Below are 58,309 nucleotides of genomic sequence, written 5' to 3' on the forward strand. Positions count from 1 at the left end.
ATTTTGCAAAAGAACCCCTCGCCCCTGCAGGCAGTAATGTTAAGATAAGTGATTTGAGGACACGCTCCTATTAAACAAAACTTGAGAAAATTGTGAGTCCTATATTCTGACATGATGGGGTCTGGTCTTAAAAGTCGTAATTCGTATGTCATCGTTCAGGTTCATGTAATGAAATTTAAAATTCAACAATGAAATACACCTAGATATTGCCCGCAATCGTTCTAATATGAACTCGCCTTAATAGTTACTTTGAGCGTATACTTATGAACCAGTGACTTCACAATATGGACTGGCTATTGAAAAGAGAATATTGATTCGAATAACTAATAAAAAATAAAGAGATTCATGTCTTGCCATTTCCGTTGCTCACAGACATAACGTCAGATACCTCACGATGTTTCATTTCCATCTTGTAAATTTTGGTATATAATTTGTATATATACTGTGACGCAGTGGCCAAGACGTTGTGTGATCCTCAAGTGGAAAGGGTAAAAGTGTCACCACCAGTTCATACTGTCATCCGTGCGTTCCACTAAGCGTTCACAACGCCCAAAATACTCATTCAGGCGTTCCACATGGCGACCGCGATCGTTGTGGTCGCGGCGAAAACGTCATTAATGACGTCATTACTTATGCTCACGCCTAGCTCACGACGACCCATCTCAAGAGGTAGGTCGATGTGAGCGTTTTGAGAAACTGAGCGCAATTTTTAAAACTAAAAGCAGCAAATATGGCGACAACAATATCGTTCTATTGTGCCGAACGAGAATAGTCTATGCTATAAACGCACAATGCAATGGGTATTTTCCATTCCATGCTCTTACTTACCTTTTCTTATTCGTTTGCCGATTGTGATTGTATGGCTTTTTGGATGGAATTTCAGCGAAATATTTTGTAGAATAGCGTTTCGTTTTGTTATTCATGTAAAGTTGAAAATAAAGAAGAGTGGTTTCTATAAAAAATATATGCAGGCTAAAAGAACAATGCAGCTTCACTCAATTCTAGTTCTGAATTCTCAGAATATGGATTCGGAAGCTAGTTTACCTTATAAAAGTGAAATGAATAAACAAACGATTAAGGGAAAACAGTCTGACGGCGGTTCTATTAGTATTATTTGTATTAATGGCAAAGTACTGCTCTATTCGTAAGCCTCTTGTTCTAGATAGCTAACGTCAATAGCTTCCCAAGTGTCTTAGGGAGTATCAGGATGAGGCCTTTTCGCAGTCCGTTAGTTATGTAAAATCACAGAATTACTCCCACTTTAACTAGAAAAACTATTGGAAAAATATCTGGACAAGGATGGGTTGGGGACCATCGACGTTTGATTATGAGTTGGACGCAATATCGCTTGCGCCATTTCAATATTAGTGACTGTTCATTTCTTAAAATAAGTCAAGTTCTTTTATAGTAGTGCTATACAAAATTTTTAAAAGTAATATAAATGATGGTATAAGCGGGCTTTATTGACAACTTCATTTTAATTTAGGCGCAAACTGATCAAAAAAGATGTTATTACCTTGCTTTCTTATCTAAATATTTGATATACGCGTTCATAAAACTTTTAATAGTTCACTATGCCTTTGACACATTAAATCGTACAGTTTTTACATTCAAAATGATATGACAAACATTTTCATTGCGATTTATTCAATCGTGAATTTTGTTTTGAGGTTATTTTGATAAAAATGATTATTTAATTATCGCCTGTTTGAAATTCCATTTTTCCGTGTTAGTCTTTTCCCATTATCTGAAGATCAAGAACTTTTATTTTTTTTTTAGAATTTTTGTTCTGTACTGAAATCATTTTATACTAGATGTTGTCCGCTACTTCGTTGGCACAGATTTGAGTTTTTCAGTACTCACAGATTTTCTAGGGTATAACTATTTTGCAGGCCTGCAAATTGTTTTCAGTAGACATTGCTCTCGTAATTTTGTAGGAGGAAAGAAATTCTTGCGGGTTGGATCTACCAGACATGAAACAACCAGGTTAATCAATTTCGTCAGAAACAATTTCGAACCCCCACCGAGAAATTTCACAATTCTCAAAAAATTGGGAATACGTTTTGCAAGTCGGCGGAAGTTCCTGCAGATCGGGTTTCCCAGAGATGAATCTCGATCAGATTGATCATTTTCGACAAAAAAATTCCACATTGTTCATTAAATAGAAAATAAACCTTGCAGGTCGGCAGAAATTTTTGCAGGTCGGGTCTGCCAGACATGAATCTCGACCAGGTAATCATTTTCGACAGAAAAAATTTCGAACCCAACCCAAAAATTTCACAATTCTCAAAAAATTAGAAATACATTTTGCAAGTCGGCGGAAATTCCTGCAGATCGGGTCTCCCAGAGATGAACCCCCCTCTTTGAGTATGGAAAAATTCCACAATCTTCATTAAATAGAAAATTAACCTTGCAGGTCGGAAGAAATTCTTGCAGATCGGGTCTGTCAACCATGAATCTCGACCAGGTTAACCATTTTCGACACAAAAAATCCAATCCCCACCCTTTGGGTATGAAAAAATTCCATATTCCTCATTTAACTGAAAATAAATCTTGCAGGTTGGGTCTGCCAGGCATGAATCTCGACCAGGTTAATCATTTTCGACATAAAAAATTTCGAACCTCCACCCAAAAATTTCACAATTCTCAATAAATTGGAAATACATTTTGCAAGTCGGCGGAAATTCCTGCAGATCGGGTCTCCCAGAGATGAATCTCGATCAAACCCCCCTTTGAGTATAGAAAAATTCCACATTCTTCATCAAATAGAAAATAAACCTTGCAGGTTGGCAGAAATTCTTGCAGGTCGGGTCTGCCAGACATGAATCTCGACCAGGTTAATCATTTTCGACATGAAAAATTTCAAACCCCCACCCAAAAATTTCACAATTCTCAAAAAGTTGGGAATACATTTTGCAAGTCGGCGGAAATTCATGCAGGTCGTGTCTCCCAGAGATGAATCTCGATCAGATTGATCATTTTCGACAAAAAAATTCCACATTCTTCATTAAATAGAAAATAAACCTTGCAGGTCGGCAGAAATTTTTGCAGGTCGGGTCTGCCAGACATGAATCTCGACCAGGTAATCATTTTCGACAGAAAAAATTTCGAACCCAACCCAAAAATTTCACAATTCTCAAAAAATTAGAAATACATTTTGCAGGTCGGGTCTCCAAGACATGAATTACGACTAGGCTAATTATTTTCGACTGTCGAAAATATTCAACCTGGTCGAGTTCCATGTCTGGCAGACCTGACCTGCAAGAATTTCTGCCGACCTGCAAGTCTCATTTTCAAATTAATAGGAATGTGGAATTTTTTCATACTCATAGGGCGGGGGTTGAAATTTTTTTTGTCGAAAATGATTAAATTGGTCGAGATTCACGTGTGGAAGACCCGACCTGCAAAATATATTTCCAATTTTTTGAGAATTGTGAAACTTTTGGGCGAGGGAAAATTTTTCTGTCAAAATGATTAACCTGGTCGAGATTCATGTCTGGCAGACTCGACCTGCAAGAATTTCTGCCCTCCTACAAGATTACGAGAGCAATGTCTATTGAGAACAATTTGCTGACCTGCAAAATAGTTATACCCGATTTTCTAACAGCATATACTTTTTTTCATTTTCCCCCATTCTATCATTTTCTGAATTAATCTTGTCTTCACGTTATCCATCGCAAACCTTTTCAAATAAAAAATCCCATGCGAGAGTAGGCACCAGAATTCCAAGAATTGTATATCTATTTATGTATTCTGTGTCATATATCAATCAGATTACCTGTAACGTGCTAGTTGTGTGGGTTTTGGGTGGATTAGAAACAAAATAGAAGTGAGAAAAACTGAAATAATGACCAGTTTAGTGTTTCAAGACCATATTACTTCGTGATCTAAATCAGATTAGCCTCGTGTTTGCGAATTGTTGTAAATCATGCCCTAAAGAAAGTAACGCCGGCCGCCGCTGGTAGCCATAATTTGATTGTGATGTGACCAAGATCACGCCTAACACGACGTACGTTAGCGCCGCTCCAGACGTGGCGTTGCTTCGAGAATAATGATCCCGATGTTCGCGCCTCTTCGATAGAATTCCGAAGAATTTTCCAGCGCCTTCGATTGCCAATTATAAGCGCCATCCACTCGCCTATCGACACACTCAAGTGGAAGTTACGATGCGGTACGCGGAGCGATTCAATAAGGCGATAGTCATTCGAATAATAGTTGAAGTTTCACTTAAAGTGTTGTATTAAAAGTAAAATAAAATTAAGTTTGATAATTATACAGTGTAGTCAATTGATGGTTAACCCACAACCCACGGGTAAAAACGTAACAATATATTCAAAATATAGAACTATTATTAATTGGAAAAGGTGAGTTTGTTTCTATCATTTATTTTCATTTTCACAACTTTCTGGAGTTATGAATATGAAAGTTTGATTTAATAGGCACTCATTTTTCAACCGATCACTAGAATGGCAGGTTCTTACAAAATGACGTCCGTTTCTCCAGACATTTAGTTCCTCCAACAAAATAATTGCATATGGAAAATACATATGAAAAAAATTTAATTTAGTTTTTTTTTTTTAGTTTTCTTCCTCAGACAGTGAATATTAAGATAGAATTTGTGTAACAAGCAAGAGAATGAAATGGTGTGCTGGAAAACGGACCCATTTGAAGAAAAAGAAGATGCTGTTTCAAAAAAATAATGCACCGCGTCACAAATCAATTAAAACGATGGCAAAATGGGGAATGTTCCTCCTGACGAAAATCAAGTAGTTTTCATAAAAGAGCTCTAAAACAGTGCATTTCAAACTCATCATTTCAACCTTTTTCTTTAAAAAACTATTTAAATACTTAAAAAAAGAGGAATGAAATAATGCATTCAACATTTGAAGGGATTCGTTTCTATTTCACCATTTGGCAACATCGGTTATAGCTAATAAAGGACAATGAAAATCTGTTACCTGTATGAGACAAACAAAGATGACATATTTCAGAGGCGTGCTGTTCTGTTTACTTATGTTCTAAGACATTCTGTGGCATATGACATTTTGTGCACCTAACCTATCTTCCTCTATATAAATAAATAACAAAACAACTATTGTTCATGTGGCTTGTGGAGGTGGTATTGAACTATAATTTATATTTTGCCTTAATTGTTGATTCATAAAGATAATTTTCCTTTTTTAAAGTAGAATATCTAGGTACGTATAAATTATTTCAACTTGATTTATTATATACGAAGTAAAATATTTTTAGGAATGGCAGGTAAAGTTCTATGCGCTGTTGCCAATATGTGAATTAGAGACAAATCCCTTTAAAAATTAAAACCCAACATTTGAAACATCAATTTGAATACTTTTCGAAGTGAATTTGAAAAACTCATGAACTCAACTTCATTTTGTTCAAACTTGCATTTGCTGTAATAACCCAAATTGAGGAACATTCCCTATTGTGATGTGACCAAGATCACGCCTAATTCGACGTACCGTTCCAGACGTGGCGTTGCTTGGAGAATAATGATCCCGATGTTTCGCGGATATTCGCGCCGCTTCGAAGAATTTTCCACCGCCTTCGATTGCCAAATATAAGCGCTCTTCACTCGCCTATCGACACAGTCAAGTGGAAGTTACAGTGCGGTACGTGTGGCAATCTAATAAGGCGACAGTAATTCGAATAATAGTTGAAGTTTCAGTGTTTTGTTGTATTAAAAGTAATATAAAGTTAAGTTTGATAATTGTACAGTGCGGTCAATTAATGGTTAACCCACGGGGAAAAACGTTACAATATATTCAAAATTTAGAACTATTAATAATTGGAAAATGTGAGTTTGTTTTTATCGTTGATGTTCGTTTTCACAACTTTCTGGAGTAATAAATATGAAAGTTTGATTCAATAGGCACCCATTTTTCAACCGATCACTAGAATGACAGGTTCTTACAAAATGACGTGCGTTTCTCCAGACATTTAGTTCCTCCAACAAAATAATTGCATATGGAAAATACATATGAAAAAAATTTTATTTAGTTTTTCATTAGTTTTCTTCCTCAAACAGTGAATATTAAGATAGAATTTGTGTAATAAGAAAGACAATGAAATGGTGTGCAGAAAAACGGACCCATCTGAAGAAAAAGAAAATGATGTTTCATTAAAATAATGCACCGCGTCACAAATCAATGAAAACGATGGCAAAATTTCATCTACCATATTCATAGTATCATCCCCGAAGGCGAATGATGAAATGAAATTTCACCAAAAATGTTTTTCTTCTTTGTTAGCCTACGAATTTTTCAGCTCAACTGTTGTGTGGGAATGTTTGCGTGCATGTTCTGTCCCAATACAACTGCTCTTGTTTTTATCGATACAATTTTTTCCAATTGCAAAAATGCCTTCTCATCGTTAATAACAAATAACCAAACCATATTCTCTGCGACAGGCAATTTTTTTGACTTGGCCCCTCATACTTCAAACCAAAACATATTCATTAGGCAGTTTTATATTTCAGGTTCAATTCAAAATTCAACCCTTGGTCAAAAAATAAGTGCGAAGTTATGGAATATAGATGAAGCCTTGTAATGGTATTCTTCTTGAAATTAATAGAATCAGTTGATGTAGAGTAAAATATTATCCACTGTTAGAAGCTACTATTTCAGCAACAACATCCTTTTCTTTTTGGCATTTATTATTATAACAAATAAGATTTTCTGCACATACTGCTTTTGGTGGTTCAGGACTCAATATTTCTCCAACGAATCCACAAAATTTTCCTTCCTCTGAAACAAAACAAAAAATTAGAAATTAAAATTTATAATAATTGAAGAACATGTGAGCTGGTGAAAAAATAAGGTTGATGTTCAAATTTCGCGGGCTAGGTACATTCGAATGGCGATTTTATTTTTTTAGGATCGTACATTCGTCTCGAACATATGTTCACAGTTTCAGCTGTTTAGAATGTTTAGTTTGTTGGTGAGTTAGAAGTGTTTTACGTGTTCGGCCATGTTCTACTCTCAAAAAACTTACGTCAAATTGTGTGTAAAAAATAGAATTAAGTGCTCCAAAGCACTTGAAATGTTGACAGTGGCATACGGTGATTGTACTCTAAATCATAAAAATGTTTACTATGAATTGTTGTGCAGAACACAGATCTTTCAGGCATAACCAATTGCCTGCGATCTGTTACATAAGATTCCATCCACTTACTTTAGTATTTTATTTAGTTGTTCAGATTGATTTCACAGACAATAATAAATAATAGTCTTTCAAAAAAATCTTATTGAGTACTTGACACTGCCTGTTGGTAAAAAACAAGTAATAAAAGGTTTTGTAGAGAATCACTTCACAAACCAGTTTAATTTTTTTTTCAACTTGATTCTATGGTTGGACTATAAAGATGAGTCAAATAACAGTTGTCAGAATTAGGACATGCATAAATTGCTCTGTATCATACCACAAAATTGAAATATGGTTTCTGACAATTCTGCTAATTAGGATATCATTAGTATATAATCAAATGTTTATTTTCAGATCAAACTCACCCAATACTGTTGAGCAAACTTTACAACAGCCACAGGTTCCTAGCGTTTTAATTTGGCCTTCTCCACATATCTCTTCCTTGCACTGATATTGAGAGCAATAGTTTTCAGGGCATACAATACACAAACTATCGCTTACTAGACCAATTAATATTATTGTCCAAATAATATTTTGTTGCATATTTCCTTAAAAAGATATCAGATTACCGCTTTAATCCTTTAATTGAATGTTTATTCAATCACAGTAATTCAACTTGAAAATAATCTCTATTCAATTGAATTTTGTCGAAAATTTTTGAACTTTATTCAGATTCAGAATATTCAGATGGATAGATAGATTCGTTTTGGTTGACAATTCATTACAGTTCGATCATACACGTTTATTAAAATTTGTTTTTGACGAACCAATTCGGAACTATTCCAGAACGACAATTACCAACTTGAACATTATAGTAGATATTGGTTAGAACTTTATATGGTACATGCGTGTGTGAGTAAAAATGTGCATTCCTTTTTGTTTACATAACTTCGCTCTTTATCCTTATATCATAAACAATTTCAATATTTTAAATCGCAATAACATTCACGAAACAACTGAGAAACAATAATTGATAACGATCCAATAGAAAAAAACATGGATTTTTCTGTTTTAGTTTTTCGTTTGTGTGAACTGTTACAGAACTGATCTGAACCTGTAGATTCTGTATCGATTCAGAATGGTCCTCGGAATGTAGAACAACCTTATAGAACTTCTATACGGTGGTAGAACCAAAATAAATCTAATAGTTTTATTTTAGTTTTATATTGAGAACCGTTCTGACGCAATACGATATAATAGCGGAAAAGTTTTATAACAGTTCCCAAATATATAGGTACTATACTAATTTTATCCATAAAGGATAATTAGAGAAAAAAAAGTTCTATTTCTAATGGGGAGACAGCTGGTTAACGGAAAAACAGAAATAATATATAGTCTCAGTGGAAAACTTATACAGAAAAACCACCTCACTTTCATGAAAATTATTTTTATAACAAATAGATAATTTTATTTTTCAGAGAATATCATGTTTATATATTTTTCAAGAAAAATTTTGTTTTCGTGTTAATTTAATATTTTCAAACGAATAATATAAATTGAGAGAAAAACTAATAGAGTGTAGAAAAAGGAATATTTTTAGGAGGCATTAGTTTTGGAGAAAAAGCTTTTCGGTTTTCTTTGTACTTCTCAACCTCTATATCTATCTCACTCACCTAATGTAAATCAAAGATGGTCTAGCCGTAAAAATTAAAATCTTTTTTTTTGTTAGGTAGTGCAATAAACAGTATGACGGAAGGTTGAATATTGTAGATATATAAATATACTCTAAGCCTTCAAAGTGGAGGGATTGATACTACACGGAGAATACGGCTATCAACACCAAGGTAGATATGTTGGTAAACAATATACGTAAGAAGTATTTGCACGAGCTACTTAAACACAAATTGATTATCTGAAATCTTAAAATAGTCACAAGAAAAAATCTAATGAAAATAGTTACGTTATTTCAAAACGGAGGCGCGAAACACAGTGTTTACTTCTATACAGTGGCATTGTCTAAATCTATAGACAATGACGGTGGTATAACCTACATTCAATGTAGACATCTGTGTTTAGCACATTCTCCACTATGGCAGTGGCATCTAATTTTGAATTTCCCCACTATGCCACATTATTTATTCGCACATAAGTATTATAATTTACTTTTGTAACCCTGTTTGACTTTTTACTTAACATAATATTTCAAGAGTGAGCTCGATATACCAAAGACTATTTTTCTTATTATCAATAAACAAATAGTTTATTTGCTCATATTAGATAAAATTCTGATTGATATTGTTATTGGTAATTGATAAATTTTATTATCATTCAACTTGGTTTTCAAAGCCCACTGGAGAGAAATTCAAAATGCAGAACAGTGAGACATTTAACTTGACTGTAAGAAAGGCAGTAAGAGAGGATATGGCTCAAGTTTACAAACTCATTAAGGTAAGTGAAAATGATACAAAAGCTAAGGAGAAATTTTTGCGAACTCTAGTCCTCTCGAACAAGCAACTTCCTCTCGAATATGCATCATCAGTCACATATAAATGTATACAACCATGGCGATTTGATATTCTCAAATTCATCAATATAAATATTCAATTGAAGAGGAACGTTGAGCTTTATCAATTATTGCATTAGTGGTGCATGGATATAGATATTGCAGCATACAACCAATTGGTATATATGCTGTGATATGTTATTAGTAGTGTCTTCGGTATATTTGTGTCAAGAGTGTCTTCGGTATATTTGGCCCACTTGGAATTCCATTTTCCAATATTGCATACAGAAATGTATTATCAATTCTCCTCATTCTTGTCAGCCTCAAAAGAAGCTTTTCAAAGTTGAAACTCTTCAAAAACTATCTATGATCAACAATGTCGCAAAACAGATAGTGCAGTTTAGCTATTTAGTCAATTGAAAGTGGAACTAATATCAACATTGGACTATGAGGACCTTATCGTTTGCACAGCAAAAAGCTAGAGAAGTTGACTTCCATCTATATCATAAAAACCATTGCTTAGCGATACTTTTATAACAGTGTTCTAGGGTCCTTCTGTGAGAAGATATAATTGCCAACTTCAGTGGTCTCTGTAGAAAATATTATTTAGTTTATTGATTTTTCCATGCAAAATATTTTTGACTACCAAGTTGGAAGGCCACTAAATAATCTCAAGGATCTTTGGTTAACAGAAAGGCAAAGGCCATCTAAAATTGTTCAGCTATTTTAGATGACTTTTGCCTTTCTGTTACCTCAAGCTCCTTAAGAAGGAATCACATTTTTGTTGAAAAAAAGTCCTCTTTCTTCTATTTCTGTTTTCTAATAATTCAGGGTGATTATCGGTCCATGCCACTTTTATTTCATAACTATTTTCTTCATTTCCTTTTACTGTTTGTTCTTTTTTGTTTCCCATATAATAATTATAATGACAAATATGATCACCTGAAACCACTTGACCTAGACATCCTAAACCTAGTGTAGTTGCAAACTTTCTGTAGAGAGCTTCTACAGTCCCGGGTGATGTTCGAACAACCCTTGTGCGTTCCAAGAACTTTGCTGCTCCACGAGCAGGTGGGCCAAACACTTTTTGGTGGACAAAATTACTAAGTACCCCCAGCCAGAGTTTTAATTTAAACTATGGTTGGAGAGAGAGCAGCAATTTCCAGATTGGTTTGTCAAGGGACAGACCATTCTTATCCCTAAAACGAAGATTTGTCGATTTTTAAGAATTACAGACTGAAAAGTTGCTTGAGTTTGTATTATAAGTTGTTTACAAGCATGTTACACGGACATATGACAAATGTTTCCAAAGGACATATAAAGAAAACCTGTTAATCGAAAAATGCGTAATTTAGAACTCAATACAGTAAAACCTTTCTATATCCTTGATCGATTAATGCATGGCATGTGATATAACATTACGTTTCATCTTGCATTAGCTCAGATTACTTACAATATTCGACAAAATAGTAAGGTGTGAAAGCTATTTTTCGGGTTTTTGGTCGTAGTCTGCAGGTTTTTATGCCTAACGTTTCGCCTATTACTGCGGTAGACATCAAAGGCGATCGCAGTGCTCGAGTTGTCGTTTCCGTTCCAAACCCGGTAACTACGACGCTGGTATTTGACTCTGGTTTCTGTATTATTATTAGTAGGCGTAGCTTGGTTTCTCTTGATTGCATTTTCTGACCTAGTTCGTGTACCTGTAAGGACAGGTACCCAAATTGTATTGATGTTCATAGCTTTTTCTTTTCTATTTAAATTATCCCTGTGTTATAGTTTCTATTGCCTCTCTATATACTATTGGATAGTAATTTTGAGTTTTATCGAGTATTAATACAGGGTGTTCCTTAAACACATGCTAATATTTGAGGAGGTAATTCTTAGACCCATTTTAAGGAAAAAACGTCCTATGGACGTATGTCCTAAACGCCTTAACTTTTGAGATACAGGGTGGCAAAGTTTTCAAACATAATCAGTTTTTTAATAATAACTGAGATAATTTTGTATACAACTTTGGCATATTTGGTACATATGTTCTATGTCTCAAGGCGCATTTTCTAATGTACAATTTTCTTAATTTTCTCTGCCAGTGGCGTACGTACGAGTTTTGAAATGTATATTTTTGGCGAAAAAAATACTACGCCACTGCTTTATCTTGAATTAAAAATTATTTTTAAAATCTTCATACATTTTTGAGCACATTTGATTTGCTGGGTTTTTTTTGTCTGACGCATGGTTTTCGATCAAAAAATTAAAAATCGCTTTACTTAAGGATAAATTCCTTAAAAATCTGATGCGGTATCGTGCATCGACTGAAAGCAAACTAAGAGATCAGATTTGTTGCAAAATAATTGAGGATCTAAAAGGTATTTGTTTGTTGTCAGATGCACTGTTCTCAATTAAAATTACGTCATAACGCAGCACCGCCTAATAATTTTTGAAAACATAAATTTAGTTATCCTGGAATAAATGACGTGTAGCAGAATTTATTTACTGCACCTCTTGGAAATATGGAGTTTGTCGATATGTGATTTCTTTTAAAGATTAAAAGCAGAAAAAACAGCGTACCCACCATAGCAATAAAAAACGACTTCTCTGTATGTACAAACGTCAGTAGCTAATATTGATGTTGGTTTAAAGTAAGGTGTTGGTGTTAAAAACTGTCACAGCGCGTTTAGATTGATTTTGAAGTGTTATTGAAGTTATTTTGGTAGTCCGCTGTTTTTCTGAATATCAGTAAATATGGTAAATTATACGAATGCGGAAATGGCGCAAATGCATTACGTATATGGCCTTGCCGATGGTAATGCAACAGAAGCCAGGCGCATTTATCAGGAAAGATATCCTAATGGTGCCTTACCAGATAGCCGAACCTTTTCAAATATTCATCGTCGACTTGGGGAAACTGGTAGTTTCAAGAAAGGGACTCCGGAAGGTAGACCTCGTGTAGTAAGAACTCCTGAAATTGAGGAAGCGGTGCTGCAAGAAATTGAGGAACATCCTGAGACGAGTACGAGGAAGATCGCAGGAACTCTGGATATTTGTCATCAAATTGTTTGGCGTATTTTGGTTGATTTTTTGTTATACCCATACCATATTTCAAGAGTGCAGGCATTACTCCCCAGAGATTTTCCACAGCGTGTGAACTTCAGTCAGTGGTATCTACAAAGTATTGCACTAAATCCGCAGTTTGAGACACAAATTTTGTTCACAGACGAAGCAAATTTTTCTCGGAATGCCATTCAAAATTTCCATAACAATCATGTGTGGGCTGAAGAAAATCCCCATGCAATAACCGAAACCCATTTCCAACACCAATTTTCGGTTAATGTATGGGCAGGAATTATAGGTGATCATCTAATAGGCCCATTTTTTCTACCAGGACGCCTTGATGGTCGTTCTTATTTACACTTTCTCGAAGAAGACTTACCTGGGTTATTGGAGGATGTGCCACTTGCCTTAAGGAATCGAATATGGTACATGCACGATGGCGCCCCTGCTCATTTCAGTGTAATTGTCCGAAACCATTTAAATACAGTTTATCCTAATCGTTGGATAGGTCGTTTTTGTGAAAAATTAATTTTTTTGCAGATTATGTTTTCAATTATTAGGGAATTGGTAATGCGTTATGAAACAATTTTCAGATTCTCATTCATTTTAGAATTGATCTAATTTCTTAATTTGCTTTCTGTCGATTTTTATTTTTTTGAGTGAAAATCATGCGTCGGACAAAGAAATACCAGGAGATCAAATTTTCTCAAAAATAAATGAGGATTTTAAAAATGATTTTATTTTGAAAGGAAAGCATGGGCGTAGTACTTTTTCCCCAAAAATATTCAATGCGAAACCCGTAGGGATGCTACTGTTTGAAAAAATACAAATTTGTGTACATCAGAAAATGTCATACTGAGTGTTCATTTTTCAATGAAAGCATCTTTCTCATATTGAGTATTCATATTTCTCATTTCCTAGAAAAATATTTTGAAAAACTGAAAATTAAAAAAAATATATTCGACAATACAAATATTTATGAATATTTTATATATAGGAACTCGCGGATTATGAAAAATTGGGAGATCAGGTAGCTATTGATGAAAAAATACTACAGGATGATTTTGACAGCCAACCTCCTGCTTTTTCTTCCATGGTGGCAGAATTGCCAGATGGTCATATAATAGGATACGCTTTATATTATAATTCATACTCAACGTGGGTCGGAAGATCAATTTTTCTTGAAGATTTGTATGTTCAACCAGCATATAGGTAAGCAACTGTGACACATATTATTCACAAAAATATTAGGATATACATTTTCATTATTCAACGAAAGTCATTTTTTGTGAAAAAAAAAATCCGTTTTTTTATCAACCTTTTTTGGGTAATAGTTACCTTCCACAATCTGAGAAAATATAAAAATTATAACGGAGAACTTACTGCGTAAAAATCAAAGTATTTTTCACAAAGAAAAATCAATTTTTAACAATTTTGCCTATCAAAAAAATTATTAAGAAATAATACTTATCTTTTACGTTTCGGAGGCCAAAATCTGCCTCCGTATTCAGAAATGGATAAAAAATTCGAATATATTTGTCCAGTTATTCCTTTTTTGATAGCTTATTTCTTTACTTCTTCGACAGATGTCAAAGAAGTTTTGAAATATGAAATTATGTCAATGTTGTTGATTAACAACTGAAATATTCGATGTAATACAAGGTACTCTCCGATATCAGTTTGTTGCCATTTCGCCACTATCCAAAATTTTCTTCAAGATAGGTAGCCAAGTACGGTCTATTTTTAAGGAGCTATTCGAGATACAATTCTCTCCAGACAGAATATACGCTGATTCTTTTAGTTTACGTCTCTTAGAATGAGGCTCATTGGTAATCTTTCTTTCATTGATAACCATTCCACCCGATGTTCGTCTGATTTTAAAATGTGTTCTGATAATTTTGACCCTGTCAATTGTCTATTTTTTATATAATCTCGATGTTCATTCTCACGCACTTTCAATGGTCTTGAGGTTTCACCAATGTAACTTTTACCACAAGAACAAGGTATTTTATAAATACAATTTTTTTGTTTTTTCTTCAGTGTTTTTGGGTTTTTTATATTTTTTCAGATTGTGGAAGGTAACAATTACCCAAAAAAGTCGATAAAAAAACATTTTCATTGTTTATGAAATAAAATTCAATTATTCAATTAGTTGCATGGGGTTAACCAAGTTCAATTGGCAGTAGTGAAATCATGTTTTGATTAAAATTTTTTGAAAAATTTGATATTTCAACCAATTACTTTGTTCAAGGGGTAATGGTGTTGGAAAGCAACTTTTGAAGGCTGTTGCAAAAGTAGCACAAGAATCCCAAATTAGAAGGATAGACTTTCATGTTCTGTCTTGGAATCCTACCGTCGAATTTTACCAAAAACTGGGAGCTGTTAATTTGAGCCAAACTGAAAAATGGACCTTATTTAGAATGGATCAAGATTGCATAAATAAATTGTTGTCCTGAACTATTGATATTTTATTAAATGATTAATATTCCTGAGAGGTGCATTGTGACATGTGTCCCTTAACTCTCATGCAGACCTACGACTTTGTAGGTACGTGTGGCAGATACCCAACGGAAAAACAATAACTAACCCAGCTAATGCCGCGCAGAGAGTTGAAGTAAAACCACTGCTATCACGGAATCCGTCCAGAAAATGTATTGGGATTCGTATGTTCCAATATTTGTTTTCCATATCTGTATAAATAAAGAAAGAGACTATATTGAGGAAAATGTTATAAGAGAAACTGCTGAAATCAATGGGTATCTTTCAAATAAAGTAACCAGATGAAACATATCTCTTCAGTTAGAAAGATTTTGGTTTTCTACTTTTCCATATTTATAAAAAAAAATGTAACATCATGGCTTTGAAGTCGATACTTATTGAAGATTTTGATTCAAATATGCTACGTTGTGTGAACTTCAGTTAGAAATAACACAGTGAACTTCCACTGTAACAACACCCTTATATTTCAAACAGCAACTGACTAATACACTACTTTTAATGAACTGTACTTTTACAGGAAACAAACATTAATAAATGAATAATCATTCCTATTTTCCTATCATTACCATTAATACCTTACATTACATAAAAACTGAAACTATCAAAAGAAACAATGCGTCATTGAATTTCTATTCACAACCATCATTTGCCTCCATCGTTGCCGTCGACAATGACGCCAGTTCACGATTGCCTCTCAATTCATTTTTGATTTTGAATTTTCATTATCATCATGGCGATGTTGCCTTGAATGTCTCTCCAATGTATGAATCAGCCTAGTTTAGGCTTTGTAATTTATATGCTCAACAACATATTTTTTGTGAGTTTTGAATCATGAGGTAAGTGAATGATGATTGGATAGAGGTCAGTTATTTTGCATTGCCAAAAGAAAACTCATTATCCACGCTTTTAATGGTACTTGAAAAAAATATATATTGAAGTAGTCCCTTCTTCTCTTTGGTATGTTTATAGTGGGTTTAATTTTCCTTACTCCCAATTCAAAAGTTAGGACCTCCTTTTGTAAGATGTTTATATTCAAATTAGCGTTTGAAACATGCACTGCATTGAAACTTCCTGTGAAAAGAGCATAAATTTATATCACGCAAAGATGTACCATGTACCGCTTTGAAAATCCTGTTTTTATCATTGAGATAACTCTTATGCCTCTATAAAGTGAAAGTATTTTATTGTTTAATCAGTGCAAAACATAAATTACAAAATATATTAAAGAATACTGTGATATAAGATTGGCGGGAATATCCTCTGGTATTTCTCTGAGATTTCCTATCAAAGTTCTTTCTTGAAGATCCTAATACTGCCTTGTTCTGTTTTCTCGTTTTCTCTTTCATAACGGAGACTCAACTCTGACATATATTTATATCAAGAGAGAAGTGCTCTTTTGTTTTGTGCTCTTCCAATCTCTGTTTTTTCTCAAAACTGTCTCCACATATGTGACAACTGAAAATAAATATGAACAATTATTTTATTGTGGCTGATGCTTTGAATATGTATATCTGCAGAAGACCGTATTTTCGATCCTACTGGCGTCGAATCACCAGCGCTATTATCTTCAAAATCCATTTTACAAAAGACGCGGCAATTAAAAATTGGGCGGTATATTGAAGAACACACTGAAATAAAGTATAGTCTTCTAAATAAGGTCCTATATAGAAATACTGAGGGAGCAGATCTAGTTGGATGAAAAACATGCTCAATTGTAGTTTAGTAGAAATTGAAATCTCACTTAGCTGGACTCTAATGGAGAAAATATAACTTTCCTCCTGTTCTATTTCTAAATCTTCTACGATGATTCTTAATTTAATTATCTGGCTGACCTTTGGAAAACAGATGTCTCATGAATTTCTGACCCAGTTATAGAGACCGGCCGAATCAATCAGAAAAAAAAGTTAAACTTCTGGTGAATCAAAGGTTCTTGGAGGGTTTCTGAAGGCTACCACAGAACATGTCATTTAGTGGAGCTTACACACTTTTTATGATGTCTTTCAAGATTTGTATGCTGCTGCAAGTCTTCCTAGGACTGTCTTAAACAGAGGAGTACCTGTTCAACTCCTACAAGTCAAGAGTAGGATATCGTTTAGATCTTTTGTCAGTTACGACTGGAGTACAACTTCTGATTTTAGTAATAAACATTGAGACAAAATATATTTTAAAATTCAGTTGTACTGATTTTATTAAAGTACTTGTGTGTATGAAAAATAGCCGTATTCAGAAGCCATTCGTCTAGAGTGGTATAGAGGAAATGTCGAAAGGTATTCATCAGTCAAGTCGACCTACAATGTCGTGGTATATACTGATCGATAGAGAATTTTGTACACTACTAGCGGTCCGCCCCGGCTCCGCACGGGTGCAATTCGGATACTAAATATACATATAAACGCGTGCGATCGCTGCTAATAGGGAGAAGCGCGGCCTTCGATGCTCTATTTATAGGCACGTGCCACCGCCTCCCCGTCCGGTACCGCCGCAACCGCTATGTCCATGCATTTTAAATCTGTTATATCTTCGAAAATATTAATTTAAATTACATGCTGTAAAAAGCCATATTGATTTAAATTGATTGCACAATGTATTTATGGTACTTAATTGGATAAGGATTAATGCTGTATTGCTTGAAATCGCTTCGAAAGTAAGCCATTATTTCTCGAGGATAAAAATGGTTCTGGTGGGTTATCCCTAAGAGATAGACATATACCATCGTGGACTTTTTTGTAGACATTTTTAAGGTGTACAATGCTGTAGTTATCACGAAGGTTCAGCTAGCGTTTGCAATGTAAACGCAAAAAAATGTGTTTATTTATGACATCACGTTAGAAACCTCCTAAATTATCTGCATGTTATATACATATAAACCTTCCTCTTGAATCACTTCATCTATCAAAATACCCCGCATCAGAATCTGTTGCGTAGTTTTATAGATCTAAGCATATATAGGGACAGACAGAAGGAAGCGATTTTGTTGTTTAATATGTAGCGATACTGTTCATTAGATTAGATTAGATTTTTCATTAGTCAAGTTATTACACCTTAGTGCTAAGCCAAGTCAATAATGTATAAAATAAATGTAAATTACAATTGAAATTACCGAAAAGAAGCAGGTGGTACATAAAAAATATGATACAAGCACAAAATAAAGTAAATAAATGTAAAAATAAAGATACATTGACGATAGTTACTCTGTAAAGCTGAAGTCAGACGCATCATAGTAAGCATTCCCTGAGATATATTTTTTCAGTTTCCGTTTGAAATTAGCGAGGATTTCATTTTTCATTGATTGGGGCAGCGAGTTGTAAAATGATATGTATGAGTTACTTCTCCTTGTTATTATTAGTCTTTGGTTTGGTGCTCTAATATTATCCTTGTTCTTAGTATTACAAGAATGGTTTTCACCGTTTGTAGTAAATTTTTGTAAATTTTCTTGAATGTGTATCAAATTGCAGTATATTACACATGATGGCAGAGTTGATATATTGAACTTAATAAACCAATTCTTACAGATCTCCATTTGATCTATTCCAGCTAAAGCTCTGATTGCTCTTTTTTGCATTTCATATATTCTCAAGATATGAACAGATGTGCCCCAGTTTATCAATCCATAAATCAAGGAACTATGAAACATTGCATGATAAGAGGTATGGGCAGCTTCATTACTGACTTTATTTTTTATCTGCCTGATTGTAAGGACTTTGCGTGATAGATTTTTTGCTAGTTTGTCAATATGGGGTTTCCAAGTTAACTTTGAATCAATGGTTATACCAAGACATTAAACATTATTTGAGAGATTATGAGACAGCGAGAACATAACTGTTTGTGTCTTGCTTTTATTCACACATAGGCTATTCGCATTGAACCAGTCCGTAGCTTCTTGAATAACTCGCTTTTCTAATTCTGATGACTCTTCAATATTTTTTTCCGAATGGCGAAGGAATTGTCATCGGCGAATAGCTTTGTAAACATCGTCATTGAATTTAGCAGGTCATTAATATAAATCAAGAAAAGTAGTGGCCCAAGCACATTACCTTGTGGAACACCATTCAATATCGTTTGTAAGCTACTGAGTTCTTCATTTAGATATGCTGCTAGCAGATTGTGTGCTATGCCTATAAATCCATAGTATCTGAGTTTTTCTAATAACATGTCAGTAGAGACGCAGTCGAACGCTTTGCTCAGATCGAGGAATATGCAAAGTGTTGATTCTTTGTTTTCGAAACCTTCAGTTATGAAGTCAACCAATTCGAGCACTGCTTTGGACGTGCTTCTTCCTTTTCTGAATCCAAACTATCTATCTGTCAAGATATTTGTGTACTCTAAATAATTTATCATTCTTATTGCCACTATTTTTTTTTACAATTTTTGCAATTACTGGAAGTAGTGCAATGGGTCTGTAGTTTAAGGGAAGATTGATATCACTACTTTTAAAGATCGGAATTATCTTTGCAATTTTTAGTTTTGATGGAAATACACCAGATTTCAGAATCAAGTTGACAATACATGTAATTGGTCGTAGTAGCGCAGATAGATTTTCTTTGTACATAACCACTGAATGATTGTAAATATCAAGCGAGCCAGAGTTTTTTAGGGATTTGATTCACCTTTATTCACCTCTGCAGTATCAATTTGATAAAAATGCATCGAGTTATCAGCATTGCATGGAACTTGGTGTAGATAGTTTGTGAATGAATTATTGGGTGTGTTCATTTCATTATTCATATTATTTTTTGCCCAAATTTGAATTTTTTGACTATTTTTAGCTTATAACTATATGATGTCGTTAATGGTGTTTATTTCCATCAATTTGAATAAGTATTTACTGAAATATTACAGTTTAAAGTGCTCATAAAAAACTTTTTGAACAACCTAATCCTAAGGAATTTATTCAAGTTAAATAAAGTCTTACAAATGTAATTTTATATATTCAATGATCAGAGACAACTTTTTTCATTGTTCGATTCAAAAACTTCATAAAATTGGATTTAGAACAAACAATACATGGAATTCAATATATGGCATGCCTTTAGTAGGTAAGAAAAGTGGGAAAAACAGGGTTGAAATAAGGTTTTTTTGGACTCACAAATGCCTCTTTCTCATTCTCGAATGAGGCTTGGTATGAATTCTAACTGTACTACATTGAAGTAAATAAAATCAATTTTTTGCAATATACTTATTATAATATGGTGTCCATAAATCTAAATACCTGATTGAAATTTCATCCATAGATTACTCTTGAAGAAATATGAAACCAAGTAAAATCTAAAAACTGAGTACATCCAAAATTATTACTTGCCTAAATTTCTTCCGTTTCAATTCCAATTTGGAGTTGTGTAGCTGTTCATGTGCAACAAGATTATATCTCTCTGCAAAACGCTTACCGCATCTAGAACATGAAAACTTTTTGTCCCCTGTGTGCATACGAATGTGTCGCTTCAAATGTGAAGTACTTGTGAATCCTCGTTCACACATGTTGCACTTATGAGTCTTTTTACCAGTATGTGTTTTAATGTGCATATTGAAGGAAGTATGATGTGTAAATCGTTTTCCACATTTTTCACATTGATGTAGTTTTTCACCTGAGACAAAAAATATATGTTTTCAGTGGTTTTTGTTGAATTTTATAGACTACATCCTAAGTTATATAAAATATTGTGTTACTTGAATAGTGTAATGTAACTTTTCGTCTACGCAATAAATAACATTACTTCTAGGTTGAAACTTATGTGGAATATTCTGACAAAAAAACTGGACACAGTGCCTTCTTTATGCATATAAAAGATGTATTAAATTTCAGAGTTACAAATAGTACCATTATTTGTCAAAACAATAAGAGAAATAGCTAGATTCATAAAAAATCTTACATGAAGCTTTGTACAGATATTTGAACGATTTCACTTATTTAAATAAAATATTAACGTTTCCATTGAATAGTTAATTGACAATATTGCCAAGTCACGATATTTATTGGCAAATTCTTAGTTTGAAATGTCCTAAATGAAAGGCTCTTGAAATCTCACAATTAAAAACTGATATCAACTACAAGAATTATATTCAATATCAAATTTCATAAATGGATACTGAAGTTGGTGTTCTCATAACTCCTCTAGAAAAGGAAGTTAATATATTAAATCATTATTCCTAATAAAATTTTTGATTTGATAAAAATTAAATGAGAATAATTTCATATATAATAAAACAATACTAGCTTTGAAATTTTTATGTTTGATGCCCATTATTTGACACATCTACATCATCGTGTCTTCGGCAAATATGAGGCTTTGAATCACAACAAGCAAGAAATTTATGGTCGATCAAAAGTTCAGAAGAATATGGGTTGAACGAAAAGATGAGCCTGCATTAAAATAAGCACGCCGGGCAGCTTCCAAGAAGTAAAAAAAGCCCATTCATATTTGACACTTGGCTAGACAAGTATATCAGAAACGACAGTATAAAGATGACGTTTGATATCTGATTATGCATCGAATAATATGAATAAACAAGCTTTAATTTATTCAAGAACCATCTATCAATGAATGCAGCAGCAACATTATAATTGCAACAGTTTTGATAAAACAATATTGAATTACCCATCACTCCAGGAACTTATTCAACTTGGTTCTTAAAAAATATTGACTATTATACTAACCAGTGTGAATAGCAACATGTCGAATTAGATCACCTTTCTGTAAAAAAAACTTTTGACAATAAGTACAGGAAAATGTAGGGCACCCTGCATGTTGTTTTGAGTGACTCTCAAAATTTCTTTTATGCTTATATGATTTACCACACACTTCACAGACAAATGAAGGGTTGTGTGTGCCTGGATTATGTTTCAACTCAGGAGTATTGATATTTTCTTTAACACATTCATTCAATTTGGAAGTGCTAATTTCTCTTTCAAATACGTTGTTTATTACTGGTGATGGTTCTAGAGGAGATATGTTCTGAAATAGAACGTTTTTTCCATCATTATGTAGATCATTTGTGTGATCTGGTTTTTCATTATAATCCTGAATTGATTCAAAATGTTTGTCAAATACAGACAAGTTGGAATCATCTGCACAAAACTGAATGAGTTCTGATTCAGTCAAGTTGCTTTCAATTTTTTCTTTGGCTGCACGATAAGAAACAGATCGTATCTGAATATATCTTCCCAGTACGTTGCTGATATCAGCAACTCTTATCCTCATTTCATCTAATTCATTTATGAGTTCAAGACAATTTTCACATATATTCAAATTTGTATTGAATTTTTCTTCTGTAAATTCCTCAATGAGAGTTAGTGCTAAACTTCCTGACATTCTTGTTCTGGTCGATGCCAGATTGTATATAATATGTTTGAATTCTCCATCACATAGAATGCATTTATTTTTCATTTCCATTTTATTTACATACAATAACGAACAAAATTAGAATATAGAAGATTCAAAATATTGCAGAATACGGCGTTGCCTAAGATGTCTAAAAACCCTGGTGCATCTACTCATACCTGCAAAAGTTTGGGGTAAAATGAGGGATTTATGGCTAACTTGATTAGCAGAGATCAACGCCGTTTACGCCGTTTCAGATGGCGCAAGCAGTCATTACAGTAAACTGTAATCATAAGACCACACAGGGTGTATTTGTATTTATATTTAATTCCACATTCATTTTTCATAGTTACTGTGCTTTTAGGATAACTTAAAAAGTGAGTTAATGAATTTTTTGTGTTTTAAGTGTTATTGACGAATTGTCAGTATTAAATTGAAAGATAAGTGTCCAAGTTCTGGTGAATTATTAGTTGAAGTTTCAACCCAAGCAAAGTTTTGAAGAAATTTCGTGTAATTTCTTGATATTTCAACTCAAGAAATGTTGGCAGATATTATGTAGTTGACATTGGTTGTTTATCGGAACGAATTCCGCAAAACAGGTGGTAAGTATAAAGATTATATACTTGAATACATGTTTTTAGTATGGTATTGGAATGGAAAAACTGAATAATTCACTAGATTACAAAGAAATATTCCCAGTGAATTCTTTGTCGAACTTTTCGATTACCTGTTAAGAGATCATTTTGATAAGCACCAACTTTTAACCGTTTTTTTTTTTAATTAATAATTAAAAAGTTTCCTCATTGATGCATAAAATTTGGAATAAGCGGTTTATATACGAAGAACAATGTAATGAGTAGAAACACAGCTGTTTTCTAATAGATATTCAACCAAAATACATCTACTCATAGTGACTATGGATGTATGTGTATCACACCTAGCAGTTCTACTCATGAATCAGGACATTGATTTTCTTATACATACACATCTCGTTAAGTACAGAAAATCACTCAAGAGAAATAGCACTACAGTCCCACCTTGAACTCGTCATGCAAGCCTTTGGGTTCTGCAAATAACTTGAGAGAAATTACAAGGCAAAATTTATTAATTTACAATAGATGTAAGATGGTCAATTACCTTCCGTTGATCATCAGATGTATTGAATAACTTCTTTGGTTCAGAAAGAATGTGAACTATTTATTGTCTGTAAAAGTATATTAAAGTTTATAAGATTTCTGTATTTATAATTATTGAAATTTACAGTTCCAGCATAAATTGAACAAAGTTTAATTCAAATATCTTCCATTATTATTATTTTAATTTGATTTCATTGAGTCATATTTTTTGCAATGATTGCATGTGCAGGTCATCACTGATAGATCAATTTGACACTTGACCCCCATGCCAATTAAAATTTCAAATTTTTCAAAAAATAGTATCGGTAATAGCCCCCAAACGTTTTTTTCATGTTTCTACGTCAAACCGTTCAAAAGTTAAGTTAGTTTTTTATCAGTCGAGGTGAAATTGTATTTAATATCCTTACCAGTGGTAAATTAACTTCCAGTTTCCTTGTGATGGGATTTCTTTTATATTCAGGTTCCCACGAAAAGTAAAATACCGTAATGTTCAGAGAACACTAGGTTGAATTTTTGCAGACTGCATGAAAGTAGATTAGCGTCTTTTAGAATACAAATACAAAATGTCTTCTGATATACTTTAATTGCTCACTACAACCTTTTACATTGAGTGTGTAAAAGAGTTTTTTGAAAATATTCAATCAAATTTTAAAAAAACATACATCTGATGAGAGTTTCACATCTCAACAGATATTTTCAGATTTTTCGAAATTTGACTCACAGAAAATTGTATTTTTTTAAATTTTTATTTTCGAGGGCTCTTTCATTATGCTCTTTAGCACAGCAGATATTCAATCTAGAGATCAAATATGCCCTCAGTGCCTCTCTTAACAATTCTTCCTTGTGGTGTTCACAACCTACAATATTTTTGGGAGAAAAATTTGACAATTTGATTAAAATTACTGGAAAGCAATTTCTTTTAAGTTCCCTCTCAAAAACACCTGATATTATTGTGGCTTCAACATCGTGAAGAAAGCTATTAATTTTTTGTGATGGTAATGTTAAAAATCCTCTGCTCTTGTTTCTTATGAGGGAATTGAATATTTCATTTCCCTTCTCCAATATCGAATCCACACATTCTCCACATTTGGTGTTGCCTTTAATTTTTTTTGCAACATATTCACAGAAGTAAGCAAAAGCTTCATCAATACCTGAGAAGTCCTCTTCAATTTCGGAGATAGTTTTTTCTATTTCAATATAGAATATAAATTTTTGCTGTTTTTCTTTCAGATCTCCAATATGAAGAAGGGATTTCATCATTTCTCCTCCACTAACATTACTTTCCCTGGGCGGTTTTATCAGAGAATAGAGGGACATTAGGCGGAATATTTGTCCAACTTGAGTTGACTTGGGATGAGTATTGCATCCACCTGCAGCTCTCATCATCCCAAAAATGCTGAAAATAATATCAACAAAGTTGATTGGAATTGTTATGGATATGTGAACATTATCACCTCCAAATGATCTTGGTTCAATCTGGATGTCATCAAGTATTTGAAACCAAAATGGGATTAGGAATATTCTCTAGTTGAATACTGCTAGAATTTGCCAATGGATGTTTTGTGACAGAGTGTGAATCGGGTAGAATACTACAGGATGGACTAGGAAAAACGTTTAGTGGAAGTTCAGGAGCGGTTTCGCTGAGAAATAAAAAATATCAAAATACCTATTTTTATTATAAAAATGACTATCACGTCAATTTCACAATACAACTTGTCTAAAATCTAAATTTTTCATAATGATCTTCTACCACATAGCAACGGCTATATATCCATCAATTTATTTGTCTAAAACATGTTTTACCCTTTAGATCAATAAATGTTATTTAATTAAATTAATAAAACTATATAAATAATCACACAATCCTTATCAGATATTTGGCAGAAGCTTTATCAAATATTCTTTGAAAAAACTGATCACAGAACTAAATATAGGAATTGAAGTATTTCAGTTGTTCATGTTTCAAACGGAGTTTTTTCCACTGGATAATCCAACTGCAAACTGAAAAATAAAACCAGTTATAAAAAAATGAAAATCAATCTTTGAATCTGGGAAAATTTCAGCATCCTTCATCAATAATTTTCAACAGCTCATGTAGTATGATTTCATGACTGACTTCAATGTTTTGGTTGGTTTTTGGGTTTTGCTGTTGTCTTCTTTGGTAAACTCCAAACGTTTCAAGTGCAACTACGACAGTCAGCGGCGTTGACGAAGTACTCCTCATAATATATTCATTGAAACTAATTTCAGTATCAACTTTATTCTCTAAGATTACTTCATCAACGCAACTGAATATGATTGTCTCAGTTGCAGTCAAATATTTTTACTGAAAATGATCAGGGCAAAGCCAGGAAACTAACTATTACGAAATTAGACAGGATGGGTTTATACATTCAGTTCAATTTTAGAAATATTTCATGCTGATTTCAGAATCGAAGTTACATTAAATCATTAGTTTATCTATTCAAAATTATATCTGGTTTCATTGATTGTCCGGAAATTCTCTCCCCTATAACTTTCAACGTTCCACGAAGGTCCATCAGACAAATAAAGCTATTTATTACACCATATCACTTAACTAACTATGGGTATCATTCTCCATCTCCAACATCTAAAATGTTGAGACTTGAAAATAACTACTCTGATAAAATCAATTTCTTCTGTGATGATGAAAATATTTTTAAGAATCTCACTCTTTACTCATGCAAATGTTTTTCATTACTTTAATTTTGTCCTTTATTAAACACACATAAATGTGTCTATAATAATTATAGTAGTAGTATAAGTGGTTACAGCACAAGCTTTCTTTGTTATATAATTTATTGTAAACAAAACTGAATAAATTGAGATCCCTGTAAATAAACATGGACAAAAAACTAAAATGGTATTTGTTAAAATTGGTTTTTCTGTAAACCAGCTGTCGTTCCCCTACGAACGGCAGCCCTCAGAAGTCGAAAATTGTGCGAACAGGGATTAACGAAATCTTACCTTTCAACGTGCGATTCTAAGCTAAATATAACCCTTTGTTCGATAACAACTTTTTCATTAATTTTTTTTAAAATTCCTACTGGCATTTAATTATAACCGTCTCACAAGAAGATTCTAAAAGATACAGCTTTTTTTTATTATGTTCTCAGAAGAGGCTGTTTATAATAATGACAATGTATTTATTATTTCCATGTGTAAGCAGTAAGCTTACACAGATATTGACAAATATGAGATATCAGAAAATAGAGGGTAAAGTTAATGAAGTTAATTTTCTGTGAATCAGGCATTTATAGAAAATGTTCTTCAACTTTACCCCTTTCTTCCACTATCACCTTTTATTCATAGAATGATATTAGCCCATATTAGCCCGTATTGAATAATGATGTATTTTTATGAAAGATATCAAGGGAAAATATGATGTAAAATATTGAACAAAACAGCAGTTGCGATCATTGAAATGAAAAATAATATGAAATGTTATAACTAAACTCCACACATTTGGACAATTTGTAACATATCCCTTTTTCAACATGATTCAATTAAATAATGGTTACATAAATATCTCTTCTCATATTATGTTATCAATAACTTTCTTTTTAAAGTCCGTTATGAGCCTTATATAAAATTTGTAAAAGGACATTGATATGCTTGAGTTGAACTGAAAACAACAACAATCTTTTATCTTCAAGAGAAATGAATGGCATAGAGTGTTTGTTTCCAACTGCAAACTTCTCAGGGTTACTGTTAGAGAACAGCCGGTTGAAAAGAACCTTTTTTTGTAGATAGGTAAAGCTAGAAGGGGTTATCATTTCATATATAAATAATTTGATATTTATCATTTTGATAACACCAAGTGTTCTCTCTTGATTTGTATGTGATCAAATTTGCTTTTGATACCTTATTCAACGGATACTTTCCAACTACAGAAATTATTAGTAAACTGGTTCTGGAAATGGTGCACGTTTTCTTGAAATTTGTACAATTAAGTACTTCTCTATAAGTGCACCTTGAAAAAAATATACAAATCTTTGATAGGATTTATAGGTAGTGCTGTAGAAACTGAATACTCACATGCATGATGGTTTGGCACCCTTCAATAGTTTTTTCTCACCAATGAAATGGATGGGAAAATGCTTTGAGCAAATAAAAGCACCATCAGGCAGATATTTCCTAACAGCATCCATCCACAGTTTCCTCTTGTTTTCATCCTATAAATTACAGATTTTGATCAGGTACAATGCACAAATAAAACCATTCAAATCACCAATTGAGAACAAGTAAAGTTAAAAGAGCATACTGTTTGGTTGCTTGGAATTCTATATGCAATCCACTACTACGAGTATATATTTAAGAGAGCATTAGGTTTCTCATCATACATGAGTTGTCTTTTAACCACCCAATAAATTTTCTTTATACAAGTCCACAATACAACAACACCCTCGATTTCTACAATAATTTTCCACAAGATTTCAAAAATATACAACATTCTGTTAGGCTTGGGGAACTATTTGTTTGACATGGAGCCCTACTCAGAGAGTGATTTTCAAACTTAATATATGATTTATTAATTGTTGATATAGATTTAATTTTTTATTAGTTTTAAATTTTATGCTGATATTAATATCATGATATTTTAAATGGATGTTAAATTTCATGTAACTGTAAACTTACTTACTTCTCATAATAATTCTGTAGAAATGCAATAAATCTCTCTGCATACTGTAATATTCATCTGTAGGTATCTATGATTCTATGAGTAGACTTTTCTTGCAACTAGGTATTAGGTTGTATTTAAAAAAAATTTAAAAAAGCATAAGTGAATGTTTATTTTCAATTTGATATTATGATTAAGAAAGTAATGATACTCTAGTAGCAGAAGGTGGATTTGAAAGGGTGAAGGATTATTCAAAATATGAAGTTGGTTTTTGGTGTAGGCTGATACATACTTAGTTTATCCGTGGTGGATTGACAGTAATTATAAAATGTTTCATTTACCTTTGGCACTGAATACAGATGATTACTCGAATTTTTACACTGTTCACACAAAATACAGAATTGTCCCATTTTACAAAAAGTATCCTTATACACTATATAAAACTATTCCTTATTCCTACTGAAAAATGTAACCAAACTAAAATAACTGAGAACTAACGAACAAAAATTATAATAAAAAATGCGAATAATGTAAAGATTGGGATGACAAAAAATATCAATTTCAAAATACCAAAAGTTAAAAATTCTTTTTGACAATGACAGATAATAATTAATTTGACTGACTCAGCGGGGACTCGAACAATTCAGAATAGCGCCATCTTGGGAAAACCTCGTAAGTGTTGTTAAAAGCAACAGGTGGTTCCTTCAAAAAGTTCAAAACAAAATCTAAGCGTTACCAACACCAGGGTTTCTAGGAATCTTAGCGTTGCCCAATGTTGCCAGAATGAAGATATTTTTCGTATCAAGTCCTGTTTTCACAGATTATCATTTTATTTCAGTGTTCTGTGTTATCTCGCCGATTTAATCGAAATTCAATTGGACTTTTTTTACTAGCTTTTTACCGATAGATTCTAACTCTAACATATATCCTAGAAAATAATCATTACATCAAAGAATTTGAATTTACTTTTTCAACTATCTTCAAAGTTTCTCTCATTTTTCATTTACTTTTTGAATACAGGATAGTATCTATTCAATCATAATTTTAAAAAGTATTGATAACTGATATGAACATTATTTCAGTTGATTTAGGTTCTCAAAAGTTTTGTCCGTTTTAATGTAATCTGTTTTTTGTTCCTTCAAATCTCAATGAATATCCAGTCTACTGAGTCGTGGTATGTACTGATCGATAGAGAATTTTGTACTCCATACATTGATGCTGTTAATTTTTTTGTCTCTTTTCACCGTATTACTATATGATGTCGTTAAGCGATTTTTGGCCAATTTTTCTCTACGAATAAAAATTGAAACTAATAGCTGCCGTTATCGTGCGTTAATGAACGTACTGTTAGACATTGGTGTGCGAAATTTCCTTCCGAAGACTTTAGCCTCAAAGATGAGCAGAGGCGGCACAACTCATGGGCCAGTGCCCACGATCTCGGGCCTCAAAGCCGAAAATAAATTTTAAAAAATCCAAAAGTGCAAGCAATTAATTTTTTTTTTATAATCAATTCATTAGAAAATTCTCAACCTAAAAATATTCCACTCTTCGGCACACGAAAGCATATGAATGAGAAATTCGTGAATAGATTTCTTTTTCTGATAAACTATATTGAATTATAAAATCAATTATGCAAAATGAAACTTTCAATGTTTTTTTTTAACTTTTATTTGTAACTGACATTACGTTCGTTACATTTGCGTACATTTTGGATCAAAGAATATCGACAAACTGGATAGCCAAAAAGATCAGCGATCAACCTATACAGTCTCCCAAAAGCCGGTATGAAATATTTTTTTATAGCATGATTGATTCTGTGATAAGCAAAGCAATATAGATTCGAGATATGTCTTTAAATCGACAAATTTTGGTTTTCTCTATGACTTAAACAAGTTAAAGAATCCAAAAAAAGCAAAATGAAAACTGTCAAGACACACACAGTCCTGCAAGTAGATGAGAACAGTAATTTCTAACCATATGAGTTATATGAAGATCTACGAAATATAATCCCAAAATTTACCAAACTCCATTGAAGACGTGAAATATCTGCTCCAATTCTTAAAAAAATTACCCAAATGTTCACATATTCGTTCGACTGTTATTAACAATTACATGTAAGTACTGCTTCCGCTGAACTTTTTCAAAATGAAAACCAATAAAAAATCATTTAATATGTCGGGAAAGACTTTCAGCTTTGACAGTTTTCTGCATTGCAGCAGGTATAGCATCAAAGATAAATTACGAACCAATAATTATGGAGTTCAGTAAAACCAAAAGTAGAAAGTTGTTTCTTCAATTCATTTATTTTTAATACCGTCGCAAAAAAGTTTTATAAGTTTGACTTGTGTATATGTGTCTTTATCTGTGGCACTGTAGATCGATTTTAATGCGGTTTTTTAATTTAATAGCTAATTTTGTAGGGATGGTTCTTATATATGTTTCATGTCAATCGCTCCGTCGTTTAAAAGTTACAAGCTCGTTTCCAAGATTATGAAGGGGAATTATGCATTCAATTATGGTTATCAATAAATTCACTTGACTGATCGAAATAAAAAATCGACATTTTTAGGAGTATGTACATATACAATAACATTTTATCTTTGACTTGATGCTGCAACTATCTTCACGAATGACGAGCAGAGTCCTATTGTGAGGAAATCGACGAAATGTTCTGAAAATTGCGTCAGAGCAGCCGGCACGACAACGCCCGTCCGCACGTATCACAAATCACCCTTCAAGCACTTCAGTAACTTTCTCACCGGTAGAACCTTCGCCAATCAGGACCAGGCATAAATGTCCTTCGTCGACTTTATCGAATCCCGGGCACACAATTTTTGGGCTGACGGAATTAATTGACTTGTGTTACCGATTAAAAGGGCGCTTATTTCGATTGAATTGAATAAAAGTATTAACTGAGATATTACAGTTTAAAGTAGACTCATAAAAACGGAAAAAAATTCTAATAACAATCTAATAAAACATAAATGATCGATGTTAATGAAATGTAGACATTCAAGTCCGAGTGTGCAGCCCTTTTGTAAAAATGCACTTATATAAGAAACACTTTATTTTTCATAAGTGATATTGGGAAAACACTGAACAATCATTTCATGATTTCAACATGAATTTTAGTTAAATAATCTACATGCTAATTAGGGTTGGGGAGTTTTTCGAATATATCCTTTTCCAGATGGCAAAGCTACAATAGTCAAAACAGGAAACATAGTTTTCACATCTTCGTCTGAGACTGTTGGTTGAACCATAACATCTTCACCAGGCTGAAATTACAACCAATATGTTCAGTGGGTATTCAAAATTTAAATCTAAACAACTTACTTTCCAATCTACAGGAGTAGCCACTTTATGTTTGTCGCAAAGTTGAAGGGAATCCAGTACTCGAAGTATCTCACTGTAAATCATATATTGCCTTGAGTAGAGTAATTTCTTGACGATTTTGAATACAATTGTGATTTATAGCAAGTCAGACCAGTGTGACAAGATTTAAACATATAAAAAACTCAGCATATAAGAAAAACATTGTTTATAACACCAAAAATCTAATTTATCCACATTGAAATGACATCAACATAGTTTTGCCAAATTATTTAGACATACACTGCACAAAAACTGTTTTCAAGTAATGATTATTTGATTGAAACTTCTGAAATAAACAAGAAAACAAGACAAATTATTGTATATTCAATACATTTTCTTTTGAATGATCTTAATAAATCACAGCTACCATGAATATGATACAGACAGAAGAATTACTTTTATTTGCACCACTTGCAAAGAAAGCAACATATAAAGAGCCCTCTGTATGCTGGAGCACATTTATTCAATCTTTTGCCTGAAGACTTGACATTCATTACAAATATGAAACATTTCAAACTGTCTTTTTATTTATTAGACGAGTATAAACAACTTAGCGATTAGGCAGTTATGTTTCAATGTATTTATATGTGTTTATATTTAAATACTTTATTTTTATTCTTTTTTTTTAATTAATTTGTAACGACTAGGATATTTGTGATGTTTTTTTTCTCTCTTAATGTTTATATCCAATGAGAATTTTTTCTCTCTTCATGTAATACGACTTATTTCATGCATGTTGTGAAACAACCATAAGAGATTAAATATCTATCTATCAGCTTTTTGTATGATTAGGCAAATATTGAATGAAATCAGACCAGAACTATACAAAGAGTCACAACCTACATGCTCTTTATTAATATAAAACTTTCCTAAGCGGAAACCTTTCTTTTCCAAAAATTATTATATGCTAAATATACCCCTTTCAATTAACAATTTTGAATTTTTGGCAAACTTGTAGTATATATCTAGGAAGATACAATAATTATAGGATAATTCATAATAATTCACAGTCACAATTATAGGATAATTATGATTTTTGTAATGTTTCATAACTTTCTCCACATTTTCAATATCTCTCAATATTGCATAAACATACATAGTATGTAGTGGCATAATAGCAAACTGAATAAATAGAAAACGAAAATGTTTCCTATAAGCCATATTTATTAGAATTCTGATAGCCTTTTTCTGGAGCTTAAAAATACTTATAGAGTTTGTAGAGTTACCCCGAATCAAAACTTCAGATTATCAAGTGAAATACCGAAAAATCGTATGCAATTCTTAATGCAAACGAACCCAAGGCATTTCTCAGTTGCGTGAGGATAAAAAGGGCACTTGTTGACACTTTACTGGTATAATTCTCAATGTGTCATGACCAACAGACGATCATCAAAAACAAAGCTCAAAAATTCGACACTTTGTCCAAGTATTCGAGGATATAACAATATTTTGAGTTTTTTCATTGTCCAGTTTTGAATTTTTGGAAATGAACCAGGTATTTTCTAGTTCCTTACTTGTATCCATTTGTTGGAGTAAAGCAGTATAGGATTTATTTGAATATATAAGAGTCGTGTCACCAAGACACATTTTGTGGGCTCAACAAAACTACATAGATCATTCATGTAAGTAATAATGGTCCGAGGCCCAAACCTTGATGAACACCATGGTGCATTCGTGACCCTACACTACTCAGATACAGATGATACCTATTTTTAAAGAACGCATCAGCTGTGAAACAGCACTACCTTAATGAGTTAATTTTTCAATGAGTGAGTTACACAGTTCAAGGCATTCATCCATGATAATCAAATTTATAGTGTGAAGATTCTTGCACTGACGCCTGTCGGATATAATCCAACGCCATTTGTGGTATTAGCCAGTAGAGTAATTGTTTTCTGATTGGCGTCCATCTATTCAACCTACTGTGTAGGTATATCCGAGATGAGCTTGAACATTTAAAGTTTATTTATTTAGATTTTCATTGGTTGTTGATTTGCTGGGGCGTCAAGGGCGTGCATAGTCATTTACATCTTCTGGACTTTCTGTGGAATTCTTGTATGACTTATCAACCTTTTTGTGACTCAGAGTACAACCACTGTATGCCACTGTCATTATTTCAAGTGTTTTTGAGCACTTAAATCTAGTTTTACGCAAAATTTGATGCAAATTCTTTGATTCACTTTTTTCGATAGCAGAAAATCGTCAACACTCAAAACACTTCAAACTTTTATGCCTCTCACCAACAAACTAAACGTGCTAAACAGCAGAAACATATGAACATATGTTCATATTGTAAGGTTTTGAAGGGCGTTTATTCAATGTTTTTTCTTATTTTGACTGACTGACTTGCTGATAATAGTATGAATATTATTAATATATTCAATTATTTTGAAGTTGCAAGAATACGTTGTCATTCTTGAATCATATAACTTCAATTGACTCAAATGTCTTGAAATGAGATTTAGTAATAAACTGTACTCACTCAAAATTTCTTCCTGTAGTGGCAGGATATAAAATCGAGAGCCTCAGTTTTTTATTTGGATCTATAATGAAAACAGCCCTTGCAGTTAATGGAATTCCCTTTGAGTCCTTCTCATCAGGGTCAATCATTGCTAATTCAGCGGCAAGTTCTCTTTTTTCATCTGCGATAATCGGAACGGGAAAATTATCGCCCGAGTATCCACTGTAAACTTTAATATCGTTGCTCCATTTCAAATGGCTTTCAACTGGATCACAGGATAATGCTATAACTTTGGTATTTCTTCGAGAAAACTCTGGGTACAGCATTAAAAGTTTACCTATTTCTGTTGTACATACAGGAGTGAAGTCTGCTGGATGAGAGAATAGAATGCCCCACCTGTGAAGAACAACTGTTGAAATATTACCTAAGATATACAACATATCAACAAAGTTTATCATCATCAAACCAATTATAAGAAAATAAACATTTCGAAATGCCGGAAAGAAGTTGTTTCTTATATTTATGAATCCCTCCTTGATACAGTCTTCATTATTGAACTTCAATAATGCCTTTTGAACTACACACAATAATGTCATTTACTTGGACCCATAAACAGAAAAGTTAATAAAATAAAACAATAATGCAAGCAAATATGACTATACTATACTAATTTTGTCAACAAAATATACCTAAATAACCTAAATATTGCCATAATGAATATTTAATAATAATAATTTTAATAATATATCACCAACCAACATACTGCTAAATGTCCCACACATAAGACAGACTGTAGTAAATAAAGATATTGAAAAAAATAATATAATATATTATTATATTTAATGATTCTCTGATCATCTTAATGAAGTAATAATAGAGTATTGGCATCTCAAATAATAAAATGGCTTAGGATTAATATAATGTAAGAATGTAAATGTTGCAATAAATTATTTATTTTTAGAAAAGTGTGATAATTATGGCAAATATATTTTTTGATGAAACATGGAATTTCTTAATCTCTTATACACTGAAAGGAAGAAGGTTGAATGCTTTAGGTAAAGTATATATCAAAAATCTGTAAACTAAATTTTTGTTGCAGTTGGGAATTCTTAAGTGACATTTTGTAGCACTTCTAGTTCTATAGTCCTGTGAAGGATGGTTTTGATATCGCTTCTATTTGTAGGCATGTATACATAGGCTATGAAAATATAGAGATCTTATGTTACCAACATATTCATTATAAAGTAGTGTCATCTGATAACGTTTTGTTTTTCCATATATTATTTTTAGAATATAATTTTGAATGACATTTAGTTTACTAGAATACCATAACAAACAGTGATTTGTAAATTAATAAAAGGATGCTATGTTCAAATTCAAAATAATTAAAACATGTATTACTTAAGGCATTTTAATTGAGTTATCTTTCAGTAATACTTGGTTCAGTTGGTCGAATTAAATGCCCAGAAAATTTTTACAAACTTTTATTCCACTCGCTTTGTATGAATATATGTATATAAGTAAGTTCCGGTCAAATCTTGCAACTGACTTTTACAGCACCTATTCTCAGCAGATTGAGCTAAAATTTTGCATACATGTTCAGTTTGGATGAAAATGTATGATTAGCTAAGTCATTATTTAAAAAAAAAATGGATTGCCAATCACTGGAACTCCCCCAGTTGGTAGCAACAGCAGGTTGCTGTGTAGTGTTTGTAGCTGTCCACTGTTTTTGAACTTCTGCTGCCCAGTCGTCCGTACCGCTAGCTATATACGTAGGGGTTGCGCCAGCTCCTACAAGAGCAACTGGTGGGACCTCAGCTGCCCGGTCAGCAGTTTCTGTGGATCTAGTGGATCCAGAGGAGCAGCGATTTCAGTGGGTTCAACAACTGCTGCAACAGCTGCAGCAGTTTGTTCTTCCTTTTTTGCCTCTTCAGGTTCTCTGTAGACGAATAGATCAACTACAACCTCCCACTTGGTATCGCGTTGAATAGTTCCTCGAAGATGAAGACCAATATTGTGTGAAGACTTGTTATTGCCAGGAATAGCAATGTCAACAAATCTCAAAGTAACTATATTCATGGATGACGGACTAGTCTTTTTTATGCACATCCATGATATGGGTATCAAATGGAAGAGTTTGCATTAAAAAGTATGATAAATAAAATAACCTCAAAAACAAAAACAATCACGAATGGGACCATACATTGAAATATGTTTCATTACTTACGAGTCTCCTAACCAATCGTGAAATTTGATATTTCCAATTGTTGTCTTTGCGCTGAAATTGGGAAAGACATCACCCAAGTTGACCATGTTGAAGTAGAACTCACAAATTCGAATAGGGAATATTCTTATATAATAATTACGAATTGTGTTTTTAGTTCATAACGATGCGATTTAGCATCTAATTTCTTTTACCCTAAACAAAAGACTGTATCAGATGGTAACTCGAAATATCAAAACTACTCCTATTAAAAAAAAAGCGGGAAAAGAACCCTTTGACCTTGAAATTTTGAACTTGAACTTTGACGTCCGAATTGGAAATCGTATCATTGAACAACATCATGGACCTATGAATAACTTTGTTCATGGACAACCATCCACGATTCATTGTTTTTCCTAAACGAATTTTGTAAAGAATATGTAGGTACTATATTTGTTTCATAGATGAAGTTACTGCTGTGTTTATACAACGGGCAATAGCGCGGGCACTACTCAAACGACAAATAGATAAGCGGAATATCTAGGCGGGTTTTGAAATTTAACAAAAAATTTACCAATAAATTAATCCATTAGTGGACTCTTCAGTGAATATAAGAACTCGCCTGCTAAAAGTGAAAAATAGTTATGTATATTATTTTACGGTTCATAATTTTTTGTCATTAGATGATCTGAAACTAACGTACTATGGACTTATTTAGTCTATCTTGTCTCACAGATTGCCCTTCTAGGGAAACTCAACTCATGTTGTGAAACCATTCAAACTCCAAGAAGAGTGATAAGATGCATGGCTTGACTTCATTATGAAGAAAAATGTAAGAAAACATCCACTCAGTTGGTCATACTTACTCCTCCCTGTCTGTATGTATATATATTAGCTGTAAATACTCAAAAAGATGAAGTTCATTACACAAAAAATAATATGTCATAACTATAACACACGAGGGGGTATGAGCTAAGACTATCTTATTCACGTCTGGCTGTGGGACAGGTATGGAAGTTATCGAGGTGAAACATACTGTTGAATTGGAAATATATTCAGTCTGCAAACTTCCAAGTCAATACTATAAAGCTACTCAATAGAGAAAGCCATGATACGGCATTATAGACAGTGGAATGTAATGAAAATGTTAACAATTTTAATAGAGTAGCAAAACTGTAATCTTCAGATTGATTGTCTACGATGTCTATAAAAGTAGTTGTATTGTCCACAATAATCTAAATAAGAATTGGAACAATTAAACAAATGAAAACACAATTTCAAAACAACGTATGTCTTACAAAATGACTACATAACCTCAATAATGATTAATTAATTAATTAATGTCGTTGAGAGAAAACAATATGAAATCGATTATTTATGATTACCACTATTATTGTGGAAACATGTATACACCAACCATCATAGATATACTAATATCATTATGTTTCCCATCTGTCACATATTTTTATGAACTATCTTTCGGCGATGGTTTTGAAATTATTTCAGTATTTATCAGATGTGATGTCATTCATGAAATTATTTCAAGAAAAAAATGAAATCCTTTTGAATGGATTGACATAATTTAACACCAAAATATGGTTCATATATTTCACATTCAGATATTCAGTTGCACTGATAAGCAGTTTTTCATTTGATGTCACATTTGTCACACCCATTGGTGTGACTATCTCTCTCTTTGGATGGTCGAGATATTTTCTCTGCCTTGCAAGCAAGGCTGTAAAATGTCAAGAAAAGAAGAAGAATAAGAGGAAGAAAAATGTGGTTATGTTATAACTGTTATTTACTGTTTGTTGTTTTGGTAGTCTAGGAAGTTAGAAATGCTGATTTGTTACATTTTGGTATTTTAATAGTAAAATGTCTGTGTCCGAAGATTTCAAGGAAACTGGTCATGATGAGAAGTGTAAAAGTAATGACAATTTTTACTCACATGGAGCAAATTACTGGTCTGTGGTACCAGCGACTATAGATGGAATGCTTGGAGGTTTTGGTTTTGTCTCACAGACAGATATCAAGGGGTCAAAACTGCTTTTGAAACAGATATTCAATTCGAAGAACCCCCCTGGTAGACAAAATGCTTTAGATTGTGGTGCTGGGATAGGTAGAATAACAAAATTTTTATTGACTGATATGTTTGATAAAGTTGATATGGTAGAACAAAATCCTGTGTTTCTTGAACAAGCTAAACATTATTTGGGACCAAAAAGGTCTAAGGTGGATTCATTTTATTCTACCGGATTACAAGATTTCCAACCAGCTAGTGGGAAATACGATGTTATTTGGATACAGTGGGTTTTGGGACATCTCACAGATGAAGATCTGATACAGTTCTTGAAGTCTTGCCAGTAAGTAATTATTAATTATATTTGGATATGTCGGAGACATATATCTTTTGTTTCAGGAATGGTTTGAAACAGAATGGAGTTATAGTAGTAAAGGAAAATATAACATCTTCTGATGAGTGTGAAATGGATTCGCAAGATTATTCAGTGACTCGTCCAATGCACCTCTTTCAAGAAATTTTTGATAAAGCTGGTTTGGACTGTTACAGAAAATCAAAACAACTTCATTTTCCTAGAGGACTGTATTCTGTTTATATGTTTGCTTTGAGACCAAAAGATAAGATAAATTGCTTCACGATTTCAGAGGATACCTCAAAATCAGACAGTTTGCAGTGATGAATTATCAAGTAACAACTCCATTCTTAATTTTGTTTGAATGTTTATTTCTCATGTATATTTGTATATATTTTTGTGACTGCTTCACAAACATTTTCCAGATATTTTGTTTGGAAAGAATTATAATAAAGAATTAAAGTTTAGTGGTTTTAGTTTTCTCATTTGGGAAAAAATATTAAACTGAAGGGAAAGTATACGTTGAAATACCTCATTTGAAATTTTAATATTTATTTCATATTGAACATTTTTAATCTAAGACATTCATGATGCATAATCTTGATACCTACATTTAACAAAATTAAACGTGGATTTATGTACTACTTTTAGATTAGCCCTCCTGAAACAAATGCTTTCACATGAAGATTGAATTATTCAAAAGAAAAAAAAATAGTTTTTTCTGTGTAACTCAATGTTCATGTGAAAGGAGTTTTTACAGAAGGGTTTTTCCTTTGTATCTGAAAGTAACTTCTATACATCTTTGTAAATAGTTTGTTTTAACTCAATTACTTTCTTCCTTCTTTTAGTTTTCCACAATTTTTTGTATACAGGTGGATAAGCAGAAAGCCAAAAATTTTTTTTCTGCGAATTAATCTGTCCTTTCAATTTGACAATTTTTATCTAACATTTAACATTTGTAACTAACGACTTGAAACGTTTGAAAGGGGTAGTTCAAACTTGAGATTTTTCTGACCGAGGGTTCTTATATTCGGATCAGAATTCATGATCTCCTTCCGGGAGTAGTTTATACTTTAATTTTTTTTGGTTTGGCTGACCAAGGGCTACATTTATTTCTATAGCTCATAATCATGAAAAATGTCACTAGAGTACCTAGCACAAATATGATTTTGAGAAGCCTTATTACCTAGTTCAATTTCAGCTTGTAACAAAGTATAACCTACCAAAACACTGGACATGAATGGACATAAGTTTTATCTCCTTGAAAATATGATTTAAAATATATGTCTTTCTAGATGATAGAAATAGTTTTGAATTATGAATGGACTGGCCCATTTCTTGATGAAAATTAATAACACTATCTTTGGTGTTAGCGAAACGTGTCTAGAAATAAAAAATGTTTCTGAACATTTTTTAATTATCATTATGGATAGACATAGTTTTAATCTACTTTACAAGAAGAACCGTGCTATCAATGTGGATATAATATAGGGTTAGCTAATATACCAATGACAGAAAATCATTAAGAGCTTTCAGTATAACACTGGGAAATGAAGTTTTTGGCTTTCTATGACTCCATCTTGATTCAAAAAAATGTGGGAATCTTCCAAAGCAAGGAGCAATCAATTTCAAAAGAAGTAACTATACATAGATAGATCATGCAAATAAGTAACTTTCACACAAATTGAAAGAAAAAGCGCTCCTGAAACAGCTACTTTTTTTTGTGTAACCCTGTATTGGTGAAAAAATAATATCCGTCTTTTCTTATATTTTACATTTTGAATAATTTATTAGGGATTATAGAAGTGATAAAAATAGCAACATAGTGATATAAACATTCATCATGTTTCGATATAAACCTGTTGAGGCGTGTACTCATTTGTTATTATTTATCACCCCTTACATAACCACGAACATGTTACGTTGTGATTAGTGGTTATAAAAGTATCTTGTAACTCTGCATGTTCCATGCAGAGTTCTATACCTCGTTTGGTTAAGTTACGGAACAACTGACATGTACAAAATTCAAAATATTTGAATCGTTCATAAATAAATAAGTTATGCCAATTTGAATAATAGATTGAATTTTTATTGGAAAAAATACCATGGAAATACCGGTCGGTTGATTTGGCATACTTGAAGACCAGCTATGAATCAAATCACCTAAAGCAGAGGTTCTCAAACTTATTTTGCCTACCGCCCACTTCGAGAATTAATTATTTTCTAGCGCACCCCAATTTTTATTACTTTATTACATCTTAAGAATCACAATCGCAGTCATTATTTTAACAATTAAATTATGTGTGTCATGTGAATGATAAGAGTAATGTAAAACACCATTTTGTAATATTAGGCGGGCCTAATATGGAGACTAGAAACTTCTCGCTTCACATTAAAGCTTAGCGTCATCTATTGCACAGTTTGACAACTATCAGACAGAAAATAGTTACTATCTAGTCCCCTAGATGGCGTTACACGAGGAAACGCGCGTTAAGGGTAAAGTTGCGGTAAAGTTCGTGTTAAAAGTAAGAAAACATTTTTAAATTAGCCATCGCCCCCCTAAACCGCTTCAACGCCCCCCAATCTTCTCTGTGTCCTTTACTGCCCCCTATAGGCCTCCAGCGCCCACAAGGTGGCGTTATCGCCCACTTTGAGAAAGACTTATCTAAAGGAACAACTCGTTCAGGCAAGTCTTCACATCAACACGAAACCGATGATTTCCCATAATCAAATTCTTGCAGGGTATCATACCTCGAACAAAGCTGAAGCGAACGACAAGATAAATATCTAGCATCGCCTCCTCTGCCTGTAGACGAGGTACCAACCAACCGCATATCCGAATGGCCCAAATCTTTGTATAGTAAATGGGCATACTTGAAGACTGGCTATAAATCAATGCACTTCGAGGTATTTACCAGAGAAGTAGTTGTTTTCTGATAGGTCTCAGTCCATGAGCCTACTGTGTAGGTAAGTGAAGACTGTCTCCCTCATGCCGCCTCCCGGGTTAAGTGCCCTGAGTTGAAATTATCCCCACAAGGTTACTGGGTGCAGAACATACCATCTCGTCCATCCACCCCGCTCCTCCGGAGCGGTCCTCAGCTTACTTATGAGCACTTTAGCAAGATTGACATCTGACCTCTTTCAGTCGAAAGTCAGCCTTTAGGTGCTTTTACTTTCTAGTCTAATGTTTTCTTTTATCGTGACTTTCCTAACTGCATTTTTGCATGGGGTTTCCAAAAACTAACCGGAGGCGAGTATCATTATGTCGCGAACAATTGTTGCTTCCCAGTGAATCTGAAAATTAAGTGAATTTGAAATCTGGTTAAGAAGTTTTTATACTAACCGGAGCCGCCTGATAGCGACTCTCGGGTGTGGTCTCTGGTTCTGCTTCGTTGGCCTCTTGTGCTTGTCCCTCTCTCGGAATCTGGGGTCATTCCTGTTCAGTGCATTGTGTAGATCGCTTAGCGCTGGATTGTCGTGCGCTCGAATTCTGCCAAAGGTGTCTTCTGCGTGTTTCCTCATGTATCTCTAGATCCCGGAATATGTACCTATTCGGTACATATCTTGGAGCGTTTACGGCGGCCCTTACGCACGCGTTCCTAAACGACTGGATCTGTCTTCTGTATGTCGCTACGCACTGGCCCCAGGCAGTGCAGGCATACAGGATTATCGATAATATTATACGGTCTTTATCATCAGCAGCTTCACTTTCAATTCCATGTTGCTTTTTCGACCTATTATTGGTAATAGGTTTTGTCGGGCAGATCTCGCCATTCCTATTCTCAGCCGTACCTGGGACTTGAACGTTAATATTTTGTCTAGGTTGACTCCCAGGTATCTAGCTTCGTTGGTCCACGGAATATCTTGTCCATAAAAGGTGACGTTTCCTCACGGGTGTACCATCCTCCGGGTGAACAGTATTGCCTGACTCTTGTCAGGGTTTATACTGCTCTTTCACAGGTTGGTCCATTCCTCTAATATATCTGCCTGTTGCTGCAAGTATCTAGTGACGTGCGCTTGGCTTGTTGATATCGCCAGCAGAGCTGTATCGTCCGCGTAGAGATCCAAATTGTCAAAGTTGTTCTCCGGCTTGGGCACGTCTACTGTGTATACCGAGAAGAGGTGTGGCGAAAGGACTGCACCTTGTGGAACCCCTGCTTTGCAGCGGCATCGCCTGTCAGTTAGAAAAGACTCGATTATTCTTACCATTTGTTTCGTGTAGCCAAAGTTGCACATTTTGGCCAGAAGTCCGTCATGCCAAACTCTGTCGAACGCATTGGAGACGTCTAAGAAAATCGCCCCGGTATTGTATCCTTTGCCGAGGTTGAATCCTTCCGTCGCATAGTCTACTACCTTCAGGACTTGCAGCTCTGTCGAGTGTTCGTATCTGAAACAGAACTGTTCTTCTGGTAAGATTACCAGTTCGTTGGTTGGCCTTTCAGTCTTTTCAAGATGACTAGTTCTGCCACTTTGCTTAAGGAAGGGGTTTAGCTGATTGGCCTGTGGTTATCTGGGAATAGGTGGTTCTTCTTTGGCTTCGGGATGTGGATAACCGATGCTGCAGTCTGAGTATAGCATTTATGATGTTTGTCATAGCTGCTACACCCTTTCGTGGTAGGGCTTTCAAAGCCCGGATTGTTATTTGGTCTAGGCCTGGGGCTTTCTGAGTAGCTAGACGTCTTACAATATCTTTCACTTCCTCGAGAAATGTTGGTGCCAGGGGTTGCCCGTTGTCCCTTCTTTGTCTTCTGAGTCTACGTACCGTCGTTTCCACCTGTCTCTATTTCTTCTACTGCGTCCGTGAACGGGACGTCGTTCTCTCTACGCTGCCTTTTGAAATTGCCCGCGTGAAGATTGGCCTGAACGATTTGTTCCTTTAGATGCTTTACTTTAGTTGACTATATTGTAAAATTGTATTGTACAGTGAAAAGAGGTGAATATTTAACTGTTAGAAAATCTGGGCAAACTCAAAAACTGTAGTCTCTGCGAAGGAAATCGCGGGCAACAGCTAGTATTCTCATATATACTGTAGCAATTTTCAATTGAAGGTGATTGATTAGCAACGTCGCACTTGAAGTGACCAACGGATAATCCTCTTACCAACTCTGCAGAGGCGTACCAAAATAGTATTTTTATTTATTTAAACACATAGGTAATTACGTAAAAATTGTTATACTAGGTGGCGCTACCTGGTGTCAATGGTAAAACTGATTACATTTTCTTATTATGCCTAATACAGTACTTTTAAAAAATAGATAGAGTACAAAATGGTATAGCGCACAAAATTTTTCTGGTACTCGTCCAATTCAATTTTTTTCTATCCCAGTCACCTTTTTTCATGTACAATGCGTAAGTTTGTCGACACGGATATTCCCGTTAAAAATGAACACTGGACTACAGCTTCCACTGTACGGAGTGTATTTTTTAAATTTTCGTACACTCTACAGACAATCTGTTTTTCTTCTAACGACATGAACTTCCGCTTTGTTTGTACATTACTTGAACCTGCTACGGCATCCATCTTAATACTATAAAAATCATAAAATTCAATAATATTATTCAGCTATTTGTCAGTTGTTTACTTACCTCAAAAACTATTTTAAATTTGATGTATTTTGAAAAACAGTTTATTGTGAGATTTTCACTAGAACAGATTAACAAATCCGCAACACGTGTTTCGCTGCACAGTAGTTTTTTCAAGCGTGTTCACTAACAAACTGAATTCTACATAAATTGTGATTTATATATACTTTTTGAAATATTAATATCTACCTAGAAACTAATAATATTCTAGGAACTAATTATTGACAGTTATACCTGAGTTTATCAAACATTTATACCTGAGTTTAATGACTAGGTCAACTAATTATCTCACAATAAAGTGTGAATGTGATGAAAATCTATGATAATGTATTTTGAAAAACAAGTGTCGGCCAACTCTATCTTATATTTCAAAGTTAATAAATATAACAGTCTATGTAATAAATATAATGAAATATATTTAATAAATACAAAACAAAGTCACCTTCACAAGAAACAGAACACAATACGCGTATACAGATAAGGACGGACGCTTGATAATGAAGTATTTAACGAACTGGTTCACCTATTCGTTCGTACATCTTATCGATATGCAGAAGCTATCTTGTTACGGGGGGCAAATTTTATGGAATCATCTTACTTTTTAATTATTTACAATGGCGATGCATATACAATAAAAATGACCCCGGAAAGTATTTAGTTCTAACGTTTAACATTGTTGCCGTTAGCTTTCAGTTCAATTTGTATATGAGTTACCTTCAATTGAAAATTATTAGAGTATATTATTCACTAGTATTCACTTAAATAATAATAATAATTATTCAAATTGTTACGTTGTTCTTGCAGTTGGGAAACGATATTTACTAGATCAATTGAATAAACACATTCATGTTATTTCACTAGCTCATGGAATTATTATAAAACTCTTTCAATTTTCAATCCAATGTGTTTTCATGGATAGTGACTGAAATTTAGGTTAGATGGATCTTGAAAATTGGTTTCTTCAAATGTTTCATAACGTCTTGACCTGCATCGAAAACTTCGTACTCGCTCTTCGTTAAAAAATGAAAACACCCTGGAGCCGCAAGGCATTGATTACAGCAGGTTTTATTCCTTTGCTGGGTTATATAATCACATAGGAAGTCTGGGTGACCATTTCCGTTTAATTATTGAGGCGGGTAGTTTCAATAATTCATTTATCTGATAACATCGCAAGCTTTTCTGGCTTTGGCGAATTATGCAGATGGTCTTGAAAAGGTGTTTGCTCTGGCTGATCATGCTCGTTTGAATAATTGCGAATATCATTAGCCCATTTTTTTTGCAGAGGGATTCATGAAAGGAAGCCGTCGGTATTCACTTACGAGTTGAGAAGTAAAAACTATTCTTTTGTTATATTCTGTATTAGATCAACGCTGTGTTTGAGAGAAATATACCTACTATGATGTTTTAAAGGCAATGTTTGCCTTTATTATATATTATTATATATATATATATATATATATATATATATATATATATATATATATATATATATATATATATATATATATATATATATATATATATATATATATATATATATATATATATATATATATATATATATATATATATATATATATATATATATATAATAGATATTAATTATGTATAACAAAAAAAAACTGAAATAACAATGAAATAAAATACAAGCAACAATTGAAAAATTGAACTATGTATTATCATGAGATGAAAAATAAAAAAAAAATATTAAAAAGAAATGCAAATTAAAAATTGAAAGATTCCAAGCCAAGTTACTTCACGATGTTTCGATTGTTACTATCCACAATCGTCTTCGACGGATGGCTGGACTTATTCCTCCAAGATCTGACCATTTATAGATCATTCGAGTGCTTTCACCTTCATCGGTTTTAGCGGGAGCTCACCGTTTGGCGGGAGTTGGTATTCCACGTATCTCTACGCCAGCTTGACTAAATGCGTTGTTGGACAACATATATGCGGCTTCTTTGAGTTTCCTCCTAAACCAGTGTTCCTGCTTGTGGATGTTTTCAGCTTGAAACCACTCCTCGCTGTGTGTGTTTCTTGTGCTTGTTCGGCAATGCGAAATTTCAATGGCCTCTTAAGTTTCACCAATGTATGATTCTCCGCACTCGCAGGGTATCCGGTAAATGCAATTCTTGGAATCGTAGTCCGCGTTTGGTGGCCTGGTTTTCGTGAGGCTGCTACGGATAGTGTTCCCAGATCTGAAGCAGGTTCTGATGTTATACTTGGACTAAATTTTTCTTATCCTTTCCGACAATCCTCTGATGTAGGGAAGTACAAGTACTGGTTGTGGCGGCTTCTCATCCTTGTGAAGTTCTTGCTGTCTTCTAGCCAAAATATGTTCACTTTGGAGTAACCATTCAGTTGAAGGTCATTTCTGATGATGTCTAGTTCCTTTTCGAGACCTTCCTTTGTATTAAAGAGCCCGAAAGCACAGTCTACTAGAGTCTTGATGATTCCTCTCTTATTCGATTGATGGTGGTTGGATTCCTGGTTTAGATACTGTTCCGTGTGAGTGGGTTTTCGGTATACAGATGTTTTCCATTTAGAAGACAGACACTAGGACTCCACACAACAGATGCATATTCCAGCCTACATCTAACAAAAGTGAACTAAAGAAGATAATTTGTTTGAAATGTTGAAGCTTCTTCGCAGTCTTTATATAGTATTTCTAACTGAGATCCAACATGCGATAAGCAGCTGTCAGAGTAGTGTCAATATGTTTACTGAAAGAGAGAGATGAATCAAAAGTAACAGCTAGATCTGTGAGTGTGTCAGGACGCTCCAGAACTTGCTTGTTTATGATGACGTAGTTGTGTAATGTCAGATTCGTTAACACGGTAATTTAGTTATTAATAAATTGCATGTGACTTCAACAAATTACTACATTCTTTGTTGAAATAATTTTTGCTGCTGATTTGGAAAATCATTAATGTATAGGGGCCTTTACTCCTTCGTTGCTCCAGGTCCTCCAGACTTCCCAATCCGGCCCTGTTACTCACTATCACCTCATTGGCTCTTATAAGATAAAGAACCTCTATATTGTACGTTTTCGATATTCATGAATATTCGTGATCAGAAATAATGAAGTAATTGGAGCTCCGTTTTGGCTAGATAGATGAATATCGGATGACACAATTATAATGAATAATGTATTCTCATCACACGCTATTATTGGGGATAATATCAAATTGTGCTGTCCTCAATTTCAATACATGCAAAGGTTAACTTCTCAATTTCCTAATTTTGATAAACGTTTTAAATATTTTCATCAATATTTTCTATCGATATGTATCGTTGAAATCGTTGAAAGTTTCTGCAATTTTCAGTTTGTCCTCAGTTTCTGACCCGTCATTAAGTTTCACACGATTAATTTGTACCTACTTCTTTATTATTAGAATTAGTCATATCTTTTATGGTTTTCCACAAGTTCTTGGAGTTATTTCTGTTTATTTCAATTTTATTTTTTATGAAACTTTAATTTTGTCTTAGTAATGAGTTTTGCTAAGTGATTACGGTAGTCGATAAAGTTCTGTTTCGCCATAATATATTCTTCTTTTTTTTTTTAAACCGTTTATACAGCCTGTCTCTTTCAGAGATTGATTTAACTAAACCTGCAGTGATCCATTCTTTTTTTCTTCTTTCTTATTTGTTTGAATATAATCGTATTATTACTCATAAAAATATTAAGTGTGGTCAAAAATAAAGTTGTATAGTAAAACAAATAATGATTGAGAGTAAAGCGCGTTGTCATATCTAAATTTAACGTTACCAGTTTATAGCAGAATCAAAATATAGTAAGCAGTAGAGTTGTAGGTTGTTGCAAATTATAGATAATATACACAATACTAGTACGATTAAAAGGTATTATTTATGACAAAAAACAGTAATGAGCTTGTAATGAGTAATACTTATACATTTCCTGATTACTGATCAGTTAAAATTCATTATTTTCTGTATAGTGTTAGATATTTATTACAACTAGTGGCAACGCTGTACGCAACGATATTTCGGTCTTTGTCACTTTACCGTAACTTCCATCTCATTGTTGCAGTCCTCACTAATGTACTTGCAGCCATGAGCGTATCATTGGTTTGTGAATTATACAGCGTGAATTGTACGTTTTACAGTTAAGTTAGTCAGCAATCGACGTGTTGTGATAACAATTGGTGAAAATAATAGTGCTAATAAGTGTTTAAGCGTTACATAATTATATTTCTACACCGTTCTCAAACTACTCAAAAAAATGGGAGACATGGTCGGGCCTTCCACGCCGAAAAAAGTAAAACGGTCGGAGTCTCGGTCAGTAAGAGAAAAACAAATTATACTGCGAGTATTTCTGTGTCTTGAAAGAGATCATCAGCCACCAAAAGATGACTTTGTGCATATGTGCTGTAATTCTACGTGTGTACCTCCGAATAACCAACCGGGCATTTCTACATCATTAAGTACCACAATTACAAAAGATAAATTAGTTGATATGTGCTCTGATTATACCGGTGTACCAAAATCATCGATTTACAAAATACTAAGAGAAGCAGAAATAATTCATGGGGACGTACAAACGCCAAAAATTAGTAGCGGATGAAAAAAAATCACAGTTGATGAAGAAGCGAAAACCAGTATACGCAGAACTATTCACAGTTTCTTTTTCAGAAATGAGCTGCCCACACTACAAACAGTTCTGGAGGCACTTAGCGATCATGAATTGGTCCCAAAAATGGGTAAAGAAACTTTTAGGAAACTTGTACACGAAATGAAATTTACGTACGAAAAAGTTGACAGGAAAAGCATTCTTATTGAACGTCAAGTAATAATAGCATGGAGAAGAAACTATCCAAGAAAAATTGACGAATTTCGGAAGCTCAAAAAAAATTGTACTTCATGGACGAGACATGGGTTAACCAAGGACATACGGTCAAAAAAGTATGGCAGGATGGTAATATAACAAGTGCACGACAAGCCTTTATTGAAGGTTTGTCAGTTGGGTTAAAACATCCATCTGGAAAAGGTATTCGTCTGATAGTTACGCATATAGGAAGCGACAGTGGATTTTTACCATATGGTGAATTAATATTTAAATCTAAGAAAACAGGCGACTATCATGAAGAGATGAATGCGGAGGTGTTTGAAAAATGGTTTGAAGGCATCATTCAACTTGTGGAACCTGGGTCTGTCATCGTCATGGACAATGCCCCATACCATAGTCGACATTTAGAACCATTACCGAAACAATTATGGAAAAAAGTAGCAATTCAAGAATGGTTAATTAATAAGAACATCCAATATAACAAAGATAGTTTAAAGGCAGAACTACTTCAGCTAACAAAATTACACACAGACAAATATAAAAAATTCGCAGTGGATGAAATGGCGTTAAGTCGTTGAATTACAGTTTCAAGGTTACCACCATACCACTGCGAATTAAACCCAATAGAATTAATCTGGGCGCAAGTAAAAGGATATGTGGCACGAGAAAACAGACATTTAAATTAGTGGACGTGCAACATCACCTACAAGAAGCTATTCGAACTGTTTCTGCAGAAGACTGGAAGAAATGCATGCAGCATGTTTTAGAAAAGGAGCAAAAAATGTGGGACGTAGACAACCGTATTGAACACAATATTGAAACAATCATAATTCACTTTGATGATAGCGGTAGCAACAGTGACGAATCTGAGGTTGAAGGTTAGACGATAGTACCCCTGATGATGAGTTTAAGTTACTCGAAAGCTTGAGAATAGTTATAAAGAGTTCACTTATCAATTGCTGCAACCCAAAAGTGAAAAAAAGTTATATATATATATATATATATATATATATATATATATATATATATATTTGGTACCTACTATAATTACCACGTTTATCACTCCGTTTTCATAAGACCCACCTAATGACTACAACGATTAGGTAAATTACGATATTGCAAAGTTTTAATGAAATAAATAAAAAATGTGTATGAATATTTTAACTACTTGTACTAAGAATTTTTCTTTCATTCTTAACCCTCTCAAAAATTAATAAGCACGCCCCCGATTTGCTGTCAACTGGGCTTACTTCTACTCTCAATCATTATTGGTTTTAGTATGGCTTGTTGAACATTTTCGATATTATAGAGATTGGACCAGTCATGATTTTTCAAATCTCTCTTAATATTTTTGAAGTTTATTCTTTGCATAAATATATTATTTTGATTATTGTAATTGTAAGGTAAGTGATTATTTTTATCAGAATAATTCCAGTTCAAAATTGTTGCACGGTGGTCAGATGGAGATGTAGAAAGCCAAAAACATTCTTTCCCAAAAATTAACCTCTCTTAGAAAAATAACGCTGTATAATTTATCCTTTTTTTTTATTTTCTTAAAACTAACAGAAGTTGCTTCACTCAAAATGTTCTCTCACAAACTAATAGTCCGACAGATGTGAAATTTGTATACGTGTCTTTCAAAGTTTAGGGTTAACTAAAATTCATTTAGATATAATATTAGTAGCGCCATCTGTGTATTAGCCTATTAACTTTTCAGCACACCTAATATATTTTGTTGATATTGTTATTATCTATTATCGTTTTCATGTTATCAATTTCTTTATACTCATTTGTGTTTACCACAACAGCGATCGATACAAAACGATTTCATGACCGATTACCGTATTCACAGTGATTTGCAAACTGGATACCTACGACCGTGTGTTATGGTGCATCTGCAAAACCCAACTGCATTTAAAATGCACCGGTCGTTCAAGAAGCTACAAATACTTGAAATTGATTATATGAAACATCTTTCACTACTCCAATTACTATAAAAATTTACTGCGGAACAATTCCGTTGAAGGTCGAGTTTTATAACTATACAATGTGGTCCAAATATATCACTGAACAACCGATATAATCGACGATATTTGTAATGGATGAAAATAGGGGTCAAGGTATTTCGAGATTGGCAATCATGGTTTCCATCATATCTGTGAAATAATTCAAAAAGAAAATCAAACCATTATTTTTATTTTTTGCGAATTGCTCTTTGCACAAGCAACGAAGATAAAAAGTAAACAATCCCAGTTTAATTCTTATAGAATATCATTCATTCACGCCGAAACTCATCATCCATATTTACAATTAGTCAGTCCGGAATTATAATAACATACAGGTGGATATAATTTAAAATTATTAATGTTTTGAATTAGGTTAGGTTGGTTGGGTTAGGTTAGGTCCAAAGTGAGTGGGTGAGTTTCTTCCTTTGTATTTATTGAGTGGGTCTATTCGACCCTCCACCGCAACCCGCAGGGGTATATTGTGGCTCACACCTATTCACACTCTACCTAATAAACCCTGCTTCACATTGTCTTCCGATAGTTCGAGTCTGCATATGATGATTCAAATGACAGTGACCTGTAAGAAGGCCTGTTAGATATCGTAGTTCTTCCCTAGTGTTGTCCAACAACTGTTTGGTATGTGTCAAGCTTCGAAGGGTGAATAAACGCCTTGAAGTCAGCCAATCTTGGAAGATTCTGTAAGAAGTCCATAAATCTTCTTGCCATCCAGGTGTTCAATCTTCGTTTGGCAAAGCCTAAAGTGATGCCAATAACAGGTTCTGGTTCGGTGAAGCTACTTGCAGCACCCTCTTTTGCAAGGGAGTCAGCAGCCTTATTGCCTTTCAGGCCAGTACAGCCAGGAATCTGTTGAGTCTTTCTATCGAGGAGAGTAATTTTTGGCAATTTGCTACCAATTTAAAAGTTGCTTGGTAGGAGCCAATAGCTTTCAACGCCGCTTGATTGTCAGAGAATATTTTTATTGACTTGTGTATGAAGTTGGATTCTTCCAATCTCTTCTTACACAATTCAATACCTTAAATTTCCGTTTGAAATACAGTCGCAGGTTGATATCTCTGTCTTGGGTCTGCGACTGAAAACACCTGCACCAGAACCGGAGGGTCTCTTTGATCCATCTGAGAACCAACAACTGTGTGCTTGAATTGAAGGGGGTTATATTTTTAGGAGTGATTAATTTTTACGAAAGAAAGTTTTTGGCTTTCTACTACTCCATCTTGATTCAAAAAAAAACTATTTGCTCTTAATATTTCCTTCTCCCGTAGGATCCAGTCCTCTCTACTCAGGAATAGTACTTTATGAGGCAGTTCGTGGTTGACAGTTGGAGGCATAAAGTCAGAGGTCATTTCTAGAATGCTGTGACTTACAGTGTCAAACAAGTCTGTTGCACTCTGCATTAAATTGATTTGTGGAATTGGCAGTGTGCATAAGTCTATATGCAGTCCATCTAGCCTCTCTCTCCAGAAAAATGTGGAGAGGAGGTGGATCTAGAAGGATATCTATGGTCGCTGACGGTGTGGTACTAAAATAAAATAAAATAAAATAAAATAAAATGAAATTGAAATGAAATGAAATGAAATGAAATTGAAATGAAATGAAATGAAATGAAATGAAATGAAATGAAATGAAATGAAATGAAATGAAATGAAATGAAATGAAATGAAATGAAATGAAATGAAATGAAATGAAATGAAATGAAATGAAATGAAATGAAATGAAATGAAATGAAATGAAATGAAATGAAATGAAATGAAATGAAATGAAATGAAATGAAATGAAATGAAATGAAATGAAATGAAATGAAATGAAATGAAATGAAATGAAATGAAATGAAATGAAATGAAATGAAATGAAATGAAATGAAATTGAAATGAAATGAAATGAAATGAAATTAAATGAAATGAAATGAAATGAAATGAAATGAAATGAAATGAAATATTGGAATTGGAATTGAAATTGGAATTGGAATTATGAAATTGTGAAATTGTGAAATTGTGGAATTGTGGAATTGTGGAATTGTGGAATTGTGGAATCGAAATCGAAATTGAAATGGAAATAAATAAAATAAAATAGAATAGAATGGAATGGAATGGAATGGAATGGAATGGAATGGAATGGAATGGAATGGAATGGAATGGAATGGAATGGAATGGAATGGAATGGAATGGAATGGAATGGAATGGAATGGAATGGAATGGAATGGAATGGAAAGGAATGGAATGGAATGGAATGGAATGGAATGGAATGGAATGGAATGGAATGGAATGGAATGGAATGGAATGGAATAGAATAGAATAGAATAGAATAGAATAGAATAGAATAGAATAGAATAGAATAGAATAGAATAGAATAGAATAGACATATACTTTATTGTCCAAGAAAATACAATCTTATTTGACAAAGCTTGTTAAAAAATCTGGTGCAAAAAGAGTAAATATTTTCTAATCAGACCGAATCCCCGAAAAACTACTATTCTATTTATATATATTCTATATATATATATATATATATATATATATATATATATATATATATATATATATATATATATATATTTATATACTTCAATATAAACATGTCACAAAAAGTATTTGAAGCTTTATAACTTCTATTTATTATATGCGAGCGCTTTCAACAGCTGACAGTGCTATCATCTTCCTGGTACTACTCAAACTGAGTAGAGCCAGAAAAAAAGCGCTCGCATATAATAAATAGAAGTTATAAAGCTTCAAATCCTTTTTGTGACATATGTTTATATTGAAATACTGAATATTTATATATATATATATATATATATATATATATATATATATATATATATATATATATGTCGTGCGGTCAGTTTGAAGAAATTTCAGAATGTGTTCAGGTCATTTTGAGGAATAGGTGGTCATTTTGAGGAAAGCCTCAAAATGCCCAACGTACGTAATGGTCATTTTGGGGAAATCAGAGTAAACCTTAACCCGGCATTTTGAGGAAGTTCTTCATAATGCCTGTAAGGAGCATGATCGCGTATTTACTGGTGATTTTGAGAAATTACCTCATAATCACCTCAAAATAAATTGTCATATAATTAATGGTCATTTTGAGGTAATTTCTCAAAATGGCGATTGATATAGATCGAATTTTCATCTGAATTTACTTAAAACATTAAAATTCATTGAAGTTTATTATTATGAAGAAGATAGTTTCATACGAGTTTTATAATGTTTAATAAATTAAGATAAATTACGAGGTGTTCAAAAGTTTGAATTTTCAAATTATCTAATATATAAAAATTGATGTTTGTTGGTTGGTTGGTTGGTTGGTTGGTTGTTGGTAAGTAAGTAATAAACTTCTACATCGCTCAACCGATCGTGATGAAACTTGACATTTAGGTATAAGTAATTTTTCATACAGAAGGTTTTTAGGCTATCAATTTTTCTGTAACTCGCCACTAGATGGCGCTGTAGAACAATTTTTTGAAAGCACTGTTCTATAACGCTGCGCACGCCTAAGTTCGTTGATTCTGATTCTGTCAAAACATTGGAACAGCAGCGATACATCAACATAGTACTAGTTATCTGCACGAGTAGCACACTATACTTTTTCTACGATCAAATCAAAAATATTTTAATCAACTTTAAACAACTTATTTTACAACTTGACAGCTAATTATGTCTTCAAAAATATTCATTGACAGGCAATAATAATAATTTCTGGTTGTCGGTCGGTAGCCGATCGGTTCGACATGGGTACTTTGTTCAGTGACTCGAATTAACCGCCGTGTTGGTCGGTGGTAAAAGCCCCAGGCTGAACGATCGATATTCACTTGCTATCGTCCAATCCGTGTTAGGAATCACACGTTGAAAGGTAAGACCTCGTTAATCCTTAGCTCGCACAAGTTTCGACTTCTGAGGGTTGTCGTTCGTAGGGATGTGACAGCTGGTTAACGGAAAAACAAATTTTAAACAGATTTTTTTCTAACATTATCTTGTATGTTTTTGAAAATAGTAGATATTTCACGGGTAGATACTGTTTCGTTCTCAACAGAATGCAAGATTTTATTTGCTAATTTATTTTGCTTAACAGATTGTCATCGATATATCCCTCTACCGTTGTGGTTAATTTCCACCCGCCGTCTCATTTAAGGGTTGTTATGTTTGCGCCGCTATCGTGGCGAATTATCATCAAAAACAGTGATTTGTCTAGATTTTAGTATCTGTCAAATCTTAGAATTCTCAATTTATATAGACGGAATGGTGGAGCAGTGGAATTTGTATCGATCTACTGACCAAGCGCTTCTGGGTTCAATTCTGTCAAGGTTTTTTATTTTCTTTAATTTGATATAAGAGTGATATAAGAGTTAGGAATATATTCCACCCAGTTTAGTGCATGTGTACGGAAAACACAACTTTCTGGTTTGAAAAGTAGTACGGAATATATGGGATTTTCTGTGTTAACCGAAGAAAAACATTATCTAGAGTGTCAACCTGAAACTTTCTGATCATTAAATGGGAAAACGTACCAAAGTTAGTTGATAATGAGTAATTCTAGGATTTTTGCCAAAAAGTTCGAGTTAGAAACAAAAAAAAATCTCAAATGTTGAATGGAAATGATCCATAATAGAAAAACTATCAAAAGTCGATTGTTAGTATTCGCAATTCCGAGTAAGAAACAACATCATTCATTAAAGTCAAATTTGTAAATAGTGTATCAAAAATGATATCAAACTGATATTCAATTCAGTTGTTAGGCTGGGGTCTCACAGCTCGGTCATCCCATGATCCGACAATCCGAAAGTTTTTCGAATATTTCAACTTTTTCCAATTTTGGAAGAAGAAAATAGATTCTGACAAATTTGACATCCAAGGTCAAACGATTCCTGGATTGGTGAATATACTGAAATAATTATTGGCGAGAATCAGATGAGTGAAATATTTGACTGTACAGATCAGGGAAAAAGTTAAAATATGTTTAATTTTGTCCGATAAATTCAATATTCTTGAATTCCTTGAAAAAGACATATCCACGAGTTTTTAGTGCTTTTACAAAACATACCAAACTAATAAATTTTGAAAATATAAAATTGGATCATATGTTCAAAATGAATTTGAAGCAACTTCAAGCGAGAAAGATATTTTTAAAAAAGATTTTTTTTATGATTCATTGCAGACATTCTGTGATGATAACAGTATAATTCTATTCGTCTTCAAGATCATTTGGATAATATCATTCATAGGATATAAATAAAATCATTAACAAAGTAAAAAACAGTTCACTGCATAGACATACACTGACACTGAAAACAAGTCCTTAACTATACAAAAAAATCATGTAGGTACCTATACACATTATATTGAAGAAATGATAAGTAACTTTTGATTTTGACTTTATATAATCACAATTTTTTTATAACATTATGCTTCATCGCATATAAAAGAGCTACCAAGAAAGAATATATTTTTATACATATATTGGTCTGAGCATATTATTGTATATTTTGTATTAACTTTAGGAACTTTATATTTACTAGTTGCATCTCTGGAGAGGATAACAGAAATGTAAATATAGGTGACAAAATGGATAGGATCCCTGTTGCCGTAACTCCCACGTAAAATAATTTGACAAAATCCCGAGATATACGGCATTCTTGATAAACGGATTGAAAAAGAAAAAGGAATGCCACATTTCTATCTAAGAAGGAGTCAGTAAGCTCATATCAACGTCATTAATTGTTTTCAGAGAGGTCCGTCTGTCATGATATTGGTTGCGATACCTTCAACGAAGCTAGACGAAACCTCTGGGAAAATGTTGCAGTGGAACAAAAATTACGGTCAAATATAGTAAATTACTGAACAAATACCAGCATACCAGTGCAAAAATTAAAGAAAATAAAATCACGCAAAGGCACTGTCAGCTGACAGCGTAGCCACTTTAGTGGCTCACACCGCCTTTAATTAATAATAATTAAGTAAAAAGTCATCTCAGACTCAATTCTATGAGATTGTATTCACTGATACAAATATATCCCCGAAAACTACTTCATATTTTTAATATAAATAAAAAAATGGAAATGCACGTGCTTTTCAGTAGGGAAACATTGCATCATGTTTTGTGATTTCAACCACTAGGCGACGTTCTAGGTCACGAGACGACTCACCAACGATTATGGACATACAGGATTGCTTACTTTTGCGATTTTGTTAGACACGTCACGTAATAGTGGTGACTCTGGATTGATTCGGTACTGCACTTTTAAATTAAAATAAACAAATTTCATGTAAATCCCTTATTAAAATATTATTTTTATATAGGATTGAATACTTAATATAAATGGATTAATACTAAGTAAAAATTTTTCTTTGTGGATGATAGGGCGAGCTATTTTGCCCTTTTTAAAAGAGGTTTCATCACTTTATTATTTTCGTGAAAACTGTAACTCCCACAAAAATTTTGTAATGAACTTTGTTTTAGATAATAGTATTATCTAAAAAAATTTATAATGACTTTTTGTTCCATCTTTTATAATAAACGCTTGATAATCAAAAATATATAAGTAATAAATTGTTTATAGGTGTAACACCTTTTTTTATTTATCAGACAGAAAATACATGATACGCTTTTTATTTTTTTTTGAGAAAATGAGAAATTTAGATTAAATAATTCAACTTAAACTTTGTTCCATAAATGATGAAATTGATAAATCTCCAATTTGATATATTATAATACTACATTAGAGCAAAAAGGAACCATTTTATCCATTAAATAAATTTGAATTAATTTTTTTTGCATGAATGTAGAAAAATAAATTTAAAGGACTAATTAATGTATTACTTTACTTAATTTTCGATTTTTTTTCTAGAATTGTTAAATTTTTTTTAAGTGACCTATTTTCGTCGGTCTTTAAGTTATTATATTTCATTCTGATAATTTTTCTCAGTTTGCAAAATTCAAAAATAATATTCAAAGGAAAATCTTCCCTTTTTGCAATCTTTTTTGAAAGATTTTTCACAACCGACCGAATAGACCATACGTGAATCATACAGAGTAGATTATCCACAAATGAAGTAATAAATAAAAATTTAGCACTACTTAAGGATAGAAAAAATAATATACGAACAACGAAAACTAACGATGAAATGAACAAGAATCAAAATACAACCATATTTAAAACGATAATCTGATATTGTTAGGTAACAGGAATTGGTGAGGGTATTCTTAATGACTGAATACGATTATGATTGGATGATA

The 58,309-nt window shown here is 33.2% G+C and overlaps 5 protein-coding genes and 1 long non-coding RNA gene across 7 annotated transcripts; 3 read left to right on the forward strand and 3 right to left on the reverse strand.

Moving 5' to 3' along the window:
* Positions 1-6,474: 6,474 nt before the first annotated feature.
* LOC111514729 (fungal protease inhibitor-1) lies at positions 6,475-7,857 on the reverse strand. Its single transcript, XM_023170976.2, has 2 exons — positions 7,530-7,857; positions 6,475-6,767 (listed from the first exon to the last, which is right to left on the reverse strand). The coding sequence occupies exons 1-2, from the start codon at positions 7,705-7,707 to the stop codon at positions 6,619-6,621; spliced, it is 327 nt and encodes a 108-aa protein (XP_023026744.1). The 5' UTR covers positions 7,708-7,857; the 3' UTR covers positions 6,475-6,618.
* A 129-nt stretch (positions 7,858-7,986) lies between these two features.
* LOC111514728 (thialysine N-epsilon-acetyltransferase) lies at positions 7,987-15,115 on the forward strand. Of its 2 annotated transcripts, none has more exons than XM_074180260.1 (4): positions 7,987-8,016; positions 9,451-9,552; positions 13,656-13,870; positions 14,910-15,115. In XM_074180260.1, exons 1-4 carry the CDS (start codon positions 8,002-8,004, stop codon positions 15,112-15,114), a joined length of 537 nt encoding a protein of 178 aa, XP_074036361.1. In that variant the 5' UTR covers positions 7,987-8,001; the 3' UTR covers position 15,115. The 2 variants fall into 2 exon arrangements, with proteins under 2 accessions (XP_074036361.1, XP_074036362.1); XM_074180261.1 differs by lacking the exon at positions 7,987-8,016 and adding an exon at positions 8,819-8,948.
* A 1,208-nt stretch (positions 15,116-16,323) lies between these two features.
* Positions 16,324-22,643, reverse strand: LOC111514732 (uncharacterized). The gene is made up of 3 exons (XM_023170980.2): positions 21,810-22,643; positions 20,457-20,739; positions 16,324-16,612 (listed from the first exon to the last, which is right to left on the reverse strand). The coding sequence occupies exons 1-3, from the start codon at positions 22,543-22,545 to the stop codon at positions 16,513-16,515; spliced, it is 1,119 nt and encodes a 372-aa protein (XP_023026748.2). The 5' UTR covers positions 22,546-22,643; the 3' UTR covers positions 16,324-16,512.
* Positions 22,644-22,812: 169 nt separating this feature from the next.
* On the forward strand, positions 22,813-26,491 carry LOC141484822 (uncharacterized). Its single transcript, XR_012466823.1, has 2 exons — positions 22,813-23,075; positions 24,840-26,491. It is a non-coding gene; the product is annotated as an uncharacterized lncRNA (long non-coding RNA).
* Positions 26,492-31,300: 4,809 nt separating this feature from the next.
* Prx6a (Peroxiredoxin 6a) lies at positions 31,301-36,593 on the reverse strand. Its single transcript, XM_023170981.2, has 4 exons — positions 36,315-36,593; positions 34,109-34,483; positions 31,588-31,660; positions 31,301-31,529 (listed from the first exon to the last, which is right to left on the reverse strand). Exons 1-4 carry the CDS (start codon positions 36,398-36,400, stop codon positions 31,404-31,406), a joined length of 660 nt encoding a protein of 219 aa, XP_023026749.1. The 5' UTR covers positions 36,401-36,593; the 3' UTR covers positions 31,301-31,403.
* Positions 36,594-38,067: 1,474 nt separating this feature from the next.
* On the forward strand, positions 38,068-39,129 carry Ntmt (N-terminal methyltransferase). The gene is made up of 2 exons (XM_023170974.2): positions 38,068-38,653; positions 38,710-39,129. Exons 1-2 carry the CDS (start codon positions 38,166-38,168, stop codon positions 38,984-38,986), a joined length of 765 nt encoding a protein of 254 aa, XP_023026742.2. The 5' UTR covers positions 38,068-38,165; the 3' UTR covers positions 38,987-39,129.
* The last annotated feature ends 19,180 nt before the right edge of the window (positions 39,130-58,309 follow it).

The sequence above is a fragment of the Leptinotarsa decemlineata genome, unplaced genomic scaffold, assembly GCF_025532065.1.
Source record: "Leptinotarsa decemlineata unplaced genomic scaffold, Ldec_3_MD MMD2_tig00026294_RagTag_RagTag, whole genome shotgun sequence".
Classification (NCBI taxonomy): domain Eukaryota; kingdom Metazoa; phylum Arthropoda; class Insecta; order Coleoptera; family Chrysomelidae; genus Leptinotarsa; species Leptinotarsa decemlineata.

Bases quoted from the DNA above. Each gene is read 5' to 3' on its own strand.
- LOC111514729 (XM_023170976.2), bottom strand. From the start codon at position 7,707: ATGCAACAAAATATTATTTGGACAATAATATTAATTGGTCTAGTAAGC. The intron at 6,768-7,529 runs GTGAGTTTGATC...GTTTTGTTTCAG, and splicing joins AGTTTGCTCAACAGTATTGG to AGGAAGGAAAATTTTGTGGA.
- LOC111514728 (XM_074180260.1), top strand. The intron at 9,553-13,655 runs GTAAGTGAAAAT...TTTTATATATAG, and splicing joins AAGTTTACAAACTCATTAAG to GAACTCGCGGATTATGAAAA. The intron at 13,871-14,909 runs GTAAGCAACTGT...ACTTTGTTCAAG, and splicing joins TATGTTCAACCAGCATATAG to GGGTAATGGTGTTGGAAAGC.
- LOC111514732 (XM_023170980.2), bottom strand. From the start codon at position 22,545: ATGGAAATGAAAAATAAATGCATTCTATGTGATGGAGAATTCAAACAT. The intron at 20,740-21,809 runs GTTAGTATAATA...TTTTTGTCTCAG, and splicing joins ACATGTTGCTATTCACACTG to GTGAAAAACTACATCAATGT. The intron at 16,613-20,456 runs GCAAGTAATAAT...ATTTATTTTCAG, and splicing joins TTGAAACGGAAGAAATTTAG to TTGTCACATATGTGGAGACA.
- Prx6a (XM_023170981.2), bottom strand. From the start codon at position 36,400: ATGGTCAACTTGGGTGATGTCTTTCCCAATTTCAGCGCAAAGACAACA. The intron at 34,484-36,314 runs GTAAGTAATGAA...TGTTCTTCACAG, and splicing joins CACGATTGGTTAGGAGACTC to GTGGGGCATTCTATTCTCTC. The intron at 31,661-34,108 runs GTGAGTACAGTT...TATGATTTACAG, and splicing joins ACTACAGGAAGAAATTTTGA to TGAGATACTTCGAGTACTGG.
- Ntmt (XM_023170974.2), top strand. From the start codon at position 38,166: ATGTCTGTGTCCGAAGATTTCAAGGAAACTGGTCATGATGAGAAGTGT. The intron at 38,654-38,709 runs GTAAGTAATTAT...CTTTTGTTTCAG, and splicing joins CAGTTCTTGAAGTCTTGCCA to GAATGGTTTGAAACAGAATG.